General features: G+C 34.6%; 3 protein-coding genes across 3 annotated transcripts; all 3 read left to right on the forward strand.

Moving 5' to 3' along the window:
* Nucleotides 1–33,892: 33,892 nt before the first annotated feature.
* On the forward strand, nucleotides 33,893–45,114 carry LOC129003110 (uncharacterized). The gene is made up of 3 exons (XM_054431347.1): nucleotides 33,893–34,290; nucleotides 38,847–39,031; nucleotides 44,605–45,114. Exons 1-3 carry the CDS (start codon nucleotides 34,046–34,048, stop codon nucleotides 44,811–44,813), a joined length of 639 nt encoding a protein of 212 aa, XP_054287322.1. The 5' UTR covers nucleotides 33,893–34,045; the 3' UTR covers nucleotides 44,814–45,114.
* Nucleotides 45,115–48,198: 3,084 nt separating this feature from the next.
* On the forward strand, nucleotides 48,199–50,409 carry LOC129003661 (uncharacterized protein MAL13P1.304-like). The gene is made up of 2 exons (XM_054431959.1): nucleotides 48,199–48,652; nucleotides 49,367–50,409. Exons 1-2 carry the CDS (start codon nucleotides 48,199–48,201, stop codon nucleotides 50,407–50,409), a joined length of 1,497 nt encoding a protein of 498 aa, XP_054287934.1.
* A 17,874-nt stretch (nucleotides 50,410–68,283) lies between these two features.
* Nucleotides 68,284–69,648, forward strand: LOC129003662 (gastric triacylglycerol lipase-like). The gene has a single exon (XM_054431960.1). It carries the CDS (start codon nucleotides 68,284–68,286, stop codon nucleotides 69,550–69,552), a length of 1,269 nt encoding a protein of 422 aa, XP_054287935.1. The 3' UTR covers nucleotides 69,553–69,648.
* The last annotated feature ends 2,441 nt before the right edge of the window (nucleotides 69,649–72,089 follow it).

Here is a 72,089-nt window from a genome sequence, read left to right on the forward strand (position 1 = left end):
TTTAGCTTGTATCTTAGATGGTTTTACTTTATGGAGTGCATCGTGTCTTTGGTACTTGAATTGCGCAGAGTGTTGTATTTTTTCTAATCATGTGATATTTCAGCTAACAAAGGATAAAGAAGTCCCCCATTAAAATGAACACTCTTTTGTGACTGTAAATATTCTATATTTAAAATTTAAGTTGACCATTTTGTAATTAGTTGAGAGGTCCAACGGCCTGCATACTATTCTGCATTTGGTTAAATTAAGTTTTAAACTTTTGTTGTCATTGGTAGTTTACTTATGTCAGCTAACAATGAAAACTTTCTTGTGACTGTAAATATTCTATATTTAAAATTTAAGTTGACCACTTTGTAATTAGTTGAGAGGTCCAACGGCCTGCATACTATTCTGCATTTGGTTAAATTAATTTTTAAACTTTTGTTGTCATTGGTAGTTTACTTATGTCAGCTAGCAATGAACACTTTCTTGTGACTTTAAGTATTCTATATTTAAAAATTAAGTTGACCATTTTGTAATTAGTTGAGAGGTCCAACGGCCTGCATACTATTCTGCATTTGGTTAAATTACATTTTAAACTTTTGTTGTCATTGGTAGTTTACTTATGTCAGCTAACAATGAAAACTTTCTTGTGACTGTAAATATTCTATATTTAAGATTTAAGTTGACCACTTTGTAATTAGTTGAGAGGTCCAACGGCCTGCATACTATTCTGCATTTGGTTAAATTAAATTTTAAAATTTTGTTCTCATTGGTAGTTTACTTATGTCAGCTAGCAATGAACACTTTCTTGTGACTTTAAGTATTCTATATTTAAAATTTAAGTTGACCATTTTGTAATTAGTTGAGAGGTCCAACGGCCTGCATACTATTCTGCATTTGGTTAAATTACATTTTAAACTTTTGTTGTCATTGGTAGTTTACTTATGTCAGCTAACAATGAAAACTTTCTTGTGACTGTAAATATTCTATATTTAAGATTTAAGTTGACCACTTTGTAATTAGTTGAGAGGTCCAACGGCCTGCATACTATTCTGCATTTGGTTAAATTAAATTTTAAAATTTTGTTCTCATTGGTAGTTTACTTATGTCAGCTAGCAATGAACACTTTCTTGTGACTTTAAGTATTCTATATTTAAAATTTAAGTTGACCATTTTGTAATTAGTTGAGAGGTCCAACGGCCTGCATACTATTCTGCATTTGGTTAAATTACATTTTAAACTTTTGTTGTCATTGGTAGTTTACTTATGTCAGCTAACAATGAAAACTTTCTTGTGACTGTAAATATTCTATATTTAAAATTTAAGTTGACCACTTTGTAATTAGTTGAGAGGTCCAACGGCCTGCATACTATTCTGCATTTGGTTAAATTAAATTTTAAACTTTTCGTTGTCATTGGTAGTTTACTTATGTCAGCTAACAATGAAAACTTTCTTGTGACAGTAAATATTCTATATTTAAAATTTAAGTTGACCACTTTGTAATTAGTTGAGAGGTCCAACGGCCTGCATACTATTCTGCATTTGGTTAAATTAAATTTTAAACTTTTCGTTGTCATTGGTAGTTAACTTATGTCAGCTAACAATGAACACTTTCTTGTGACTGTAAATATCCTATATTTTAAAATTTAAGTTGACCATTTTGTAATTAGTTGAGAGGTCCAACGGCCTGCATACTATTCTGCATTTGGTTAAATTAAATTTTAAACTTTTCGTTGTCATTGGTAGTTAACTTATGTCAGCTAACAATGAACACTTTCTTGTGACTGTAAATATTCTATATTTTAAAATTTAAGTTGACCATTTTGTAATTAGTTGAGAGGTCCAACGGCCTGCATACTATTCTGCATTTGGTTAAATTAAATTTTAAACTTTTCGTTGTCATTGGTAGTTAACTTATGTCAGCTAACAATGAACACTTTCTTGTGACTGTAAATATTCTATATTTTAAAATTTAAGTTGACCATTTTGTAATTAGTTGAGAGGTCCAACGGCCTGCATACTATTCTGCATTTGGTTAAATTAAATTTTAAACTTTTCGTTGTCATTGGTAGTTAACTTATGTCAGCTAACAATGAACACTTTCTTGTGACTGTAAATATTCTATATTTTAAAATTTAAGTTGACTATTTTGTAATTAGTTGAGAGGTCCAACGGCCTGCATACTATTCTGCATTTGGTTAAATTAAATTTTAAGCTTTTGTTGTTATACCTAAACACAGACTCTTTCCTCACTACAACAGAAGGAGAGATAGAGCATGTTTGCTCCATCTCTTCTTTTGGTATTATTTTAAATGACCTTGACCTACTTACAGGACTTTGAAAATATCTTGGAAAAAATATAAAAACGGTAGTAATTGATCTGCCTTGTATATGTTTGAATCCGACCGGGCATATATTCTAGCTAGGGACCTACTATCGCTAGTTAATTTACATAAGCAGGTGCAGCGTTGTTCTACCCCCACCACTCAACCCGAGCGTATAAAAGGGCTGCGAGCAGACGGATGATTGTCAGTCTTGCACAACCGGTGAAGCTGACCGGATGGGCAAACTGGCTAAAGACGAGACCCTTAGTTTAGAGTTGGTACCACTCTAACCTAAGGTTCTTGTCACTTAGTAGTTATTTTAGAAGCATGTTGATTGTAGTATTTGTTGGCTTGTAGTTAGAGGGTGTTTTGCGTATTTGTATCTTTGGTAAGGGTGTTGTATTTCTTAATTATGTGTTGTTCTATTTCAGGTATCAAAATAATAAAGTCCCTATTAGTAATTTTATTTTCAATTTGAGTTGATCATTGTATGTTACAAAGTTCTAAGTGACATTAGTAAGTTGAAAAGGTTCACACAAAACAAAAACATGAAACCAATAGTAAATTCATGACATAGAGTTCTCTTTGACATACACACATTTTTATGGGGACAGTTCGTTGACTGCGCTGCTCCGGCTATTGCTAATGAGTCTTTGATCAATACCATGAGGACAGTCCTTTGGCTGCGCTGCCTCTGATCAAAAAGACTGATACATTGGTCTTTAGCCAATTCAGACTTACACACAAACATGAAAATAAAACAAACACTAAGTTCCCCCACTACAACAAAAGGAGAGATGGAGCTAATTTTTGCTCCATCTCTCCTTTTGGCATTATTTTGAAATGACCTTGACCTACTTACAGGACTTAGAAAGCTTCCCTTAAAATACATAACAAACACTAAGTTCCCCTATTACAACAAAAGGAGAGATGGAGCTAATTTTTGCTCCATCTCTCCTTTTGGCAATATTTTTAAATGACCTTGACCTACTTACAGGACTTAGAAAGCTTCCTTATAGTACATTATTGGGAACCGAGAACAGTTCTTTTAAGTTAACACCAACGGACACAACATTTCCCCTCCAACCCCAAGCTTCCCCCCTCCACCCACAGGCTTCCCCCCTCCACTTGAGCTTTGCTATAAAAGGAGGTTTGCTTCGCAGGCAACGATCATTCAATGGTCTGAAGTAGTCCTAGCTAGCTGAGTCAGTTCTAGTTACTATTCACTGTTTCATTTGCTATCATGGCTTACCTTAGAATTCCCACTAGACCCTCGAAAGTAGTTTCTTCATCTTCAAAGTCTCTTCCTCGATCTATTTTAATTTCATCGCATGCGTCAGATCCAAAATTGGTTCTTCGAGAAATACTACAGTCAGAAGGTGCAAGTCCTGGAGCAGAAGAACAATACACCTTCCGGACCAGTGGTGATCAATCTCCTCCGCTGATAGAAATATTGTCTTCATCTTCATCTTCACAATCAAGCTTGTCTTGTTCATCTACTTCGGAGTCAACCTCGTCTGATTCATCTGCATCTAGAAGCTCTTCCTCATCCTCTGACTGCGCTGTTGCTGATTTTCTACTAACACCTACTGCCACTAGAACTGCATCTCCACCTCCAACTTCTACACCATGTATTTCTTCCTTAACAACTCCACCTTTACAATTCACTATCCCACCACCCATCATATCCCCCCTAAACGACTCCCTACCAGCCACTTCCAAATCCTTTGGCCACTTACACACTTCTCCTTCAGATAAGTGTAAACAATTAATTGCTGACAGGAGGAGAAAATTTGCACACACCCTCTCCAAGTGTCGATATGTTTTTAAAAAGGGTGTTAGTAAGGGGGAACACTGTGAAAAGGTTTGTGTTTTGAATAGTGATATGTGCTCCATTCATTCTAAACACAATAAAAGCACAGAGTCTTCCAATAAAATTAAAGAACTTCCCAAAGCAATCCGGGTAAGAAGAATGAAAAGGTGTACGAAATATTTCTTTGTCAGATGTGTATGGTTTAATAACATCATTATAAAACGTAACGATACAGGAGAGCATTTTTCTATTAGATTACCAAGAGATGTTGTAAACCCTGAACATCCGAAAAGAACTGACTACCTTATTCGGGATGCTAAAGGAAGATTGTCTTGGAAATCTTCAATTTCCAAGATCAAAAAGACACGGTAATTTTTTCCTTTTAACATTTTACATTACCAAAGATTAACACAGTAAATTCAATTTTTCCAAATTCTTAAAAAAAATGTGTGAGCAATTTGTTTAATTCTGATACATCATTGTGTAAAATAACATGGTGCAGAATTAAATGAATTGTTCACACATTTTTTTTATTACGTTACAATGACCTTGACCCACTTCTTAAACTTATAAATTTCTGCAATATTTTAAAATAATGAATATATCAATTTCCCCCACTACTAAAAGTAAGGTGGTTGGTTTGAACCCAACCCTCACCCCCAATCAGTACATAAAGGTATAAAAACGTGAAAATTGAAGAATAGCCTGTATTTACCTTAGATTATAAAAAAATTGGGGATTGGGGTGATGTTATTAATTTAATAGTAGTAGTAGAGGGGAGAGAGGGAAGAGAGGGGAGGGAATAGTATAAATAGGGGTGGATGTTCACACCTTTCATCAGTATGCTGCTGCTTCTTGAATAGAGAACATCTACAACATGCTACGCTGCGCCATTTGTCAAGCCACATTCGAGGATGAAATAGATCTTCTACTTCATGAAATAGTCGATCATCCTACAAATGAAGAGGAATTGGAAGGATATCAAGACTTGATTGAAGAATTGAATAAAATAGGACAAGGAGAAGAAGAAGAACCGACACCATCTACTTCAAGAGATCGAGGAGAAGAAGAACCAAAACCATCTACTTCCATGCTACGCTGTGCCATTTGTCAAGCCACGTTTGAGGATGAAATAGATCTTCTACTTCATGAAATAGTCGATCATCCTACAAATTATGAGGAATTGGAAGGATATCAAGACTTAATTGAAGAATTGTATAAAATAGGACAAGGAGAAGAAGAAGAACCCAAACCATCTACTTCAAGAAATACAGGAGAAGAAGAACCAAGACCATCGACTTCAAGAGGCCAAGAAGAAAAAGACCCGAAATCATCCACTTCAAGACCAAGTGTTATCCATTACGCTCCTAAACTTTCAACTTCACCTTCAACTGCTACATCTTCAACAAATGTGGAACTACACGCTCATGCTCTACCAGGTAAAGTGGTAACACATTTCAAAATTGACAATGCCACATTAAAACTGGAAGAATTTATGTTCAGTGCAAAAGGACTAGTTATTAAAACGTTGCAAAGTGAATTACAAAGATTAAATTTTATAAAGTTTGGACTATTGCTAGATGCTATGTTTACCAACATGCAAAATGAAACATCACCTAGAGGATTTTTAACAAAAAACAGAACCATTATGTTTGCCTCAGATATTGAATCAATTGTAGATGAATGTTTTGAAGAACTTTTGACGAAATTGCAAGAACATGAAGGCAGAGGATCAGGATGGACTGTATTGAACATATCGGGCTTGGATGTAAGAGTGCATAAACACGGATATGGAATGAGAGGTAGTAGCTATATTCCTCTACCCAAGAAAATTGCTAAAACTCAATCTTGTGTAAATGTACAAAATAATGATAATGAATGTTTTAAATATTCAATGTTGGTAAAATATGTCAAAAAAAATGATCCGCAAAAGGTAGGAAGAAAATATGAAGAAGTACAGCACAATTATAATTTTCAAGGAATGAGCTACCCTGTAAAAATCAAAGATATCACCAAGTTTGAAAAACAGAACCCAACTGCTTCTGTAAATATATATGGTTTAGATTCATCAAACAATGTATATCCTCTACGTATAAGTGCACACGAACTAAATAATCACACTGACTTGTTATTAATTACCAAAGGTGAAATATCGCACTATGTATATATTAAGAACTTTAACAAACTCGTTACTTCCCAGATTTCAAAGTATGAGGGATGTAAAACAATTTGTAAAAGATGTTTCTGTCATGTGAACAAATCTATGAGAAATGGAGGGTCTGAATGGTTGTTAGAACATAAAAGGTTATGCAATGGAAATGAAGAAGTTAAGATTAACCTACCACCAGCTGATAGAGCATTTGTACAGTTTAATAATGTAGTTCATCAATATAGAATTCCTATTGTCGTGTATGCTGATTTTGAATCTACTCTACTACCGTTGGAACATCAAGAGGAGGACACATCAAGAAGAAACAAGTACCAACTACATTCACCCAACAGTTTTTGTCTACTCATCAAGTCAACGCTTTCCGAAGAATATTTACAAGATTATGGACTGACAGCTGAACCAAAAGTGTATCGTGGTGAAGATGCAGCTAAACACTTTGTTGACGAGCTGTACAATATAGCTGAAAAAGTAGAGGCAATGTATGCACAGGTTAAACCTATGACACCTATGTCACCCCTTGAAGTTCAAGAATACCATTTATCAACATCATGTTATCTGTGCAAGAAAACATTTACAGCGGATAATCATAAAGTGCATGATCACGACCATCTGACTGGAAGCTACAGAGGTGCTGCATGTAACGCTTGTAACTTAAACTATAAAATTCCTACCTATATTCCAATTGTAATGCACAACTTAAGCGGCTATGATGGACATTTTATAATACCTGAATTAGGAAGGGACAATGGTAAAATTGATGTATTAGCCGTAACGATGGAACGGTTTATTAGTTTTTCAAAAAAGGTTGGTAAAATGAAACTCAGATTTCTTGACTCCTACAGATTTATGCCTTCTAGTCTTATGAAACTATCAGAAAATTTGACAAGAGAAAATTTAATAGAAACAAGTAAAATAGTAGACAACAACAAATTGGATTTAGTTCTTCGAAAAGGAGTCTTCCCTTATGATTACATCGATGGATTGCACAGATTTGACGAGACATCACTTCCTCCACCAGAAGCCTTTAGCAACAAGCTGAACAATTCAGAAATATCACCAGAAGATTACCAACATGCATGCAGAGTTTGGAACGAACTTGATATGGAAACATTAGGGGATTATTCAGATTTTTATGTTAAACTCGATGTAACTCTGCTTTGTGATGTGATGGAGGAATTCAGAAACACCTGTTTGGGAGCATACGGATTAGACCCTCTTCATTCTTACACCTCTCCAGGATTAGCTTGGCAGGCGATGTTAAAAGAAACCAATTGCAAACTTCAACTTTTAACAGATATTGATATGGTGCTGATGGTTGAGTCCGGTGTCAGAGGAGGATTGACTCAAAGCGTTGTAAGACATGTAAAAGCCAACAATAAAGATCTGCCAAACTACAACCAGCAAGAGCCATCAGTTTATCTTGGGTATTTTGATGCAAACAATTTGTATGGATGGGCAATGTCCAACCCCCTTCCATACGATAACTTTAAATGGATCGACCCAGAGTCAATTGGAGATATAGTTCAAATTCCAAAACATGGTGACACAGGATATATATTAGACTGCGATTTCGAATACCCAGAACATCTACACGACCTTCACTACGATCTTCCTCTTTTACCAAAAACAGAAATTTCACCAACTGGAAAACATCCCAAATTAATGATGAATTTAAATAACAAGCAAAGATATGTAGCGCACTTTTGGACTGTACAACAAGCACTTGAATTAGGACTTCGTCTAACCAAAGTACACAGAGTTTTGGAATTTTCTCAATCTTGCTGGCTGAAACCCTACATCGATTCCAACACTACAAGAAGAGCAGCAGCAACGTCAGCCTTCCAGAAGGACTTTTTTAAATTAATGAACAATGCGATATTCGGTAAAACTCTAGAAAATAAAAGGAAACACAAAAATGTAAAACTTGTAACAGATGCTAGGAAATTGGAGAAACTTGTACAGAAACCTAACTTTGGATCATCAGTAATCATTAATGAAAACCTTGTTGCCGTATCAATGAAGAAAACCAGTATAAAAATGGATCGACCTATGTATATAGGAATGTCAATATTAGATATATCGAAAACGCACATGTATGATTTTCACTACAACAAGATGGTTGCACATTATGGAAGAGAGAACATAGTTATAACTTACATGGATACAGATGCATTTATTTACAAGATAATTACTCAAGATATGTATAAAGATCTTCGCACATTTGTATATAAAGATGAATTTGATTTTTCTGACTATCCTAAAGATCATCCGAACTACGATCAAGACAGAAACAAGAAAGTATTAGGGAAATTTAAAGATGAGGCTAACGGAGTGTTACTTGAAGAAATCGTAGCACTTATATCAAAATTGTATGCTGTGAAACTACATGATGACAACGTTATAAAAAAGGCAAAAGGTGTAAAGAATTTGTATTTGAAGAAAAATGTACTTTTTGAAGACTACAAGCAAGTGTTGTATGAAGATAAAGTTATAACTGCACACTTCAACACAATCAGGAGTTATAACCATCAACTGTACAGCGTGACAGAAGTTAAGAAGGCGCTCTCCTGCAACGATGACAAACGACACATCCTACCAGACCGGATCCACACACTTCCATTTGGTCACTATTCCCTTAACCCTATCGACTAATTACCTTTTCATCGTCCTACACCACTTATCCTTTTTCCTTTCCGTAAAATTGGGGGAACACAGCATTGTCCTCTGTGTTCCCCCTTTTTTACACAAGGTTTGAATGACCTTGACCTATATAAGGAGATGCAAGAAAAAATGAAAATCATTACTTTGCCAACATTGACAGTGAAAACAACATAATGGCTTTTAAAGAAAACATTGTAAATGAGCTACACAAACCTGCAAGAGTAAACTTTCCAAGAAGAAATACAACTGTAAAAGGAATAAATGATTTGTATCAAGCAGATTTGATTGAAATGCGGCCATATAGTAAAATAAATAAAGGACATCATTATATACTTACAGTGATTAACTGTTTTACCAAAGTTGCAGATGCATTACCATTAAAGGATAAAACTGGTAAAAGCGTAACACAAGCCATGGAAATCGCTATAAAGAGAGATAAAAACAAAATGAAACATTTACAAACTGATGATGGCAAAGAATACTTCAATAAAAGTTTTTCAGAGTTAATGGAAAAATACAACATTAACCACTACTCAACCAAATCTGAAAAAAAAGCGGCTATAATTGAAAGATTTAATAGAACGTTAAAAGGAGCGATGTATAAAATGTTTTCAAACAGAGGATCCTACTTATGGATTGATATTTTACCAAAGTTAATAAGTGATTACAACAACAGGTTTCACAGAACTATTGGGATGACACCAAATGAAGTAAACAGTAAAAATGCTAAACTTGTATTAAAAAGAATAAAGCACAATACAAAACCTAAGGTTGAAATAAAGAAGCCTAGAAAATTCAATGTAAATGATAAAGTTCGAATAAGTAAGTATAAAACTATATTTACTAAAAAATATCTACCTAATTGGACAAATGAAGTATTTACCATATACAAAGTGCAACCAACTATACCAGAAACATACATATTAAAGGATAATAAAGGCAATTTGTTACAAGGTGCGTTCTACGGACATGAACTATTAAAATCTACAGTAGGTGATGTATATCTTGTTGAAAAAGTGTTACGAAGGAAAAAAGACCAAGTTAAAGTACGATGGCTAGGTTTTAACAAAACAGAAGATTCTTGGATACCTATAAAAGACCTAATTTAACGGGAACAGCTCATTGTACCATTGGATTTCGAATAAGATGGAGATTGTTCATCATAAAGATCAATTCAACATTAGTAATATTGATGATTACACTGTTGATAACGACACAATCAACACTGGCAAACATGGTAGTTTACTTCCAAACACAGTCAGATGTATTATAAGTGGTCCTTCGAACTGTGGAAAAACTAATGTCGTATTTAATTTGATTACAAATCCTAAAGGATTGAGATTTAATAACTTATACATATTTTCGAAGTCACTACATCAGCCAAAGTATCAATTGTTGGAGAAAATCATATCGCAGGTGTCAGGTGTTAACTTTTATAAATTTAACGCCAGTGATAAAGTTTTGCAACCAAACCAAGCTAAACCATATTCAGTATTTCTATTTGATGACGTTTCATGTGAAAATCATGATACTATTAGGAACTATTTCGCCATGGGAAGACATAATAATATCGACAGCATATATATAGGACAAACATACAGTAAAATTCCAAAGCAACTTATCAGAGATAATGCAAATGTTATAATTTTGTTCAAACAAGATGAAACCAACCTGAAACACGTATATAACGATCATGTAAATGCTGATATGTCATTTGATAAGTTTAAACAAATTTGTGGAACAGCATGGGCAGAAAAGTATGGATTTTTGGTGATTATGAAAGAACAAGCCATAAAAGACGGACGATATAGAATAGGGTTTGATAAATACGTTCTGCTTCACTAAATATCACTATTTCAAATCAACACTTCTTACTGTAAACATGGCAAGTCAAGAAAAGCTCTTAAAAGAAATAAAATCACTTAGTGATTCTATTAGACATAAAAACAGAGCTCTGAAGTTAGGTATAAGCGAAAGAGAAAAGTTTATAGAATCAACGTTTAAACCCGTTACTGATCCTTTAAACAGATTAGTTAAGAATATTGAAAAACCTTTCGAAGGAGATGCTATTCTACCGATTTCTAAGTATGAAAAAGAATCAAGAGATTATGAACAATACAAACAATTTCAATCAACTGAAGAAAGTGGTGAAAGCGAAGAAAGTGAAGAAACAGAAGAAACAGAAGAAACTGAAGATTCAAGAGAAAAGGAAGGATTTTCCGCAGGTCAAGAAGAAGGATCTACTAATCCTACAAATTTAAGTACATTAAGCACAAACATAGCATTCAAAGGGAATTTGGGCAGAAAATATTTATTAAACATGTTACATTCAACACAGGCTAATCGAAGATATCACATTTATGGAGCTAGACTAGAAGACAATGGTATTATGATTGGAGACAGTAATTTGGATATAGATGAAAACGATAACATCCTTATTGGTAACCAAAAATATAAAGGTACAACAGGACTGTTTGAACTTATATTTAAAAACAAACCTGGTAAATATACCAAAAAAGACCTATTAGTGTTTAAAAATATACTAAATGATACAAATGCACATAAAAAGCAGTATTCCAAAGATTTGCCCATTTATCGAAATCGATCAATAAAATACACAAGTGTAATAGCTGATCTTTTTCCAACACAAGTGAAAAAATCTCAACTAAAAAGAAGAGCTATATCTACAGTTGAATTAAATGTGTTACACAAAAGACCAAGAACCAACGAACCTACATCTTCAGGGAAAGGATTATTAAAAAGTCTATACAATACCAACATAATATATTATAATGATGTCAATAAGCTGGTTGATCGAATGAGATTATTACATGAAGCCATGGAAGCCGGTCATACCGGATTGGACAATGAATGGGTAGCTTTAATCGATGAACTACGAAATCGAAGGATTATTGCTTAATCATCGCATATAAAAGGAGGACAAGAATCGAGGGAACTCAGTTGAATCATGAGCGTGGACAAGTTTGGAAGGTATTCCAATTTTGGAGAAAAACCAAAATCCAATGGTAAAAGATATAGTTTACCATTAACAGCTGAAGGAGATTATAACATAAGCAGCAAACGATTGAAGTTTGTAAAAGATCCAGAAGATGATAATGATGCAATAAATTTGAAAACTTTAAAAAGTGAAAAATTGTTGAACCTACAACTTCAAAACGACTCTTATAATGCTAAGTCTCATAGAATAACAAATGTTGGTGAACCAATAGAAAACTCCGATTCCGTCACCAAAGATTATTTACTTTCAAAACTGTCAAATACTTTACAAGTTAATAATGAAGTTTACGATGTTAAAAACAGAAGAGTTACAAACTTAGCTGATCCTGTCGATAGTCAAGATTCAGTCAATAAAGGATATTTACATTCTATAATCCCTGAAAGAAAAGAAGATAGATTCTCTTTTTATAACTTTGTTATAAATGATATAGGATACCCTAAAGAAGATTCGGATGCAGTTAACCTCAAATATGTTAAAGATAATTGTATTATTCACGATAATGAACAAATTGATTGCAAAGGTAAAATATTACATAAGGTTAAAGAAGGGTTAAAACCAACAGATGCTGCCACTGTAAGTCAAATCATGTTACAAAAGAATGGAAATTGGCATGCTGAGAACAAAAAGATAACTAATGTAAAAGGTGGAGTAAATCCTGAAGATGTGGTAGTTTTTAAACAAGTTCCTGTAATAACCGATGAATATAAACATAATAATATAAAGACTACCACTTTTGATTGTAAAAACTTACCATTAGCAAATGTTCATAATGCAGTTTTACCTCACGAAGCGGTAACTTTGGATCAGATGAAAGATCATATAAAAAGCCAGTGTATAATAAAAGATGAACAAAATGAAGAAATATACACATGTAATAATAAAAGAATTACAAATCTTGAAGATCCGCAACAAATGGATAATGCTGTCAATGTAAACTATCTTGCAAGACTTTTGGGTACTGTAATGTTTGATTTTCACAATATGATACCAGCACATCCAGGACATAACAAAGTGCATCCAGATAATAGAGATCAATGGATTGATAGGGTCATTATGAAGCAATATTTTATGTCTAGCAAAACAAAGATGCTTAGAACTAAACCTGTAGAAAGATTTCACCATTAGAAAAATGTTTACAATGCAGTTTTACCTCACGAAGCGGTGACTTTGGATTAGATGAAAGATAATATAAAAAAGCAAGTGTTAATAAAAGATGAACAAAATGAAGAAGTACACACATGTAATGATACAACATATTCAAAATATAACAAAGAAGATGAAAATACAAAAAATATAATATGGATTGATAAAGGTACATAATAAGAAATCAATTCGTAAATGAAACATTCATTGTCAAACACTTGAGGAGTGAAGCCGATGTGGGTACATTCCCCTATAAATAGAGATGTCAAAGGTTAAGAACATCAGTCGTGATATAGAGAGCTTGAAGAGAGGAAGAGGATTGACATCATCAGCAGTTTCTCTATTATCTAAACCAATTGGAGCAATTGTTAACAAAACAATAGATTTACTACCAGTAGAACTGCATTTGCCTGGAGGATATCAATACTGTGGACCTGGAACAAAATTGAAAAAACGTCTGGAAAGAGGAGATTCTGGAATAAATAAACTAGATCAAGCTTGCAAACAGCACGATATAGCATATTCAAAGTTTGCAGATACAAAAAATAGATCCATAGCGGATAGAGCGCTTGCTGAAAAGGCTTGGCAAAGAGTAAAATCTAGTGACGCAAGTTTTGGTGAAAAAGCAGCAGCTTTGGCAGTAACAGCAGCAATGAAGACAAAAACTACGTTTGGAGGAGGAAAGAGGAGGAAAGGCCTAAAACGAACGGTTAAAAAGCAAGGAGGTAGTATTAAAAGGAAAAGAAGGAATAATCAAAATAAAAAAAACAAGAAACCAACAATATGGTCAATGATAAAAAAAGGAGGAGGATTATACTTAAGACCATACCGTGTGTATTAAACAAGAAAAAACAAATACTAATTCCAAACAAAGAGTTGACAAATAAAGAATTAATTATATACGCTTCTTGTATGAAAATACCATTTTTTAGAGGAGTGTTTATGAAAGATGCATTGCCCGGTAAAATATGGAAAAATGAGACTGGAATAGTTAATTTAGAAAACAGTGAAGGTCCTGGCACTCATTGGATATGTTATAAAAAACTTGATCAAATTATTTATTATTTCGATAGTTACGGTAATATGCCACCACCTAAAGAGCTTCAACGTTACTTTCGCACAGCAAAAGAAGTATTTTACAACTATAACAGAGAACAACCTGACGATACAACAATTTGCGGACACTTATGTTTAGATTTTTTAGCTAGAAGCGTTAGTCAACTTTAAGATGTCTTCCTATACGGTCTCATTGACCGGCACTTCATCAACTCTGCGCAGTATTCTATTTCCAGCTCTACGATTGCAAAAAGGAAGATTATGGGAAGCTGCATTATTGGATTTAACAACATACAATTCTATTCCAAATATTTCTGAAGGAGTCAATAACAAATTACACTATTACAAAAGCAAAAATAATTTAGGAGAATTAACACCAATGAAAGAAATTAGTTTACCGACAGGATCTTACGAAATAGACCATATTAACGAATTTATACAAAAACAAATGAAAAACGAAGAACTTAACGAACTTGTTCAAAAGGAATCAGAAAAAGAATATATAACAATAAGAGGAAATAACAATACCATGAAAGCTGAAATAACTTCTTCCTATTATATTGATTTTACTCAAAAACATTCAATTGGAGGATTATTGGGATTTTCTGAAACAACTCCAATACTAGAACCTAAAAAGACCTATTCTGGTGATAAAACTGTAACAATACTGAAAGTTAATACGATAGACATTACATGTAACATTATACAAGGATCATACAGAGATGGAGAGAATAGTCATATATTGCACACATTCTATCCGACAGTCGCCCCAGGTTTTAAGATTGTAGAAAAGCCACAAAACTTGGTGTACCTTCCCTTAAACACCAGTGTTGTTTCAGACATCGTGTTGAACATACTAGATCAAGACGGAAACCTCATAGACTTCAGAGAAGAACGTATTACGATCAGGATTCACATAAAAGCATCCACCTAAACCATGGGATTGTCATTCAAGAAGAGAGAGTTGTCGGGTAAACACCTAACTAGCTCATCATCTGCAAAAGGATTAACTACTGAAAACATTCGGTTTTTACAGGATATTGGATTAAAACTCATTGAAAATGGAAATACTGGATATAGCACAAGGACCGACATTCGACGAGACTTTATGGGAAAAGGAGTATCACACGCACAACCCCTACGCTTCGTCAAAATTGAATAATAATGATGAAATTAGAATTCCTATACAACAACAGGATATTTACACTCTTCCGTGTGAAAGTTATCTATATATTGAAGGAAGAGTAACAAAAAAAGATGGAACAGTTGGAACCACCGTTCCTTTTATCAATAATCCAATGGCATTTTTATTTGATGAAATTAGATATGAAATATCGGGAGTAACTGTGGATTCTACAAAGAAAGTAGGTTTAACAAGCACATTAAAAGGATTAGCATCTTTGACACAAAACGAGAAGAATTTGTTAAGAATTGGAGGATGGGTTGCACCCGATGAAGACACAATCACCCCTGATTCTGCAGGGAACTTTGATTTCTACATACCATTGAAATTATTTCTAGGCTTTGCTGAAGATTACAGAAGAGTAATAATAAATGTGAAACAGGAATTAGTATTATTAAGATCATCAAATGATAAGGATACTATTTGTGCAGCAGCTGGAACCACTGATGCAAATTTAGACTGGAATTTAACTTTGGACAAAATCGTTTGGAGAGTACCACATGTGCGATTAAATGATGAACATAGAATAACACTGTTGAGACAACTGAAATCAGATAGAGATATTGTAATACCATTCAGAAGTTGGGAATTTCATGAATATCCAGTTTTACCTAAAACACAAAGACACACATGGACTGTAAAAACATCTACTCATTTGGAAAAAGCAAGATATGTAATATTTGCACTACAAACAAAAAAAAGGAATAATATACTAGCTAATGCCAGTCATTTCGATCATTGCAAACTAACAAATTGTAAAGTGTTTCTTAATTCACAATTTTTCCCTTACGACAACTTTAATATTTCTTTCACTAAGAAGAGGTACACCGTTTTGTATGATATGTACGCTAGATTCCAAAGTTCATACTACGGGAAAACAAACACCCCGATACTGTCTCCCGAGCAGTACAAATCAAAAGCTCCAATAATTGTAATAGATTGTTCAAAACAAAACGAATCTGTAAAGTCATCAAGTGTGGATATAAAAATAGAAATGGAGTTTGAAGAGAACGTTCCTGATGCAACATCTGCATATTGTTTAATTTTGCATGATAAAATTGTAACGTACACACCATTGACGGGATTAGTCAAAACAGTGTTGTAAATGAGTTTCACCACAACCACCAGTCGGCTATAAAAGGAGGAGCTTCGCACACCACCAATCAGTCTTTGCTCGTTCGTTGAATGGGTAACATCCTACACTACATCATGAGTAAAATGAGTTCTCCATCAGTCGTACAAAAGGATGCAGAGGAAGCAGCATTATTGGAAGAAGAAAACCATGAAGAAATCGTAAATGAAATAGAAGAATTTTTAAAGTTTCGAAAACAAGAAGACAAAGAAGACAAGGAAGAAAAAGAAGAAAAAACTAAAAAAAATGGCACTAAGAGGAAGCGGAAAGATGAAGATACAATACCAATTAATATTTTGAAAGAAGTTTTCCTACGCATTTACTATCCTATCTCACTATGTTTGGGTAAAAGTGTAACAGCTGGACTAATGAAATCATCGGAATATACACCCACAGTAATCTTGCAGCATGGTACAAAAATGGTTTTATTTTCTGAAACGGCATGGGAATCTTTTCTAAAACATTTAAATCTAATTGAATGTTACTTAAATACTAATGTTTGCGGAAGGAAAACTAATATTCGACTTTTGGATTCTGACAATGAAATTGACATAGTAAAGAATCGTGGAACACTACAAGTACGATTTAGAGATTTAACTCAACATGAAAGTAAAATTTTACTCTCACGTGAAGAATTCTACATTTTAATGCATGCAACGTCTCCTATCTCTAGATATATGAAACAACTTGTATTCTCAAGTTCAATCATCAAGGAGTATTTAATTGATACACTGGAAAAACAACCGGAAAGCACCATATTATACGGACACGTGGATACATCTATTTTTAATAGATTGCCTCATGAAGTTGGTATGTGGAGACAGTTAAGGAACTTCGAATCAATTGTTGAAGAAGCGATAGAAGCTGTTGAAGAATATGAAACTATAAACCAAGAAGAACCAGCAACCCAAGAAGTGTAATTAAAGAAAAACAGTATAAAAGAGTGACCAAGGCGCGGTGTGAATTCAGTTGAACACTATACATGGTGGTGTGTAGATAGGGTTAAACATTATGGATATAAAACCCTGTGTAATAGAATTTCAAGCATTTCGTGATAACAAAGATGAATTTGTGATAAAAGAATTAGTGATTTTAGATTTGATTACACATGTCGTATACCCGTTTATATTTGAAGCTCCATTTTCAGTAAACCAATTGAATGACAAAGCAAGAAGAACAAACAAATGGATAACCAAACATTTTCACCATATTCAGTGGAACGAAGGATTGATAAGCTATAAGCACTTGAACAATATCATGTATCATTTTTCTAACAAGTTTTCCCATATTTATACAAGAGGATCGGAAAAAAGACAATGGATACAACAATACACATATCACGATGTTTTCGACATAAGAATGGACAAGGATCATCAAATTAATTATGGACCTATTTGTACTTTAACAGATCACTCTTATCGCACAGTAACACAATGTGCACTACAAAACGCATACCGATTAGCTAATTTTCTAGTTCTTCACTATTGGGACAAAAATAAATTCAAACAGCAACAGTGGAAGTATTACGAAGGAAATAGCAGTGGAGGGGGGAAACGTGTGCTATAAATACAGTGGACAGTCTCAGGATCCTCATCAGTATTACTCCAGACATCGCAGAGGCAACATCTCACAGGGTAGTCCTAATCAAGAAAATGGCTTCACAACAGTTTCTCCAGTCTTTGGTGGATCAGTTCAACACCCAGTCCAAATCCAGCATTCTAAGTACTAAGAAATGTCACGAATTGAAGGAACACAAACACTACATCGTTCACGAGCTGAAGAAGACAGAAACTTCACATGGAGACGCAATTTTAGCATCACTGAGCGAGGCACCGTTTTCACCAGGCGATGAACCAAAATTTCAAGTTTATCTTCCAAGACGATTTGTGCAGCAGCTACAAAACGAAGACCTGCGAGGTATTCAACCAGGATCCCTATATTTGGTATCACACGGAGTTTGCGGAAACAATTCCACTGAACTATCTCTACACATCACCCATCAATGTTAGTTTTAAGTTTTTTTCTGTAAATAACCGCCTATGTACATATGTTTGTAAAATGTTTATGTCATTAAAAAAATAAATAAATTAATAAATAAATTAAAAGAGGAAACAACATATCAGCATATAATTAATTCTATATGCTGATATGTTGTTTCTTTTTTTAAAATTCAAACAAATGACCTTGAACTTTTTTACTATAAATAACAGGTCTTACACGCAGTTGCTCTCAGTCTTGTTTCAACAATTCACCGAGCATCATGTCACAGCGTAAATATAATTTACCTTTTGTTTACAAATCCAAATACGATTTGGATAACTATTGTTGTAATTTAAAATGTTTTAGAAAGCCTGAAAGTAAAGTTGATGGAAAAGCTTGTAAAAAATGTGAGTCTGTTGGCTATTGCAAATGTAGGTGTAAAACATATCAAGACAAGCATCAAAATTACATACACGATCTAACACAAATGGTTAACCTACTATGGAAAAATGTAGACTAACTTGTGGCAGATGCATGAGAGCTGCTGACTCTTGCACTATAAATAGCAGCTCACAACACATTGCTTTTCATTCTTGTTTTAGAATTCAGTCGAGCAACATGTCACAGTGTAATTCAAATTCATCTTTTGATCCCAAATCGGAATACGATTTAAAATACTATTGTTGTAATCTAAAGTGTTTCAAAACACCTGAATGTCAAGTAGATGGAATGGCTTGTAAAAAATGTGAATCGTTCTCCTATTGTCAATGTAATTGTAAAACGTATCAAGAAAAACGGAAACATCACTCACAAGACAAGGGACGTAGAATCAAAATACTTTTAAAACGGATGGAATGATACCCTCATGATGCTCTCCCCCACCTCTACTACTTTCCCCCACCCCTACTGCTTTAGCTCCGCCCACTTCGTCAGGGACCTGCACTTCTTTACACGCAACAGTCATTTCGCATCCAGCTCTTCACCAGTCAACTCAACCTTTCTCCTTTACTTTGCACAAGATGGCCAACCTACAACAACAACAACGACAGTGGACAAGCGATATTGAAGACTCTGACCTACACCAAGCATGCATCGAAGCAGAAGAGCAAGAGCGAAAACGAAAGGAAAAAAAACTACTTCAACTGCTAGAGGAGGAGAAAGAGATTCGCCGCAAATTTGATCGTGTTTGGTGCGCTCAGCCTCGAGACAACATCGAATGGGCCGAGCACAATGCAGACATGGCAAGATGGAAAGAGCTCCATAATACAATAGAGGAGTTGAAGAAGTAAACATCCAAATACACAAGCGTCGCCCAGCTACACAAAACGGCCTTTATAAAGGCCACCAATAAACTCATTCGTTTTACACTTTAGCAGACGCTCACTCTAGATACGTACGTTCGCACATGTTTTCCTTATTATTTGTAATAGTATGTAAGTTATTGTCATTCCTCATGTTTATTACAAATAAACAATAAACAGAACAAGGAAGCTATCCTACACTACAACTGTAGGCTAGCTTCCTTTTTTAAAAACACAAACAAATGACCTTGGACATCATATGATCATCCATCGTGACGTCACCTCAAATCCAACGCCATTTCCGGATTTTTACGTCATTTCCTCCGAATGCCCTTTAAACTAATTAACTTTGTAACATCTGCCCGACAGCTGTTGGCGATAGGACCGCTAATACAGCACTACTTACCTCCCTTTGAAGTTAGAACGTGTTTTCTCAACAAACATATATTTTTTCTCAAACACTGATGAAGTCGCGGAAGTGTTTAACTACAAGATCCACCAATGTGATTTAAATACTATTTAAAGGTTCCACCAAAGGAAGAGATACCATATAACATACTAATAATAACTCCGATGACGTACAGGATAGGAAATATTTTAATCATTGAATGAACAACCAAATTTGGCAACTAACGCAATATTGTTATTGTTTTTACACTTATTACTCTTTGAACAATGTTAAATGCTCAAAATATGTATATTTCACCCAATTCATCGCAGTTAGATGAATTAACGTAAGCCTTGAAAGTAACCGTCGATTTCGACGGGTTTCCCCTAGTTCTCTATAAATTCTGGTGTAGAGAGATCATCCACACAAGATATTGAAGAAATCCGGACAAGAGGTAGTCTACTGTATTTAAGTACTTTTACAACCTTTGCCTAAAAGGCTCCGGAAGAGGCGATGTCCTCTTTTAGGCGAGTACCTCAGGACTCCAGGACACGTCGTACATATCCTGTCTAGAAGGATGTCGGTTTTGGATTTCCCGTCCAACAAGGGGCCAGGATGGGGAACTTTCTACTCGCAGTGTTACCATAACAGCTAAAACATCAAATAAAAATTTATAATCGAAGGTATAATAATAGCTACACACCTCTGCAGTTAAAATGTGAAGGTGGTAGGACTGGTTTTGTGCTAATAAAATCTTTAGGAGGTGAACATGACGTAAAATATTTCAATTGGAAGAGATAAAAATTCTACTAGTAAATGCTTGGTTTTCATCTATATATAAGGCCAAAAGTACCCATGAACTTTTGAGGAAACTACAAGTCACACCCCCATAAACCATATACTTAAAATGTTCGTCATGACGAGAAACCTTGCGCAAAATTATCCATTATTTCTTAAATTGCCCTATAAGGTCGTAATTGCTTTCCAAAGGGAACTTTCCATATACCTAATGTTAAAAATACCTCAGCTGTAAGTATGTTTTGTTTATTTCAGCATCAATCTATCTATATATTAATAGGCAAGCATGTTTCTTTAAAACCTTTTTTCTCAGCTCGTGTGCATAAGGGGAAATCTACGCATACTGTTAGAAAGATATTTGCCTGTAGATGTGCAGAATCCCTTTATAAATTAAAATAGTCTAAAAAATAAGCACAAAAAACGAATTTGAAAACTTAAAAAAATTAACATGGACCAACTGGGTTGCCATGATGGTGACGAAATAACAACAAAATGTAAACAGAAAATCAAAACAAATGGAAGAAATCCCAATCACATGTTTTATTTACAGTGTGGGGAGAAAATAGAGAAGTCTGTACATTAATTATTTTTGGTCGAGTTTCGACCACAGGACGACCACTAGTAGTTTATTAATACTTATGAATTCAAACGGGATGAAGCCCGTGGGTAACAACTAGTTAATGGTAATTATAGACTATAGCCGACTTCATAGATTTGAGCAGAAAACTACCTTTATCCTTAAATACCCCCGCCGCAGCAAACCTGCAGACTAAGCGAATTTCCATTTGCCTGATTGGGTTTAGACTAAAATGTCTCCTTAAAAATATCACATTTATTCCCTATTTAAATAGAATCAGTTTAACACATACTTAGGTTTGCTGCAACAGGGAGGGTAAAAGTGTTTTTTTATGTAAAATGTTAATAGTTAGTAAGAAATAAAAACATTTTCCAAATTTGGGCAAAATATGTTAATAAACAAGCACACTACAACGGTTTACTTATTCTCCATAAGAATAACATGGGAATTTTAAATTAACAATTTTTTGGAATTTTCTCTGTAACCATTAGGCGCATTATAACGCTTCAATATACTAAATTATTTGTTTTTTTAAGCTCTACAAAATAGTTTGGAAAGAAATTTCAAAATTTTATGTTTTTTTGGTCAAAAATAGGAAAAACCCATTTTTACCCCATAAAAGCCCCCATAAACCCCTGTTCCCATAGTCCGATCATGCTGGTTCGCGAACTCGTTCGAATAAACGTAGGTTTACACGTTTGTACCAAATTTCATCAAAATCGGATCATTTTTGCTCGAGTTATCGCGCTAACGGACACACACACATATATATATATATATATATATATATATATATATATTTGAATTTGAACGGATGGTGTTTTTGGCCTCTAGGGACCTCAAAACGAAAAAGAAAAACGGTCCCGGGTCCAGGTCTTACCATGAGTACTACGGTAATAGCTTATTCCCTATATGGGAAATTCGCTAAAAGGGTATAAGTCAATAAGTCATTTATTGGGCCAAACTGACAATACTTGCAACTTGCAGTATACAAGTCAATACAAGAAAAAATCCTATGAAAGTAGAGTTCAGGATTGAAAATCTGAATTTTTTTAGTCATAAATACATATACAGTGTGAAATCAAGGTTGTAACATATCTAAAATATTTCGTTGATAATTTCCTTGAGCTTATATAGTAAATCAATTTAACCAAAGCTCTGAAATATGTCGAGTTATTCAAATTAATAGCCGTGCTATGATTTAAACAAATTTTCGTTTACTAACGACGCAGATAAAATTATGAAATTGTAGAATGCCAATTCAACCTAAATTACATGGAAGTTAATGCAGAAAATATAATATTACTCCACAGAAGGCTTTTAGTGTATGAACGTTAAGTTTTCATATTTATTGACACTACTGATAAAATACCCCTGCCAAACCTGCAAACCTGCAGCGAATTTCCATTTAGCAGTATTGGATTTTAAATTAAATCTATTTAAAATTTAAATAACTTTAGGTTTAACAACTACCTAGGTTTGCTGCTACAGGGAGGGTAATAGCGTGTGTTTTAGTGGAATATTAGCTTAGTATAAAATAAATAAATTTGCCAAGTTTGATCAAAATATATCCATAAAAAAGCAAATTACAGCAGTTTACTAAATTCTCCATAAAAATAACATGAGAATTTTCAATTTATTCCATTCCTCCGTAACAAATAACCGCACAAAAAACACTCCAATATACTAAATTATTTGTTTTCTAAAGCTCTTTGAAATGGTGTAAAGAGAAATTTGGAAATTTTATGGCTTGAGGGCCAAAAAAACACCCCGTCCCATAGACTATTAAGCAATGTGGAAAAATTGCAAAAGAAATACTTTTGGAAGAAAGATGTAGAGTTTTCTGGATTATGAAAATAGCATATTACAGATTTACTGTTTATTATTTTCAAGTTATTGTTTCTAATAATTTCTCGTCATACTGCAGCTAAACTGCCGTTGCAGGTCTAAATCCATAGGGAGTAAAAGTTAGCTCTTGTTAACTTCGATTTTAATCAGTCGCATGTATCAAAATTATGAATCGATTGATTACATCGGTTGTAGTTTATTGTTGCAATCTTGAAAATATTTTTACACATCGATAGTGTAATGTACCGGTACATTAACACAACCGTAATATACTAAACTATTGAATCACTTACAAAGCAGCTGCTTGTTTGCGTTAGCAAAATTTAAAAGTTGGATAGGAAACATTTTGAGAGGTTTTCTTTGCATAAAAATGATTTAAGTTTTTTATTTTAATATAGTAATGTTGCAATATGACAAAATATATATAGTTCATCATAATGGCAAAAAGTGTATTTTCAATCCTTGCTCATTACCGACCTCGGATTCGTCTTGATCGGAAAACTTGAGCTAGGATCAAAGAGTCACTTTACACCCTAGTAATAAAATATACTATTATTTAATTGAAACATCTGTTTTACCTTATTTCTAAGATAACCTGTCTATTGAGCCAGGTGAATTAGCGAAATAGACATTTGGTTAAAGTTTTCTATCCATCAAAAAATGTGTTATTCACTAAGGTCAGCCGTCCCTTTATCTAGGGTAATTTTTGACAGCTCGATTTAAGGACAGTCCAATATCAAACCACGTAAAAGCGACTGACTTGTAGTAATAATAAATTATACATTAATCAATAATATTTGGTAAATAACATACTATTGACCTGATATTTAATTTATAAGAGAAACCCAAAATGTTTTAAACAAAATGTAATAAAATGGTTGTGCAGAATTTATTCAGCAAGATGGACGAATACGAGTTCTCCAGCGATGTTGCCAGGAAAAAAGAGAAAAGCGTGCAAGGAATGTGGGAGGAGTCGGGAGAGGTTTTGGACCGTATCCCAAATTCTCATCTCAGCAGACTAGTAAAAGGTGGAAACCCCTGAAATCAAACCACAAGATTAAGGTTTTGCATTGAATTTGGATATGCAAGTAATACTAAAAAAGCTAAAGGTTACTGTACTTTGTTAAACACAGATAACTAATTATTAACTTAATCTAATTTTCCTGTAGGCCTACATGTAATACCGAACACATAATTTATGTCTATACTAAAATTCACACTAGTGTAATACAAAACTATAATTGGTATATAAATGCATTGGCTTTGGGTTTGAATAAATAAACTCATCATCCTGTGGTAAAATCAAAAGCTTTATTGGTATGAGTTGGTTTTGTTTGATGGCCTCAAAAATAGACAAATTTCCCCTGGTAGATCATAATGTGTATATAATGTTATACAATAATCCAACTTATACATGTCATTTCTTATCTTCTTCTCTATATAATACCCCCACCGCAGCAAACCTGCTGTCTAAGTGAATTTCCATTTGCCTGAATTGATTTTCAATAAAATCTATTTAAATACTGTAACATCAGGTTTAACGAGTACCTAGGTTTGCTGCAACAGGGAAACTAATAAAGTGTGTTTTTAGTAAAATAGTAATGGCTTAGTGAAAAAAATACATTTGCCAAGTTTGATCAAAATATATCCTTAAACAAGCAAACTACAACATTGTACAATGTACTGTACTCCATAAGAATAGCATGGGAATTTTCTTTTTTAAATTTCTCTCCAACTTATAACCGCACAAAACGCTTTCATATACTGAATTATTTTATTTTTTGAGCTCTTTAAAAAGGTCTAGAGAGAAATTGGGAAATTTTATGTTTTGAGGGTGAAAAATGAGAAAACCCAATTTCCCCCATAACCCCCCCCCCCCCTTAAATTCCCGTTCCCATGGTCCGATCATGCTGGTTCGCGAACTCATCCAAGTTTATCTCGCCTTACATCTTCAAACCAAATTTCATTAAAATCGGACAAAAATTACTCAAGCTCATGGACACATATACAACTCTCTATATACAGAGTGCCCCAAAAGGTGTCTCAAATTGATTACGGAAAAACGTTTTAAAGTACGAGGATGGAATGAAATTATTTCGAACTAATGGCCCATTTAATTTAGTATTAAACCCAAATAACATACATTTGATATAGGAAAATTAGGTTTTTTGTTATTTACATATAGATAAATACAGGGTTTATGCGGACTCCTTGGAAGGATTTTGTGTATTTGTTTCTTAGGCCAAAAATTGTTAAAAACCTTTTAAACATGGGTCAATAATGCATGGTTTTCTGTCTGTCTGCCTTTAAGCGATTTTTACAAATAATCTATCCATAACTTTTTAACCCCTTAAGCGATAAATGTCAAAATTAGAACATAACTCTAGGTTGTACTAGTCTTTACAGAAAGTATTTGCTTTCTAAATAGTATCAATTTAAAATCGTGACCATTTAACACTTTATATATTGTTTTAATATTGTACTAATCCCCCGTATTTTCCCTAAATAACCCATTCAAAATTCCCAGTTGGAGCTGGACACCCTGTATGTAATAAAAATAACAATTTAGCGATCATTATAATACAGATTCTGAACTGCTTTTTTCATCCAGTAAATTATCTTAACCCAAATAACTCGCTTATAGTGTATCCAAATTGTTTCTGATGGTGTTTACTAGCAAACACCTACTTTATCAGGACCCATAGTTTCAAAAACTTTGAACGAAAATTGATCCAAAACTGGTTAAAGACAGACACGACCATTTACCCAAAGTTTTGATCCAGTAAATTGTTGGTTAGAATTTTTATCCTACAAGAAAATGAGTACAGAGTTTTACCGTAACATGTTGTAAATTACATACAATACTGCAGTTCTTATCAATCCAGTGACGTAGCCAGGGGGGGGGTCCTGGGGGTCCGGACCCCCCCTTCCGGTCTTTTATAATATTTTTTTGTTGAATTAAATGTAAAACTATATAATTATACTGTATTGAAGTTGGGGTTGATTATTTTCAATGCCAAGAGAGCTAAAAAAAGACTGTTTTAGGGCCTATATTTTTAAAAATTTTCCCGGACCCCCCTTTAACCCGGACCCCCGGCCGGTTGACCCCCCCTATTTTGAAATCCTGGCTACGTTACTGATCAATCACCAAAGACCATGTCAAATGCAATCACACAGGCTTGTAAGAGAAGCTACAGTGGGAAACTTGAAGTGGAATACAGTAGGTCGAAACTCTTTTTATTTTGTTTGTAGAAATGTGTGATTGGCACTTTATTTTTTAACCAAACAGATCCCAAACAGGCTCCTACCATTCGTCATACCATAGATTAAAAGAAAATCTATGGTCCTACCATAAGTTACTCTTGCCGTTTGTGATAGACAAGCCAAGGCAAAAGGAAAATCTTAATACTGTATGAGGTTTTTCTATACAAAACGGCCTACGCAAGCACCCCGTTTTAATAGGGATTACACTTATGAATGGCGTAGTGCAAAGGGTAGGACACCCATTCATATCCTCTGATATTTCCCATCCCAGTTAGCGTGGAGTTGTTATTGATTCACACCACACTTACCCCCCCCCCCCCCTACCACCACAATAACCCCATAGCCTAGCCAGCCCAACCACGAGGTCGAAGTGTAAAATATCTCTGGTCATTTAATCATCGATAACGTATGGATAAATAACAAAATAACTAACTGTATGTATGACTTGAACCGCTTGAACTCACATTTTATAAACGAGCAGGATTACAAAATTAAATCTATACTACTAGTAGTAGTTAATGTTATATCCATTTTTTCTGACCCGTCAATTCATTTACTACCTTACACGTGCTTCCACTCAAGGTGTGAATTACTATTAATTGTATTTGTATTAAACAAATTGCAATAGTAATTCTTTTTTGTTTCTTTAATTTCAAATTAAATTTTATTTTAATAGTTTTCTATCATTTAAGGATTTTCAACGTTTTCTCATAAATAATCTCTCTTCTTTTGATTTTGCTACACAGTGATGAATTAATCCATGGCTTTTAAAAAGTTATATTTACATTTCTTAAATTCCACTAGACTTCCCATGTTATGTAAACATTTGAAGCCAAAAAACATGGTGCAATCTGTTTGAAATGGTCACCAGCTAATGACAACATTCTGTGTCAAGTGATAAACCAATCATGTGTTTGCAATGACTAGGGGCTTGTAGGGGCAAAAGCCCCTAAAAAACCAAAATACATAAATTTTTTATCAACCTTCATTGGTCATTTATAAATAAGCACTGATTTTCTAGCATTATAATATAGTTTACAACACAAAATGTATACAATATATTATATACAGTAGATACATTTACATTTAAATGGTGGTTTGTAGGGACAATAGCCTCTAAAACAGTAAACTTTTTTATTTTGAAAATAATAAGCATAAAAAACAATTAAAATTTGGTTTAATTCAAGTTTTATTTACATGAATAGAAATCACTACTTACTTATTGCATTTGATAATTAGTCAGAACCTCTGGATAAACTATGTTTTTTGTATATGAATTGTTTTCTGTTCATTACTATATTTAGGTAGAAAAGAAGAAATAAATACGATAAGATAACTATAGATCACCATAACTAAAAATTATACATTGCTGTAGTAAACAAACTGAAATTCATAAAAAGTACAGCTGGTATCTATATCAAAGGCTATGAGTACACAGATTTTCAGAAATACAACTAATACAAATCTGTGGCACAGCTGTTTTAATTTCAAAAGATGTAAACAAATTAAACCCCATGTTGTTTTAATGGGAAAAGTTTTATTCTGTTGCGAATTTATGGTAAAAAAATAAGAAAAATGAATAGTTTTCCCTCAAAATTCACGTCAAGACCTTTAAAATAAGACCCCTCCCATCCTTCTACGGCCATCCAGTCACTCACAATTTCTTTACAAAAATTTGACTTACGGAATTATATATATAGATACTGCATTGATTTTAACTAATATTCAACCCAATACACTAGTAAACTATGGTGAGATGGCCCTGAACTTTATCTATTTTCTTGGCTTCAAACTTTCATATTACATTGTAAGTCTATTCTGTGTATAGTCATAGACAAAAAGAATTAAATATAGACTGTCAGCCGTGCAGTGGTTACCATAGGTTCTGGCGCACACCGCTGGGAGCGCCGTGTATTTACGTATGGAGGGCGTAGGCCGTAACAACATGGCGCTCCCAGCGGTGTGCGCCAGAACCTATGGTAACAGCAGCACTTTTTTCTATGGCATAGTCATTAATTTTACTTCTTTGCATAAATTAAAAACAACTCTACTCATAGGGAAGATTACTACCATAGCTTACTACCATAGAGAAGATTACCTTAGTTTTATTTTATTTTATACCTATAACTGCTTTTGTAAGGATGACTAGTCCATCAATTCGGGTTTGCTTACAGCCCTATCCAGTAAAAAAAAGTTGTTAATATTCAGAAATATTTAACGCTTATCCCCGATTTTTTCCATTTTAAGGTGACGATTTGCCTCTTCCATCCCATAAACACCCTGAATTCTAATTTGCTCCTGCGAGAGCCTGAGAATCTCGGGGCGGGGTTGGGCGGCAAAAACCGCCTATTTTGATTCCCAATCCCCCGCTGCGGACGCACCTGTTCCTAGGCGCCAGGACAGCGTAAAAAACAATACGCTACGCTGCTACAAACGTATTTCTGAAACAAGTGACTCCCCGCGCGCCCCGACCTATTGTAGACTATTCTCGTAGGTTTTTGCACCTCTATTGACAGGCAGACACCTTGCTCTGTAGCTGGTTGAGATGAGATCGTAGAAGGATATAGTGGGATTGGGGTTGTTAGTGTACAGCCTAGATACTGAAATTTCCTTAGTAAGCATAATACTAATCATGTTTCATGCTTATGAGGCATTTTGCGGATATCAATAGGGTTTAAGAAATTGCTATATGAGGCACCGTAAGACACAGGACCAATTTACTTTTTCGTTTTGATGTCCCCAGAGGCCCAAAACACCATCCGTTCAAATTCATATATATAGATACAACCTCATCACCCTCACATATGTATCTATACATGTATATAGATTCATATATAACAATTTGAACGAATAGCGCTTTTGGCCTCTAGGGACATCAAAATGATAAAGTATTGGTATTAGCCCCGGGTCTAGGTTTTACCGTGCCACCTACGGTAATGGGTAAAAGCTGAATTCGCTAATAACATCTGCCAATCATGAATCCATGCAGGATTATTTCTGCTTTGTCTGAATTGTCAAATCTGACCAAGATTGAGAAAATGTCGATTGGTCAGGTTCAACGAATACTTTGGCTCACCAGCACCAGATGACATTACCAAGCAAACATAGAAAAAATACCGTAATGCTTACAAAGGATATGTATGTAATTATTTCCACATCTTTACTTATGAAACTTGTTATAGATATTGGTAGATCTGGGACAAACTGGTAAGTTAAATTGATGAAATGAAATACAGTAGTTGTATTATATCATAGATTAAAAGTCCTTTTATCTATGATTATATCTATAAGCTTTGTTTTAATTTATTGCTTTATTTAAATCATGATACGTGATCGCTCCTAGTTTACTAATGCAAAATGCAATATTAGCTGAATGTAGCGATTGTTTCTGGCTCAGTACTCAGTAGCTCCTCAGATCTTAGATCTGAGAATGTTGTTAATATCTGTGAGCTTTAAATAGGTTAATAGTGTAAGATGATCACTTAGTGATTCGTCCTGCATACCAAAGATTAAAATAATCACAAAAGTCTTCTCTTAAATTTGACCCTAATCATAGGTTTTTGCAAGATTGCGAAGACATTCTCAATTTGGCACGGAACCTGGTTTAAGTTTTTAAAATTTAGCATGTTAAAAAATAGATTTTTAGGGGAGCATCTGAGATGATCACCTAACTTCAGCTTTGTAGTTATATTTGTCACCATCATTTAGCTTGAATGGGTTACAGTAAGTATATTTTATGTCTTCTTCTATCTCCCTCATGTTGGCATAGGCTTCTTTCAGTCAGATTTATTATATGTAGTTGGGTTGCTTGGTTTTTATTTGAAAATGTGCCATTGATTTGATTGGGACCGTATGGCGTCGTCCTGTAATCAAGAAATCAAGCTACTTGGAGGCCACGAACTGTGAAAATGTATCGACATGATATGTGCATCGTAGGGGTCTCAAATACAGGGCCGGGATTTGGGGAATCATCTCAGCCGATCCCGGATACCCGGGATCAATTCCGGAATTATATTATTTTACGATTTTAACTTTTTAGCCATTGGGCGTGATGAAGTCACCTTGTCCTTATGTCGAGTCCTCTAATGTTTTAAACTGGCCTTACCAGTGTTACACTTTGCGCATTTTCCGTTTTCTAAGTAAAGAGATATTACCAGATGCAACTTTCAACACGTCATACAGTATATAAATGTCACTCTAGAATTTAATAAATACATTTTATAATCACGAGCAACCGCACTCGCATGTAGCCTACACGACACGCTTATTATAAATAAATAAATATATAAAGATAAACAGATAATGGGAAGAATCACGAGTGGCCACCCAAAAAATGTCGTGTTGACTGTCAGCAATAAAACAAAGGTAGCCTACTGTAAAACAATAAACCATCTATCTGCTTATGTATCGTGTAGCTTGTGTGCGAAAAAACTTGATTTAGGATTGTAAAAAATTTAATCACCACACTAAAAACCAACTATGAAGATAAAGTTATAGACCCTATAAATATAAAATATATAAGCAATCGCAATGAAATAATAAATTGTGTGATTATAGTTAAATTTTAGGCCTTCAATGTTATTAAGAAAATACTACTTCAATTTCCGATTGCCATCTTATATGTTTGCGACATCAATAATTAATCAATTGTTGATTGCGTTTGAGGTCAAAAGTAAAACTCAAAATAACTTATTATAGGCCTACTGTAATTAACTTGTAATCAACTAAAATAATAACATTTAAGTTAGAAAGTAAATAGAATTCGTCTATAACATGAAACATATATTTTACACTACGTTCACCAACAGTAGGCTATTGAGATTAATGATAATTAAATTATCCAATCGAAATAGGTCACAACTTAATTACCATATTTCATAAATATTCATCGTCCTAAAAATAAACAGTAGGCCTACGTATGCGTATTTTATTTAATATTTATTTATTTTCCGCAGGAAAACTCTAAAAAAATTTAAACATAGGTTTTGCAATCCCGTTAATTCCCGTATTAAAAGACGCCAATCCCGGGATTTATAAGTATCAAAATTGACCTGGATTCGGGATATCGGGATTGAGACCCCTACGTGGCTGCGATTAATACCACTAGTTGTTGAACGATTGTCTGCAGGACTATTCTGATAATTAGACCAATTCGTAAATTACAAGGCAAAAATGTTGTTTTCCACTATAAACTGTAGGTTCCTTAGTTACCATTGGCTGTATAAGGGATATTATAAACAGTCCTGTCTGGCAAGACTATTTAATTTAAAACATACTTTTAAGTTAAAGGTAAGTGTTTTGCAAAAAGGCACGTTTGACAGTGGCTAAAAGTGAATTTTAAATAAAGTTGAAACTACATTATGCAATTTATTTGTAAACTAAGACATTATGGATCGAAAAAGTTGCGCAGTAACATAATCAATGATGCCCTAGGTAAAAAAAAAACTAGGGAACGATGGAACAAGAGCAACAGCTCAACAGCTGCTCCCTTTCGACGACCGTCTCGCCACAGTAATAAATCCTACTTTTTTTAAACATGGGAACATGTTCCTAGGGTCTGTAACAGACTACTGCTTTCTCATTCTAGTAAAAAGGAACTGAATAAATGTAACAGCTACCACAAGAAACTGTCCTTACCCATTGTCTTGGTTGACTATTGTTTGTTTATGTTGGCGTTTTTGCCCTGCCGCCAATCCTGTTATAATCATCTCCCTCTTCATAATTAATTAATTGTCTCAAATCAAATAAAATCATACCAGCATATAGTTTAAGATACAAGATTCCGCATTTTTAGACGGTTTTTAACGGACAGTTTTTTATATGGTTTTGGATTACTTTGCCAGAGCGTAAACATTTCAAAATACCGCCCTAGGCACTGTAATGACAAAATGGTATATCAGATGCTTTATAGGTTGTGCAAATGAGTAGGCCCCTACCTATTTCTCCCTAAATGTTGGATGCGTGTAACTTTAAAATTAAATCTTTTCCACTTTTAAAACGCGATTGCTCATAATGAAATGGAAAAGTTAAAAACCATAGGGGTGTGGAATTCAATACTTTTGAATACTGTACCTAAGTTAGCTAGCCTATTGTAACTAAGTATGTACTAGCCCTGTAGCAGTTAAGTTACCTACACCCTACTTTTTATGATTTTGAGGATCTCACAAAAGGACCATCATAATAAGCCCTCTAACTTATATTTTTTTATTAATATTTCTGTATTTATAAACTTAAGCTATTTATGAACTCAGCGATTTTTTTAACAATAAATCGAGGCAACCTTAAAACGTGAATTTAACGGTGAATGAGTTTGTTCCAAAAGAGCGCTTAGTTAGAATTGCCTAATTTAGCTAATAGGCTAAAACAAAGTTTGAAAAAATAAACTTACGAGTAGTAGTAAAGTTCATAATAACCCATACTTCTTTAATTTATGGAAACATCAGCAACTATCAACTCATGAGTATAGTTCGGCCGCGTAGAAAACGACCTGCGCGCTAATGCTAAACCAATGCTGGAGCAGGTCGCTTTCTAAGCGGCCGAACTATAGTAATATATGACTAGACCACAAAATATTACAGGGGGGTTCCTTTTCTCTTCGGTCTTATACATGAAGGAGTTTGTGCTTTAGAGCTTCCTGTAGGCGAAGTCCCGGAGTCACGAATGGCGAAGGGAGGGAAGAGGAACTATTGATCAGGAACGGTTCCATCCAATCTGTTCCAAAGAGCGACGCAAATGTAACCGTTGCAGTTTAAAAAAAAGTAGGATTTATTACTGCAGCGAGTTGGCTGTCCCTTTCTCTATGGGGATGGGTGGAATTGGAACGCAACAGAACAGGGAGAAAAAAAACTGAAAATGAATAAACAGACAAAAACTAGCCTAGTGCCTACCAGTGTTTCCATTCGCGGGATTATTATCCCGAAAACGGGATTTTTACACCTTGAGCGGGATTAAAACGGGATGCGGGATAAAACGGGATTTTCGGCTGTGACGACTATTTTTATTTTTTTCTACTTAATTTTAGAGAAAAACTAACTCAAATTGATTAAAAACTGTAGCAAAATATAATAGTGATGTTTAAACAACTTTATAAACATGATACGTCAAGTATAATACTAGGTATTGTACCAGAAAAATCATGCGGGATAAAACGGGATTTTTCACAATTTAAAAGCGGGATAAAACAGGATTTTTCGACCCAGTAAGCGGGATTATTTCTTTGGTCGTGTGGAAACACTGGTGCCTACCTGAGTAGCCTAGGCCTAGGCCTAAGCCTAGTCTATTCGTATTCTAAGTTCGAAGTTTCGAAGGCTACTTTGTACTTTCTACATTTTAAAACCAAAAGTCTTCTGATTCTGCCTTCTGTTTCAAGTGTTGTTAATTTGGCTTTGTTATGAAGCTAGCTCATAATGTTTTCCTTCCCAAATATTATTACTAATGTTGTGCCCATTATTGTTGGTGGTATGAGTGTTACGCTTGCTGCATACATCACAAGGAAATATTGGCTGGAAGAAGATATAAACGACGATGATGACTTGGTGAATGAAGTGTTATTTTTCAGCAACCAAGGAATAGCATGTAGGGACCATTTCAAGAAGGAACTAATCAATAAAAAGACTTGTCATTTAGAAAATTGCTCTTACTACAATTTAAGGTTAGTAGGTAGGTTACCGGTACTAGGCCTAACTTAAAACTTTATTAGCCTAGGCCTAACTTAGGCCTATAACTTACCTAGGTTTGGTTTAGTCTAACCTAAACATAGGCCAACCTTAGGGGTTATTATTCACTTTCCCCAACTCACCTAAAACGTCCTATAAAATGTTTTTAACTGTTCCTAGACACCAAGGTTGCACTTAACTTTAGGTCCTACACTCATTCGAACGAAAATATCGATCGATGTATCGATTAATCGATTGTTTCATTCGATATATCGAATGGTTAGTTAGGTAAGGTTAACCTAACCTAACTAACCGATATATCGAATGAAACAATCGAATAGGCCTAATCGATATTTTCATTCGAATGAGTGTAGGACCTAAAGTAAAGTGCAGCCGACACCAACACTAGGCTACAACTTTCTCAAATGACTTTGATTGCCATGACTTCCTGTAGACACCACGCCTAGATTACTAGACACCACCCCTGAAAAACTCGCTTAACCCTCCGAGTGTCCATAGTTTAGGCCTTAATGTCCACCTATTTTTGGCCCCTTTGCAAGGTTTTATTAAAACGGATCTGAGAAGCTTAAAACAATGTTAATTCTAATGTTCTATATACTATTTTGTTTGGAAAATCATGGGCTTCAATATTATATATAAAACATAAGGAACATTTTTTCAAAAAAAAAATTTTTAGGTAAAAAAAAAATATAATTTCGAAAATTTTCAAAAAAAAAATAAGTTCGCGCTCAATGAAATTGTATAAATTATAGGCCTATAAATATTTGAAAATAGCCACTTTGTTCTAAATTTAATGAGGATTACAAATATATAATCATATAGCGAGGTAAGTTATCAAATAAATAAGTTATGAGCGAAAAACGGATTTCAGTACATAGCGTTTAGCTAAGAATGCATAGCCTAACCATAGCTAGGAATCTGGCTGATAATTTACATCAATATCACTACCTACTTCTTCAGGATCATCAACCAGCACTTCAAAACCACTTAAATCTTCTTATAATGCACCACGTATATCACTACTTTTGATTTTTAACACTAAAACAATGATAAACGTAATAAAACACATCAGTCATCGGTCCGGGGGAACCTAGCTGTTTACAAATACACGCACGTCAGCTGTCTGCTACAATATTTTCGGAACTAAAATGAATAGCGCTTAGAGACAGACCTCTGGAGAAAGCTTAGAATATTACGGAAAGAACGATACCTAACTCGATCCAGTTCAATCCGATTCAGTCAGTCATAGAGCCTTCGCCGTAAACGATGTTTGTGCGTCATAAAAGTGACGCGTGACCCTACACAAAGTGTGTTGTGCGTCATTATTATGACGCGTGACACTCGGAGGGTTAAACATCGTGACAGGGCAGTTTACTATAGGCCTACTAGACATCTCACCAAAATTAGCCTAATGGACACCACACACAGATTACTAGTCACCATTACCAACATTACTAGACACCATACCTAGATTATTAGACACCAAGCCCAATATAGGCCTACTAGATACCATAGGCTACCTAGATTATTAAGTTAGACACCACATTCAGATTAACTTAGCCTACTAGCCACCATTTACCTAGATTGCTAGACACCACGCCCAGATTACGGTTAGGTTAGGTTAGGTTAATCTACCTAATGGTATCTAAGTTAGTTATAGTAATGGTGTCTATTAATCTGGGCGTGTGTGTCTAGTAATCTTGGTGAGGTGTCTAGTAGGCCTAAGTTATAGGAAACTGCCCTGCCACAATGTTTTTACTTAAGCTAGTTTTTCAGGTGTGGTGTCTAGTAATCTAGCCCTACCATAGAACGGAAGACAATGTTGTCCCTAATAATTCTTCAACAAAGAAAATAATGATTTCAGGTACCTCTCAAAACAAGGTGAGGACATCGATTAGTGTAAACGCTAGTTTTTGAAAGAATTGACTTGTTTAGCCTTAGGCCCTGTTTTTTTAACCAACTCAAAAATATGTTAAGAGCTACCTACGACTATTTATTTTTATTTTTAGATATTAAAAAAATATTTCGCCTCGGCTGTGCGCCCTCTGGGAGCTCGTGCCTATTGGGAAATCCGGCCTTGGCTAGCTGGCAACCCCCGGCAACTGCAATGCCGGCAAATCGTCGTGGGGCATTAAATTAAACGGGAGCCTTCAGAGGAAGCCACTAGTGGCCGCCACCGCGGAAGCTCTTGCTTGAACTATTTTGGAATAAACAGAGAGTTAACGTGCAGAAAAGACGGACTCTTGTGCTAGTTGTGTGGTAATTTAGTGTTGAACTGTTTTTTTTTTAAACTTAAAAAGTGCAGATATAATATGTATTAAACAGGATTTTTATAACTTAAAAGTTCAGTTATTTAGGGATATCCAAAAAAATTTAAAAACTGTTTTTGTCAACCAATGTGTAGTAAATGCAATTGTCCTTGGATGTTAGCATTGAACGAACATGAAACATATGCCTGTGTCTTCCCCTTCTTTTCTTGATTAGTAGGTAAAACAAGCAGAAGGAAATGTTCATTGCTTGTTAGTTTATTTTCTACTAGTTGTATGGTGGCTATTGGTGGAGTGGCTTGTCAGTAACCTGTACCATCAACTGCATTTGCCCGGGCGGTAACCGGTGGCGACCACTAGTGGCAGCTATCAGTGGCCTCGTGTGAAAGGGCCCTAAGGGTTTCAAACTTAAAAAAAAAGATTTTATTAATACGGTATCACATTTTAAAATCAAACATACACAAAAATAGCAATAGGCTATTAGCGGTTTGTCTTAGTGAAAGATATACACTAACCAACACAAGTAGACTTCTCATCCCATTGAAAAATTTTGAAGCTCGTTTTTCGTGCCTAGTTCATGTCATGTGACACTGATCGCTAGTGTCGACAACATTTTGTTTCTATTGCTTTAGGGTTAATTTCATGATTTGTGCTTTACTGTTTGGTTACATAACTAGAGAATGAGTTGTTGTTTATGATTTATTCAAGATCGTTTTATTTGCTTAAACGAGGTTTTTAATGACAAGAAACAAATTTTAAACAAAACACAACCTCTACAGTACACCGGACAGAACACTAACAATAAAACTGGCTTCAGCTCTTAAAGTACCAAGGATAAGAAATAAGACATAAGATCAATTTATTTCCTGTAAAACTTACAATATACAAGTCATTGGAAAACGTCAAATTCTACATTATAAAATACATTATAAAATATACATAGATCTATGAATAAAAAGAAATTCCTTCAACATCATAATAAAAAGGAAATGCATACATGTGACCTGTAACTCACCATGCAAAGAATGAAAAAGAAAACAAAACAGCACACTCGGCAAACATCAGTAAAAAAAAAGTACTTACATATTCTTTTTTTAGTTTATAGAAATCGTCAATACTAGCCTATACAGTGGGTTGGCCAGGAGGAGACATTCCACGCCCCTTTTGAAATGGTTACTTGGGAGGTTCCGGGCTGAACAAGATAACACATTGAATAGTTTTAGGCTTACAATGTCATAATTACTTTGTAATTTCTTAAGCCTAACAAAAGGTACATTTAAATCCTGTTTACTTCTAGTATTGTATGTGGATGTCACTCCTGAGCTCGAGAGCGCCCAACTCCTCCTAAGTTTTGATGAGGGTCTGGAAGATAAACAGATTATAAACCGTCATGAGGGATTCAGCCTTAAAGATAGGCTCACAGTGATCCAGGCGCTTGGCCCCTGCTACTATTCGTATAGCCTTTTTTTTGAGAAGTAGGACTCTCTCGACTCCAGGAGCGGCACCCCAAAGTCTCAGTCCATAAGTGATGATGCTCTGGAAAAAAGCCACATACGCAGTCCTTAACCACTCTTTTGGTACACAGTACCTTAACTTACGAAGCAAGTGCACAACCCTAGCCAGTCGGCTACAAACATAATCAATATGGCTCTTCCAATCCAGCTTACAGTCTAGGTAAATGCCTAAAAGCTTTACGCTTGTTACCTCATGTTCAATGTTTCGGAGACTGAAAACAATAGATTGGGTTTTATCTTGATTTAGAAAGAAATAGTTTGCCCGGAACCAGGTAGATGCAACATTTAAAGATTGGTTCAAAGCTAAGTTCAACTCAACAGCACTATTTCTAGCTTCCACAATTGTGGTGTCGTCTTACGAAATATTACGAAATATATTACGAAAAAAATTACGAAATATACTATGGGAGTATGTTTTATCTATTGTGAAGGCGAAAATTAGGGTTTCTTTTTTTTACTAATGTACAAATATGGAAACACAGATTTTTGGATAGAATTTTTTAAATAGGGTAACTTATTTAGATGAAATTAGAAATTTAGTTTCTCTGCGGTACTGTACCCATTACATCTAATTTATCAGCCATTAAGGTTCAAAAGGTTGGTTCTCAACTTAAACACAATTAGGCTACAACACAAACTCCACACAATTATTAGGCCTACATTTTTTTCCTGTCTAGTTTAGCAATAATTGATACAGTATTAGGCTTCAATTGATTTCCATACACTTTCCTCATTATTTCATCTTTTCAGGCGTATGATTTACTACCTTGAAAAAACAGAAAGAACTCTGGATATCTGCCTATACTTGATAACATTGTTCGATCTTAGTCAAATTGTTGTCCAGGCTCACAAGAGGGGAGTCAAAGTGAGAATAATAACAGATGAAGATATGGCTAACGGATCTGGGTCCCAAGTACACAGTTTCTTCGAGAATGGTAAGCACGTTTATTAATGTAAGTAATGTATTAATGTAAAAATGTTAAATGCAATGCAATGACAAAACCAAAGTCATGGAACAAAATTATCTCAGCCAGTTCATTTTAGCCTGGGTACTTATCGAACTTGCACATAGTTATTTAACCCAGCCCACTGATAAGTAAACAGTTAATTATTCATTAACTAATGCTATTTAGCAGTAGTAGTTAGTTCTACAATGTTAAATATTTTCCTATGACAGTACTGTATAAGATAGGGATCATGTGTAATGCTCGTGGAAGCCATGCTCTTTCTGAGAAAAACTAAATTTAAAATTTACCTTGCTATGTAAGGTTTTAAACAGATTGTAGTGACAAATATGTTTTAAATTATTATTGACTCTTTTAGATTATACCAAATTTTAGACAATCAATAATCATGTTTTAAAGCACACATTAACCTCTTTGTGAGGGATTGCCTTTTTGACACTTGGAACATGATACTACCCCCACCCCCCTCGCTGAGGAAAACTCCTGTAGCCCCCCATGGTGTAACTAGCTATAATGTTATTTAAGTTAGTTGTCTAATGTATTTGCTTCAGTGCTAAAGCAATACCGTATCCATTGCTTGCACAATTAAGACGAGAGGAGTAGGCAATTTCAGGATGGATAGAATATTCTGTTACGTTGCATTAACACGTTCGCTACTGAGCGTCGCATATATGCGGCGCCGCGGTCTTTGCCACAGACCGAGGTATACATTTGAATCTAACACATAGACCGGCTGTCACTTGGATAACAGTACACACAGACCACGGGCGAAAACGTAACAGTGAGCATTTACATTGTAATACGCTACAATCGTGTTTTTGAATAAATTATTCTTGTTTTTTTGTATTTTTAATAACCTTCTGTAATGTCGCATATTTGCAACGCCCGGTCTACAGCGAAGACATTAGTGAAAATTATCATAGTTTTATTGAAATAGACTAAACGTCGCATATATGCGACAGTCCATTTTTTGTGGTATAGGGTGAAAGTAAGTAAAAAAATAAACAGATTGTTCAAGAACAGTTTATAACTGAACAAATATAAAAGCTACATAGGATTATGCAGCATGCATACTGCATACATACATACAGTGATGCAGAAAAATAAAGACCAGTTTTTCCAACTATTATATGACGTCACCAATCATCATATCCACAGACCAAGCGACGCAGTTGTACGTCAGACATCTCTGTAGACCACTGCAGGGAATTCAGTCCCTTCAAATAGTCCGTTACAAAGATATAAGCATTTTAATAACATTAGAACCCCGACGCAAATATGCGTCGGCAGTCTGTTTTAATGTGACTAGCCGTCGCATATATGCCAGTGATTGAAAGAGGATGTCAAGTAGGCCTACCGTATAGCAGCATTTTAGGCTCTCATACCTGATTTTCTTATTTTTTTTTACAGGTTTCCAATCAAAATAAAATAGTAATATTTGAACAACTATTTAAACATGATGAAAATAACACTCGGGATTGTTTAACAAAAACATGCGGGATGAAACAGGATCTTTTATTATTCAAAAGCGGGATCGAAATGGGATTTCTCGACCCAGTAAGCGGGATTATTTTTTGGTTGTGTGGATTTAAAATACTGGTTAGTATGTGATGCGCTGTGGTCTCAAAAGGTAGTTTTGTGCCTCCCCCCTCCTCCATGTCGACATTGATTTAAATCATAAAATGAATACCAGTTACACGGGCATCTGCAATATAACAACAATACCTCACCTTACCTACGTGGGCACTCAAACCCCAAAAGGTTTTTGGCCTCGCCAACAGCCACTCGCCATCCTTCTCGGTCCTGCATGAGATCTAGCTTATCGTTGTTATCTGGCAATAACAATTAACAACTATTGGGTTTACAACATTACTCGCATAGTAAAGTAATAAGGCAATCCATCAAGCAAATATAAAAAATAAGTTGAACTTTGACTTACAAACACATTCATCTTTATAAGGGTAGCCTACGTTAAAGTTCAAATAAAAAATAATGTTTTCATTTGAGATGTTATTGTAAACATTTAAAACTCTTAACACGTTCACTGCTGAAAACCTTTATACAGGCGCTCCTAAACTGCGGAGCCCCGGCACGCTAACTGAATCAGCGATCGCTCTTGGCATTGAAATATCTCAGTAAGACTAGTAAGACGAATCACAAAAAAGCAGTGGTGATTGTTCTGCGTTACCCCGAAAGTGGGCGTAGTTCTCTGAAACACCCAAAGGTAGTAGCACTGCCTGGATCAATAACCAGAGTCTTTGTAATATGGCTCGAATAGAGAAAATCCCCGAAAACGGGACAAAAACATTGCCAGACGGGATTTTGCGGGTCGGTTTAGTACCAACCTACACCAAAATAAAGCTCGTATTCTACGCTACAGGCTGGCAATAATAATTACAACGATCCCCGGCAATGGCTGAGCTCACATTGAAGCAAAGTTGTTGGCATTAATTGGTGAAGGATGTGATTTCCCACCACCACTGCTTTTTTGCACCAGTGGCGCTGGTACCGCGGGGCGAAAATTCCCGCCCCACGTACTGAACGTGTTAAACAGTCAACATCATAAATTATTGGTTTTATCCTACATTTTTGGGTAAACTAAACTCATAATTTATTTTTAGGGTTACATCACTTTCTGTACTTATGATTATTTAGGCCTAAATGATTTTAATGACGCTGTAAGCTACCTATTTTAGGAATTTTTTGTAAGGATATTTCACTGTCCAAAAGTTTTTTGACCCCCTCTTTCTAAACTCACTGTCACTTGGTCTTTTGCTTATTTCATAGGAAAAGGATGTGATGCTATTACAATGCTAAATAGAACTCGTGCTAAATAGAGCGCTATGGTCGGGAAAGCATTTTTAGTTTTAGAGAGCCTGCAAAAGGGAAGGTCTATTTCCTGATTATGTCTTGTTCTGTACGTATGGACTGTATTTCTGGTCGGAAAATTTTGAATGTTGTTTTTTACATATGATGCACATAGGAGAACAAAGTGGCTGTAAACTGTTAAAATTTTGGTTTCTATAAAAAGAGGCTTGCAGTGGTCCAATCGTTTTCTAAACGTTATTATCCTGATAGCCTTCTTTTGCTCTAGAAGAACTTCATGGCAGTTAGGTGCATGCCCCCAAAGCAGCAGCCCGTAGCTTAGCACGCTATGGAAGAGGGCGTGATAGACGACCAGTAGGTATTGTGGTGTTACCAGCTTAGACAGCTTTCTTAGCAGACACACAACTCTCGATAACCTTCTGCATACAACTTCAATATGCTCAGACCATGTCAGTTTGGGGTCAATCGTGAAACCAAGCAGATTACATAAAAAATGTGTAGGATAAATTGTAGGATAAATAAACGTCCCTCTGTGGCGGAGCCCTTTTGACGGATCTGTTCCAAACTTGACAAAAACCATCCTTGAATAATGCCTGAAAGTTTCATTACAATCTGTTGAGCGGTTTTGGAGTACAACATTTGTAGTTAACATCAATCTGCAGTATCAAGTTAAAATATATAATACGATGTGTTGAATAAAAAAAAAAAAAAACCATGAATGTATCTTTACAATCAACGAAAAAATATTAATCTCAGTTTGCAATAGGTTTTAGAAAAAATCAATACCCTCCAAAGCACCATTAATGCTGTCATCTTATCCTCAGACCTAAGGATCGGTATGGTTGGCCGGAATATTGCTCTGTTTTGCTTTGGAAATTTAACCTAGATGCAGTACCACCATAGATTAAATATAACTCAAGTAGACTTCTTATCACATTGTTAATTCAAAAGTTTTTTCATGTCTAGTTCATGTTGGTGACACTGGACGTTAGTTTTGACGTAATTTTGTTTCTATTATTTTAGGGTTAGTTCTATGTGTGTCTCAATTTCTTGTAATATAACCAGGAGGCGATCTATTGTTTATGATTAGATCGTTTCATTTTGGATAAACTAGGTTTAAATAACAAGAATTGTTTTCAGCTAATCCATAATGATGACAAATCTACTAAAAGAGTATGTTTAATCTATGGTATCACGTACTGTATGGAGTTCATGTTTTTGGACCTGAAATTGGAATCAATGGCCATGTTTTTTGCAGGAATGCTCGGTCGGTTGAGTTTTTTTTTTTGTTTCAGTCCCACAAACGTGAGCATTTACTTAAAGCATAAAATTGCTAAAGGTGTTTCAGACGGCATTTTGTTAAGGCTAAACAAGTCAATTCTTCAAAAAACTTGCAATGATAAAATTCCGACGAGGAGTGGTATTCAAGCAATTAACTTAGGCCTATGGGCATGATATAGTTTTTAATAAAGGTTTGAAGGAAAGTAGGCCTAACTGTGACCAGACTAGGGGGCGGAAAATTATTTGGGCCTAGGGGCGCCAAAATGCTAGATCCGGCCCTGGATTTTAGGCGTACCAACACGTTAGCACGCAACATACGGCTGTCTGTTGCGGATATTGCGGAGCATTTAAATTTAAACGTTGCTGAGTGCACAGGTGTGCTGTGATTGGGGTGTATTATATTTGGACTGGACTTATGCAAAATAAAATAGTTTTCTTTTCTGTGCTGCATTCTGTGGTAACAGTGTTGCACTATTTCAAATCATGACTAATACAGAATGTTGTGATTATTCAAAAGTTTAAAACAGATGGTGAATGTAAACATCTGCTCTTAAATTATATTTATTTGTAAACATTGTGGTTTCAAAAGGGTGACATTGGACCCCTTAAAACCCTCTGTGGCGGAGCCCTTTTGACGGATCTGTTCCAAACTTGACAAAAACCATCCTTGAATAATGCCTGAAAGTTTCATTACAATCTGTTGAGCGGTTTTGGAGTCCATAGGGTATATACATACATACTTTCTCTTTTATAGACATAGATAGACTACCACCACCCACCTGTTTTGCGCATGCCAAGGTAAATGTTTCCTCCCTTGTTACACAGGAAACAAAACTTAGTTATTTTAGCTTCAATTTGACGTAAAAAATGTTTAGTTACCTTGAATAGTAACATAGACTAACCAACCACAAGTAGACTTCTCATCCCATTGTAAATGTTGAAGATTGTATTTTGTCTAGTTCATGTACGGTGACACTGGGTGCTAGCGTCGAGCAAATTTTGTTTCTATTATTTTAACACTAATAATGAAACCCTACCCAGGCTGATGTTTACCAAAACCCCCGGTCTGTTAGTTCTATTAAGTTTTTCAAAATCAATACGTCAAGGTCAAGCGCCTCACTCAAACTAAACACGTGGCAGTGCTTCCGGACTTTAAGGGTCGGGGGAAGGTAAAAAATGTACCATCTGAAATTGGGCTGCTCGCCCACCACAGTGAACCAGTGTTTGCCAAACGTTAGATAGTGAAATTTCCCCCGTGGCCTCACAGGCCAGGGTTTTGGTATTAGTGTTAAGGTTAATTTCATGATTTGAGGTTTACCTCTGGGGACCTCAACTTGAAAAAGTAAATCGGTCCCGGACCCAGGCCTTGAGACCTCCGGTAATAGCTTATTCCCTATATAGGAAATTCGTACAAGTAAGTTATTGATGTGTTTTAGGTATCCCAGTCAGATTCAGACGTAAATGCACGACGTTGATGCATCACAAGTTTGTCATCATTGACAAAAGACTCCTGATGACTGGGTCTCTCAACTGGACAATGCAAGCCTTGTGTGGAAACTGGGACAACCTGATAATCACGTCCCAGCGTCAGATTGTAGCTGCTTTTATCTCTGAATATGAACGACTCTGGCAAGACATGAATTAAATATCTTCTATGTGAACAAAGAAGGCTGTTGGCAAATAGAATACATTTGCAGTGTGTTACACTTAGGCCCGTAAGTTTTTTGAAACTGCATATGTTTTTTTATGATCTCGTGAAACTACCAGTGTGCTGGAAAATTGAACATAACTTTTTAGGTTTGTATCCTGAAACCCTTATTAATTAGGTCTTGCTTTAAAATAAGAAATAGAGTACTCAAACAAATAAGGGTCTTGATTGATATTTTTATATTTTTACTAGACTGGACAGTCTTTGAAACTAGCCTTATTTTTGATATTAAATAAATAAATCAAACAAAAAAATGTTTGTTTCACTGCGTTTTTTTAACCAATATAGGCATACTTTACAGTAAAAAATATTTTTGTGCAAAAAATTTCATAAGCTTGCTTTAGCAGTAAAATAGGCTAAGGCTATGTGAATATGAAATATATACGTAGCGAGTCCAATAATTCCGAGATATAGTCAAGCAATGGTGTTCTAGAGTATGTTATGAAGTTAATTTTTTCTGTTGAAGTATATTCTTTATGAAGTGTATAAAGGTCCATTGTTGTACACTTTATTTTTCATAATCACTTTCCTACTTCACGATTTTTTATTACTTACACAGTACTATCAAGGCAACACTGTTTATTTAGTTGCCTTGGTACTATTCGGTCTTTCTCGAATTTAAGTGAGTCGGCTCAGTTGGTAGTGCCAGACACAATGAGGAAAAACTTACTCATACGCCTAGTACGAACACTAAGTTTGGTCATACGAATGATTGTTTATACGTGGTTATATGATGAAATATTCTAAAACAATAAAGGTGAGTTTGTCTTAAAATTAAAACTGAAAAAGTATATTTTCTCAGTCTCTCAGCAGCTACCTGGCCATGCGTTTGTCTATTTGTGACTAATTTATCATTTCTGGTTTAGGGCCAAAAGACCCTCCTTAATTCTCTATTACAGCATAGCCATTTTATCAATTCAAAATTATCCAAATTTTTTGGGAAAATCCAAATTTGTGAATGTTATATTGTACCAATAATCAATTTTTACCAACTATCTATTGAGCAGTATTTAATTTTTATTTTAGAAAATCTTGAAATTTTTGTTTTAGTATGGAAAGGGGCAGGTAGCTAATTTAGGTAGGATTTGTAAAGGGGCAGTATTATTTGGGGGAGATTTGTGCTCCTGACCTTAGGGGGGGGGGGGGGGATGGCACCTCGGATAAAGAATGTACAATTGGATCCCAATGAAAAACTAGGAAAATAACCAATAATCTTCTTTTATTACATAGAATAGTTTTTTAGTTTTTGCAGAACACGAGCAAGTTATAATATTACAAACAATAATAAAAAGTACCTGGGGAAAATCATGAGTTTACCCTGAAAGCAGTCTTAGTATTGCAGATACTTGAATCCATTCCCCACACTCCGCACTGCCAGCCTTAACTAATTCTTTCACCATTTCCTGTGTCGTGGACATGTTTCCATCCTTTCTCATAGCATTTCAGTATTGCAGATACATTATTCTAACTGCTACAAACTGTTTCCAGTTCCCACACTCCACACTGCTCGCCTTTTCTACTTCCTTCACCCCTTCCTAGGTCGGGAACCTGTTTCCCTCTCTTCCCATAGCATTTTAGGATTGCAGATACCTTAAGTATATTTTCTCAGTCTCTCAGCAGCTACCTGGCCATGCGTTTGTCTATTTGTGACTAATTTATCATTTCTGGTTTAGGGCCAAAAGACCCTCCTTGTAATATTACATGTCATTCATTCATCATTAACATTAATTTCTCTATTATTTTGTATATTTTCTCTCATAATGTCTGTTAATGCCCCTGATAATGTATTATCAGTTATTTAATATGTTTCTCCTTGTTAATGTGTTATTTTATCAAATTTTGTTCAATGTTATATAATATCCCATCACCCCACAGAAACATCATCCTATTTCATGTTACAATAAAATATTTATGCAAATTCTCTCCATACCTATTAAGTACTCATCAAAAACCAACAATAATCATTTATTTAGAATAAGATATAATTGTAAGAAAATTGCAATATAGTAATAAAATCTTAAATATAGTATCAATTTTCAAAATTATCCAAAGAAAATCAAAATTACTGTGGCAAGTGTCATTCATGTAAATTAACCAGCTGTACATCACTTCAACAATGGACATGGACTTCCTGAGCTTCTACCATTGCCTCTGCCCAGATCCTGCCAACTCTTCACAGTGTGAACATCATTCTATTGGAAATTGTGTTTAATTTAAACTAAAATTCATAATCCCAAAGTAAAACCTAAATTTAAATTTCTCATCATCCAAAAGTATTGGACAAGTGCATCGAAGAGTAGCCTACCAATTTATAAGAAGACAGACACTCCAAATTTGGTAACCATCATCCATCTTATTTAACTAAGGACAAATTTAATCTTCATTGGACATTTAATCAGTATAGCCTACTAGGCCCAATTAACTCAACTCATCAAGATATATACATATATCAAATTGAACTTTTATTCAAAATTTAATCTTCAAATTCTATTTTATTTCATTAAATTCAGTGAAACCATTTGGAATCTTTCTTTGGACATTTAACATTATTAGGCCTATATCAATAGCATCATGGACCTAGCTTAACTTATTTCAGAACAATAACTAAATTAAATTATTTGCATTTTAAAGAAGCCTAATATATCATTCGAACCGGCACGACCACCCCTCCCTGGATTAAGAGCTCATAGCCTATTTAAATATTAATTAGTGTACTTTAGAAGAAACCAGCCCAATATAAGCCTAGAATCTTTTGATCCACTTTGGAACCCCCACCATTTTGAAAATTTACCATTGTTAACTTACCCTGTAACTAAATTCAACCAATAACTTATATCTTATATTTGTATTTCATTAATAAATTTTATATTGTAACTTACCAAATCTATTTATTCTTAAAATAATTCATAATTATAAGATTAAGACAAAGACTTACCTTATTAGACAGAAACAAAACACAAATTAGGAATTATCTTTATTAAGAAATAAAAATGACTTTCAGTTCAATGTGGGCTAACTTAGTAGCCAAAGGAATTTTGTAGGCCTAAGTTAATGAATAGCCTATAGAAAGCTTTATGGTGTGTAGCAAATTTGGCGACCCAACGTGTCGGCTTTCGAATGATATATTACGGTAGTCATAAAATATTGCAATTTTCGATTTAAGCTAAGTTAACCTTAAGTTGTACTAGATCGTAAGAACCCATAGCCTATTGTACTGTACGTCCCGTAATTAACATTCCCTAACCCCAATAACAACACAAAGCCGTTATACAAAACATTAATTAATCACGCACAATTTGCATAATTAGTACAATAATTAATCATGGCCGAGAAAGGATATAATTTAAGACCCAACCGGAAAAATTCTAACCTAAATCCGAATTACGAATACAACACTCAAACTGACAGCGAGAGCGAGATTGAAGAAGAACGTCGCCATCTTGATGACATCACATGCACGGACACAGAACAAAAAACACATCCACAACAGACATCAGAACACACAGAGGAAGAAAACAACGAGTCCATGGACCAATCAGACAATAGTATTCCCATTCCTACAAGTCTGTTTGCAAATGTTGCCACTGAACTGTCTAGTAAACAAAGTCTGAATGTTTCCAAAATGCCAGGTGATAGCCAAGGTCACATTAGCGGATCAATAACTCAGACACCCGCACCCGAACACAGCCGATCGTTACCGAATATAGCCGACGACGACGAACGTCACCTAGACCTACCAACACGGCAACGACTTGACAATCCTAGCGTCACTGTCGGTGAAACAGCGACAACAAATACTACTGTCACGTCAGCACCAATTGCACCATCAGATATTAATACTTTAATTGCTCTCATGACTAAACTAGATACTAAATTGAGCAACAAAATTGACGAATCAAATACGGAAATTAAAGCAGAAATTAATAATAAAATCAACAGCAAACTTAATAAATTAAAAGTTGAACTCACTCAAAGCTTCAATGATAAAATTGATGCTAATAGCCTAGAAATTCAAGCTTGCCGAAATGCACTAGAAACTCATATTTTAGAAAATCGTGAAAGTCAAAGTAAATTCCAGGTCGAAATTAACTCAATTAAGATCACTCAGACAACACAAGCTGAAGAAATTATTAAACTTAATGAAAAACTCACACAAAAAATTGATGAATCACAAGATCAAATGCGACAATTCGTCATTGATAATCTTACACAACAACAATCAATATCTGATAATAAAAATCAACAGAGACAAAATGACATCCTATCTGCTGTCAAAACACAATTGGTAATGCATGAACAGAATTTTGACCAAAAAATTGAAGAACTTTCTCATCGAACCAGGCAAGAATCCGAACAAAATTCCAAAGCTAATTTGGCCATCATACAAAACGAAATTCTCCCAAAACTCACCATCCAAAACAAAACTTTAGAATCTCAGCAAGCTGAAATACAAAATTTAAATCACAATCTAATAAAATGTGAACAAGAAGTGGAAACCCTCAAACAGAGCAAAACATTTGAAAACTTCCAAGGCCCAATCAAAATTATATGCAATGGAAATGAAGAGAAAGACCGACAAATACCAAAATTCAACGGCCGAAGTGGCAACCCAAAAGAATATCGTAATAAATTGAAAAGATATTACGACAGAGGACTTGAGCGAAACAGTAATTATGACCCGATTGAATATCTCAAAGACCTGCTAGAAACTTCATTCGAAGGTCCCGCCTCAAGATGGCTACAACTTGTAAAGACTGACTTAAGTTCCTGGGAACAATTTTCCAACGAATTCGAAGCTAAATACTGGTCAAGAGAAGTACAACGCAGCTTAAGAGCCAAAATCGAATCAGAAAAATACCGGTCAAATGGTACCCTCAGCCGCAGTGAATACCTTACAGAACGTGTAATTTCACTCCAATCTATGAGCCCTTGCCTAACCGAAGAAGAAATTGTGACACTGATGGCAGAGAGATTTGACTCCATCATACAAGACTGCATCAATGTACAAAACATCACCACCGTACGTGCATTAGAAAGACTTCTACAACGTGAAGACCTCAAAGACGGACCAAAGAAGACACGCACCAACAACCAGAATCACAACAGCTCATCCAATAACCGACCGACAACTCCAAATCAACAACCACACACCTATCATCAAAACGGCCGCTACGAGAATCAGAGAGCGTACCAACCCAAGATAACTTCATATCACAACAATTCATACAACAACAATCACCAACACAGAAATTATCCAAATCATCAAAATTACCGTCCTAACTACAATCATCCTACTTACGACCGAAACCATGAAAACAAACCATATCAACGAGACAGATATCCTCCACGTAACGGTGACAACAACCAACGGACCTACAGAAACCACCCAACCCAAGAACAAGCTCAGCTCTGCGCAGTAATAAGACAAAATAACTACGTGCCAAGTGCTCCTCCAAACAACCAATCATCACACAGTTACGAGCCACAAACTCATCCTGCACCAAATATACAGGAAAACGGTTCGGCGCTGTAAGCGACAACCGAGAGGGTCAATTATCATTAGTTAACTCTAAAATTACAGCGCCTATTTATGAAATTCTCGGTAATGAAATAAATCATCTTCAATCCCAAAGTATAATGTGCGATAAGAACTTCTTATTAGAAAATGATTCAGAAAATAATCAATCTCCAAATTTCACTCAAATAAGTTGCCCAGAAATTAGCATCAAACTTAATAATATTAGAGTAAACGCATTAGTCGACACTGGTTCATCAATAACTTGTATATCAGAATCCTGGTTCAGTGAAAACAAATCCAAAATTTCACCATTTGAAGAATTTCCAGTTAATAACACAGTAATCAAAACTGCTACAAATGAGCGATCTAAAAGAGTCTCTCGAATCATTTACGTTCCCACTACAATTGCAGAACACACCTTGCCACTGGAATATCTTATTGTACCAAATCTAATAAAACCTATAATACTAGGAGTAGATGTTTTGTCTAATCTTAAAATGGATCTGAATTTCAACACAAATGAAATAGATATGCAGATAAATAATCACAATGTTACTTTGAAGTTTTGTATGTGCAACCAAGAGGGACAAATATGTCACTTAATAATTAATGATAGCCATAGGCCAAATAATGAATATTTTAATGATGAAACGTTTGATGTATATCACGATGATCCAATATATAATAAATTTAACAGCACAATAAATAACTTCAAAAATAGAAAAACAGATCCAATCGAAGACAAAACATTAACCCAAGAAGAAATAGAGAATTCCCTAGCAACAAATACGTACATAACCGCAGAAGAACGTGGAAAATTAAGCATTTTATTAAATAAATATCAGCGAAAGAAGATGAAGATGTTTTATACGGCCCCTACCATGTATCAGCCCTCAAGAAATATTTGGAACCAACCCGAGCAATAGAAGCTGTGATCGACGAGATAGATAATGATGACCCTACCTTCGAAGACATTGTATATCAATAAATTTCATAATGTGTTTCATCCATCAATAGACTTTTGTGCATCATCATCTCCAATCAAATTGTGCCATGGACCTTAATCGCGAGTGCGTGACCCCTTAAATTGTGTTTTCCATAAACTGATACCCAGGTGATAAAGTTTATAAATAATACTCACTTACTAATAAACTGTGATCTCCTTAATAACAAAGAAACAATAAAGTTATTTGATATTGAACAGTATGGAACAACATCCATAATATCCCTTTCTTCCCATGCCAGGCCATGAACACTCTATTCTATTTTCCCCCTTTTAATGTTATTGTCCTACACATTTGTTAATTTATATTATAATTTTATTGTATTATCACCCAATGTTCTATCATCCAGAAAATCAATCATTTAATGTTATTCATACCTATCTGTAAGTATCATTCATATTAATGATTCATGATTCCATTTCATATTTTGTCGAAATCTGTATTTCATTTCATAGCATACAGATTTCTGTGGGGATAATTTGTAATATTACATGTCATTCATTCATCATTAACATTAATTTCTCTATTATTTTGTATATTTTCTCTCATAATGTCTGTTAATGCCCCTGATAATGTATTATCAGTTATTTAATATGTTTCTCCTTGTTAATGTGTTATTTTATCAAATTTTGTTCAATGTTATATAATATCCCATCACCCCACAGAAACATCATCCTATTTCATGTTACAATAAAATATTTATGCAAATTCTCTCCATACCTATTAAGTACTCATCAAAAACCAACAATAATCATTTATTTAGAATAAGATATAATTGTAAGAAATTTGCAATATAGTAATAAAATCTTAAATATAGTATCAATTTTCAAAATTATCCAAAGAAAATCAAAATTACTGTGGCAAGTGTCATTCATGTAAATTAACCAGCTGTACATCACTTCAACAATGGACATGGACTTCCTGAGCTTCTACCATTGCCTCTGCCCAGATCCTGCCAACTCTTCACAGTGTGAACATCATTCTATTGGAAATTGTGTTTAATTTAAACTAAAATTCATAATCCCAAAGTAAAACCTAAATTTAAATTTCTCATCATCCAAAAGTATTGGACAAGTGCATCGAAGAGTAGCCTACCAATTTATAAGAAGACAGACACTCCAAATTTGGTAACCATCATCCATCTTATTTAACTAAGGACAAATTTAATCTTCATTGGACATTTAATCAGTATAGCCTACTAGGCCCAATTAACTCAACTCATCAAGATATATACATATATCAAATTGAACTTTTATTCAAAATTTAATCTTCAAATTCTATTTTATTTCATTAAATTCAGTGAAACCATTTGGAATCTTTCTTTGGACATTTAACATTATTAGGCCTATATCAATAGCATCATGGACCTAGCTTAACTTATTTCAGAACAATAACTAAATTAAATTATTTGCATTTTAAAGAAGCCTAATATATCATTCGAACCGGCACGACCACCCCTCCCTGGATTAAGAGCTCATAGCCTATTTAAATATTAATTAGTGTACTTTAGAAGAAACCAGCCCAATATAAGCCTAGAATCTTTTGATCCACTTTGGAACCCCCACCATTTTGAAAATTTACCATTGTTAACTTACCCTGTAACTAAATTCAACCAATAACTTATATCTTATATTTGTATTTCATTAATAAATTTTATATTGTAACTTACCAAATCTATTTATTCTTAAAATAATTCATAATTATAAGATTAAGACAAAGACTTACCTTATTAGACAGAAACAAAACACAAATTAGGAATTATCTTTATTAAGAAATAAAAATGACTTTCAGTTCAATGTGGGCTAACTTAGTAGCCAAAGGAATTTTGTAGGCCTAAGTTAATGAATAGCCTATAGAAAGCTTTATGGTGTGTAGCATCCTTAATTCTCTATTACAGCATAGCCATTTTATCAATTCAAAATTATCCAAATTTTTTGGGAAAATCCAAATTTGTGAATGTTATATTGTACCAATAATCAATTTTTACCAACTATCTATTGAGCAGTATTTTATTTTTATTTTAGAAAATCTTGAAATTTTTGTTTTAGTATGGAAAGGGGCAGGTAGCTAATTTAGGTAGGATGTGTAAAGGGGCAGTATTATTTGGGGGAGATTTGTGCTCCTGACCTTAGGGCGGGGGGGGGGGGGGATGGCACCTCGGATAAAGAATGTACAATTGGATCAACAATTCCAATGAAAAACTAGGAAAATAACCAATAATCTTCTTTTATTACATAGAATAGTTTTTTAGTTTTTGCAGAACACGAGCAAGTTATAATATTACAAACAATAATAAAAAGTACCTGGGGAAAATCATGAGTTTACCCTGAAAGCAGTCTTAGTATTGCAGATACTTGAATCCATTCCCCACACTCCGCACTGCTAGCCTTAACTAATTCTTTCACCATTTCCTGTGTTGTGGACATGTTTCCATCCTTTCTCATAGTATTTCAGTATTGCAGATACATTATTCTAACTGCTACAAACTGTTTCCAGTTCCCACACTCCACACTGCTCGCCTTTTCTACTTCCTTCACCCCTTCCTAGGTCGGGAACCTGTTTCCCTCTCTTCCCATAGCATTTTAGGATTGCAGATACCTTAATCTAATCGTCATAAACAGTTCCCACACTCCGGACTGCTCGCCTTTACTACTTCCTTCATCACTTCCTACGTCGCGGACCTGTTTCCTTCCCTTCCCATAGCATTTAAGGATTGCAGATACCTTCTAATCGTCATAAACATTCCCCACACTCCAGACTGCCCGCCTTTACTATTTCCTTCATCACTTCCTACGTCGCGGACCTGTTTCCCTCCCTTCCCATAACATTTTTGGATTGCAGATACCTTAATCTAATCCTCAAAAACAGTTCCCACACTCCAGACTTCTTGCCTTTACTATTTTCTTCACCACTTCCTACGTCGCGGACCTGTTTCCCTCTCTTCCCATAGCATTTTAGGATTTCAGATACCTTAATGTAATCGTCTTAAACAGTTCCCACCCTCCAGACTGCTTGCATTTACTACTTCATTCACCACTTCCTACGTCGCGGACCTATTTCTCTCCCTCCCATTGCATTTTAGCAATGCAGATACCTTAATCTAATCGTCATAAATAGTTCCCACACTCCGGACTGCTCGCATTTACTACATCCTTCACCACTTCCTACGTCGCGGACCTGTTTCCCTCTCTTCCCATAGCATTTTAGGATTGCAGATACCTTATGCTAATCGCCATAAACAGTTCCCACACTCCAGACTGCTCGCATTTACTATTTCCTTCATCACTTCCTACGTCGTGGACCTGTTTCCCTCCCTTCCCATAACATATTTGGATTGCAGATACCTTAAGGTGACACAGTACTCCCTATCCCGCCCATGTTAAAATGACAGTTTTTAGGTACACATAACTTTTACAAATATTAACCTATCAACTTGAAATTTTTGTACTAAGTTTAATACATTATTACCAAAAATAATATGAAGCAAAAAAAGTTTTTGAGCAAAATTAAATTGTTAGTATGATTTAAAAAATTTTATAAAATATTTTGTAATTTTTTAACATATTTTTTTATTTCAAAGGTTTTTGGTTGTCATGGAAACTGATTCGTATTATTGTTCCTTATCATATGAGGAACACACACACCAATTTTTATTGAAATTGGATTATAATTGAGGAAGAAAAGTGTACCTGACTAAAAACCACTTGACTTTCGGAAAACGACAAAAGTAACCCCTGTCATGCGGGTAGTAGTAGGAATTGGGCATGCTAAAGTAAGAGTGGATAAAAGTCGCTGTATAGCTTAAAATAATTTTTTCTTCCATAATATTTGGTATGTACGTGTTCAGGAAAGTGTGTTCTACAAAATTAAATAATAAAAAATGTTTAAACAAATTTAATATTTAACGGCGTACCCTCTGCGTCTTGATTAGTAGTAGGACCCTGGACATGCTAAATTAGGCTGCAATAGTTTATAAAAGTAGCTGAAAATTTTAAAAATAATTTTTTTCTTCCTTAATTTTTATTATCTACGTGTTCAGAAAAGTCTGCTCTACAAAACTAATTAATAAAAAAAAATTTAAACAAATTTTATATTTGGGTACTGTGTTACCTTAATCTAATCGTAAAAAACAGTTCCCACACTCCAGACTGCTTGCCTTTACTATTTCCTTCACCACTTCCTGCGTCGCGGACCTGTTTTCCTCCCATCCATAGCATTTTAGGATTGTAGATACCTTAATATAATCGTTATAAACGGTTCCCACACTTCGGATAGCTCACCTTGACTACTTCCTTCACCACTTCCTACGTCTCGGACCTGTTTCCCTCCCTTCCCATAGCATATTAGGATTGTAGATACCTTAATCTAATCGTCGTAAACAGTTCCCACACTCTGGACTGCACGCCTTTACTACTTCCTTCATCACTTCCTACGTCCCGGACCTGTTTCCCTCCCTTCCCATAGCATTTTAGGATTGTAGATACCTTAATCTAATCGTCATAAACAGTTCCCACACTAGAGACTGAGACTGCTTGTCTTTATTATTTCCTTCATCACTTCCTACGTCGCGGACCTGTTTCCCTCCCTTCCCATAGCATTTTTGGATTGCAAATACCTTAATCTAATCGAAATAAACAGTTCCCACACTCCGGACTGCTCGCCTTTACTACTTCCTTCATTACTTCCTACGTCGCGGACCTGTTTCCTTCCCTTCCCAGTTCCCATAGCATTTAAGGGTTGCAGATATCGTAATCTAATCGTCATAAACAGATCCCACACTCCACACTGCTACCATTCCCATCTATATGGTCAGCTGTCGCCAATTTTTACTAAAAAAGAATGTAGTTGTGTGAGCCAGTCACAGATTGCGCTAGTGTCTAAAACTCTATTTTGTGACTTATTTTTTGTTACTGACATAGTTGCTAGGTCACAACAGTTGCTATAGCTCATAATAAGTCACTCCATCAGTTTGACTCGGTAAAAACCATCATGTAATCGGCAGAAATCAGTAATTTAGATCAGCGCAATCTGTAGGTGGCTCACATCAACTAAGACAAATTTTCTAAAAAAACCTGGCTACAACTTTAACATGGGGATGGAATGTCTACAATACTGCTACCCTTGACTACAATGTATCGAGTAATCTTCAGTATAATCTTTGCTCAATAGTAACAACTGATGGTTTTCCTTTTGTACTGTATTTTGTAATTGCTAAAATACTGTGGACAGAGAACTTACAAGTCTTTTGTTTACTTTTTCCTTGTTATTCTATTCAACCAACATGGTTACTTAGCAGCCCATAAGACTAATGTTAAAAAAATTTGACTTTCAGTTTTATTTTTCCACGTAATTAGATTTTTGTTGGCAGTTCTAACTGCAGTAAACTCGTTTTTAGGCCAAAAATAAACTATTTACCGGTACAAGATTTGAAAATAATCGTCTGAGCCGTTTTCGAGATCTTTCTGCAAGCAAGCATACATACAAGCAAACATTGCTCGTATTAGAGTATTGGATAAATATGTATACCACAGATCCCCAGAACTTCTGTTCACACTTCTTTCAGCTCTCATGAATCCTTTCCAACCAACGGGACAATTTTGTTTATCTTCCTTTGTTGACCTTGGATCTTCAGCCTTTCACACTTCCACGTTGTTGTCTTTGTATTTCAAAATAAAGTCTGTAAACAAGAACAATTACAATATAAATCCTATAAATCTATCTTAATAGTCTACAAGTTAAGTAAATAATGTTTTTCTCCATGCACAACACACATTTGGAAAAAAAATACTGGATGCGAAGCGACTGTTATAATATCTTCCAATAATAATAACTGAAAAGGTAAATGTTTATATTACAAATACTAATGAAGAATATATATATTTATATACCCCCGCCACAGCAAACCTGCAGACTAAGAGAATTTCCATTTCCTTAATTGATATACAATTAAATCTATTTAAATAACATTATGTTAAACGAGTACCTAGGTTTGCAGCTACAAAGAGGCTAATAAAGTTAGTTTTTTAGTAAAATATTAATAGCTTAGTATAAAATAAAGAAATTTGCCAAGTTTTATCAAAATATACTCATAAACAAGCAAACTACAACATTTTACAATATTCTCTATAAGAATAACATGGTAATTTTAAAATTACAATTTTTTGAATTTTCTCCATAACCAATAACCACACAAAAACACTTCAATATACTAAATAATTTTTATTTTTAAGTTCTTTAAAATGATCTAGAGAGAAATTGGGAAACTTTGTGTTTTGATGGTCAAAAATGACAAAACATGTAAAACCATGTGTAAAACAAATACCCCTGTCGCTGCAAACCTGCCGACTAAGCGAATTTCCATTTGTCGGAATTGATTTTCAATTAAATCTATTTAAATAACGTTAGGTTTAACGAGTACCTAGGTTTGCTGCTACAAGGAATCTGTTAAAGTGGGGTTTTTAGTAAAATATCAATAGCTTAGTATACAATAAATGAGAAAAACAATTTTTTACCCCATAAAATGCCCTGTAAAACGGACGCGTTGCAGAAAGTCAACAGTCCCGGAAGGTCAAATAATTTATACCTGTGCCGCTAGGTCAAAAACTACAATGTTTGCAGTGTCTGTAGATCAAAAATCCCAGTAAGTCAAATAGTACAGTCCGAGCTAAAAACATGGTCTATGTTAAAGCAATTGACTTATTGAGAATTTGACCTAATGCAACAGCAGTTTTAATATAACGAAATAAGATAAAATATAAGTTCAGTTTCGCTGAGTCAACAGTGCCGGAAGGTCAAAAGTATAATCTGTTAAAAACAACGATAGTCCTCTCGACGCATGACTTCAATAATTTCGTGTTTTGGTGTACTTAAAGTTGTGCTAAAATTTTGAAAATTGGCACAGAGCTTCTTGGTTAGTCCTACTCGATGACTATTTTGTTGGAACTTTAAACTATTTACCGATCTAATTAATAAAAATTGATATGTATGGTGAAATAGTTTTAAATCGTGATTTCTAACATGAAAAAGTTAGCATGCGAGATTTTTTTTGTTTTTGGGTTAGAGAGGTTTTGTCCGTGGCAAAGTTGTAGCCAAAAGTGTGATGCGTAAAATATATTTTTTTTGGATTTCTTACAATCAGTGGTTCAATAGATAACTTGGGTTGAAGAGGACGGCAAATTTAGCATTTCGCAACGCATGGAAAGAACTACATCGTACGATGCGACTGCTGAGTGGACTTTTAATTTACAGTTCTAAGGACATGAAAAAGATGAACTACAGATCACCAGTACATTCATATTATTTATAAAACATCTTTCTGTATTACCAGCTTACATTTTTCACTTATATTAATAAGAATACATCATAAACAGGGTGTTAAAAATAAGCGGGGAGATACTTTACCTAGTAATTCCTTGGGTCAAAATAAACAGAAAATGAAGGATAACATTTTTTCCAAAATCGTTTCGTTAAATTAGATATCCGCCAATTTGTATTTTTTACATACAAATATTTATCTTTACACTTTTTCAACCGATGTTTATGAAACTTGGTATGTATGTTAAGGTAGGGACCCATGTTATAAAAAAAGATTCATCTCGATTCACCCTAAAACTTCAAAATTTAACACTTAACTACAATATAATATACTTTACTACACCACAATATTTACGTATCACCATAAATCTTTAATAAAATAAAACGTTCACATTTTTAAAATCCAAAATAAATCAATATAATCTTTCTTTTTTGAAAAATATAGTAAAAAAAAGGCGATGTTAAAATAACGACAGGCGAGTTTCGATCTGGGTGTTTCAGGTTTGAACACAGGTTGTTGGGTGTTTCAGGTTGTTTTGGATTTAACATTAATTAACATTAATGTTTAACCCTCCTAGGTTTGAACTGATTAAGAGGAATACATGAAACCGAAGGGGGGAGGTAGCAGCAAGTGCACTAGTACTTACTAGTGTCCAATAACAATTTAAATGGATTTAACCAAAACCTTTTCTATTTCACTTATTTTTAGCTGTATGGTATTTGTATGGTTGGCATTTCAAAAACAGGTAAAATAGTATTAAAATTATATAAGAATGTTGTCTTAGTATTTGTGGTCCATCCCCCTTGAGGGATAAAAAAGTGATAATAGCTTAAGACAGTAGATATTTATGGCTATTATTGATATACCAAGTCTCACTACTTTATCCATATTGTTAAAAAAATATAGCCAATCCAGGACTTTTCAACCATACTGTATAACGCCAACACGAAATTTTTCCGTTGAACTCCTCCGAATTTCTTAGGCGATTTTGACCATTCATGTCTCATTAGAAAGAGCGTGTCAAATACATTTGCAAACCAACCTTACATTTTTTAAATCCCTTGGGCTCAGCCCCAGTGGCTCTTAAAGAACCCATGTTATGCCTATGAAGAACATATTGATTTATTTATATTAGGATCAGCTCAATTAGTTGCTGTTATGCAATTCAAGGATATAATGTAGGCTACATTATTAACATGTTACTGATTTGTTTGAAATACTATATTTACTATTTCAATTTGGGTTTGCTGGATAATTTAATCCATTTTACCAAACAATAAAAGTTAAGGGACAAAGTACTATATTTCATGAGCAATCATTGAAAGGACCGATTGAAGTCCTCATCAACCAAAAGAATGCCTACTAAAGCAAATAAAATTGAGACGAACATGTAATGCACGAAATCAGGTGGTTCTTAAGTATGTGAAAAAATGTATTGTTATTCAAAAACAGACGGAAAACTTGTAAACATATTCGTGATAATGGGTGTAACATGGCTACATTATCAATGACAAACGTGGACAACCTTATAAGAGTGTGAGTAAGTCCGGAAAACAACTCTAAAAAACAATAAGCAATAAATTGCAAGAACCGTTGCTTATATCATTGGGTATACACGTATCTACTGACGTGTACACTCAATGCTTATATCAAACTGTTATATGTACATCGTGAGTATTTCCATTAGTTGTTCCATTTAGTTGTGTGTCCATTAGTATAATATTTTAGTTGACTCTTTTAAAGTCAGCGGAAATTGTAACTGTTATTACCCTTGAAATAATGTTTGTGTAGTACTTTGCAATCCTACCAATGCTTATAGAATCATACGATTACAATTTTCTGGTTAGAATATGTCGCATAGGGTGGTGACTACTGTATCTAGTTTTTTGAAATTCATCCGCCATTTGGCCAAATATGAAATTTCTTATGGAAAACCCATAAGATATATTTTATCATGTTTTCGGATAGAATAGGTAATTTAAAAACTTTTTTACCTCTGACATTTTTTCGATAAACCCACTCGTTTAGGAGTTACAGCCTATGGAAAAATGACTTCCGGTTTCTAATACTTTTTAGTACATTTACATCATGTAGCTCGTAAACAAGTAAGTTTATAGCAAAAATGCGAAGAGTAAAAAAGTCTAACAATTGCATCCACATTCCAAAAAGACCATAAAATTCATTAAAAATATGAATTATACTATTTAAAAAATGGCGGCAAACTTGAAAAGTGGAAAACTTTTTATGTTATAGTCTTTAAGGAATGTAGATGCAATTCTAAGACTAATTTACAGTTTGCAATTTTGCTCTAAACTTACTCGTTTAGGAGCTACATGATGTAAAATGTACACCGGAAGTCATTTTTCCATATGCTGTACTCCTAAAAGAGTGGGTTTATCGAAAAAATGTCAAGGCTAAAAACGTTTTTAAACTGCATATTCTATCCGAAAACATGATAAAAAAAACTAAAATCATATTTTTAACTGCCACAAAAAATAAAGGAATGTCCCCCATTTAAAGTTTTCTCTAATTCTTACCGTTTCCGATTTCCCAATGGTGGCCTCCTTGAGTTGATCACCCTGTATATATGAATTTGAACGGATGGTGTTTTTGGCCTCTAGGGGCCTCAAAACAAAAAATTAACTCGGTCCCGGGTCCAGGTGTTTCTATAAGTACTACGGTAATGGCTTATTCCCTATATGGGAAATTCGCCAAAAACCTAATAGTTATATAGAACAATATTACATTCAACCAGCTGTTAGTTAAAACAAATTATATGGGACTAAAACAAATCGATGATTACAAAGATCCCTTTAAAAAATAATTTGAACATCCTACTATTTTACTATGCATATTTAATTAATCTGCCATCCTCGTACCGAAGAATTAAATATATCAATGGTCATCATTACACATAGTATAAATAAGTCAACTCTAAACATTTGTTTCCAAATGCTGAATTTGTGTCACAAATGCTGAATGTTTACAGCTGTTATGTTAAGCAAATTATATTGTACTAAAAGCTAGCTTAGAAGGTTAGCGTCGGCTGCTAGACTTTTTAAAAATTAAAACTTAATTTCTAAAAAACTGGGACCCTTAATTATAATTATGGCTTTGACATTCCCTAGTTCTCAAAATTCTCTTTCTTTCATCACAAAAATAATGAAAATCCGTCGACTGGTTGATTCAGAATGTGAAAAACCCCCATTTACGTTTTAATAATATATATGATAGTTGGACAGGTTTCAACCCTTCCGAGGCGTAATACTTTTACACAGTTTATGTGTAGACTACATTATAACTCATAAAATAGTTCTAAAATTAAATGGATCTCCTTTTACAATCGTATATAATAACCAGAAATTTTCAGATCGTCCTTGCGTGTATTTCATGCCACAAATTTTGACGAAAGGCTTTTTATTACATCAACTATACCTATTTACAGTGTTGACCAAACAGTTGGCAAGAAGCATGAATAGATAAGCTATGTACCAAATATGATAATTTTAGCTCTATTTTAATTATGACAAAACACGAAGTAACTAAAAGCGAGTTTTGTTGGTGTAGTAAGCGTTGCAGGAGGTCTACTTTACACTGAATCGACGTTCACTTTTATTGCTTTTGATCTTCCGGCACTGTTGACTCAGCGAAACTGAACTTGTATTTTACCGTATTTCGTTATATTAAAACTGCTGTTGCATTAGGTCAAATTCCCAATAAGTCAATTGCTTTAACATAGACCACGTTTTTAGCTCGGACTGTACTATTTGACTTACTGGGACTTTTGATCTACAGACACTGCAAACATTGTAGTTTTTGACCTAGCGGCACAGGTATAAATTATTTGATCTTCCGGGACTGTTGACTTCCAGCAACATTCCCTGTAAAACCCCGTTCCCATGGTCCGATTATGCTGGTTCGCGAACTCATTCAAGTTTATCCTTACACCTTTAAACCAAATTTCATCAAAATCAGACAAAATTTACTCAAGTTATCATGTTTACGGACGTATATATATATATATAGGCCTACATATATACAAATTTGAACGAATGGTGTTTTTGGCCTCTGGAGACATCAAAATGAAAAAGTAAATCGGTCCGGGGCCTTGCACTTGCAGGTGGTCTTACCGTGCCACCTACGGTAATAGCTACTTCCCTATAGGGAAATTCGCTAAAAACATGTGAAACATGTCAAAAATGTGAAACCCTCTTCCCATTGTCCGATCATGCTGGTTTACAAACTCATTCAAGTTAGTGCCTTACACCTTCAAAACAAATTTGATCAAAATCAAACAAAAATTACTCATGTAATCGCGTTTACGGACATATACATACATCTATAAACAAATATATACTGTAGAACAACAAAACTCTACATATATACAAATTTGAACGAATAGTGTTTTTGGCCTGTGGGGACATCAAAATGAAAAAGTAAATCGCTCAAGTCTTACCACGAGACCTTAAAAATATCACATTTATTCCCTATTTAAATATAATTAGTTTAACGAGTACTTAGGTTTGATGCAACAGGGAGGGTAAAAAAGTCGGGTTTTTCCAATGTTAATAGTTTAGTAAGATATGAATGTACAGGTTTATAATTATGTATGCAGGTTAAGTGTAAGAAAGAGCCATGTGGCCTTAACTCTGCCTGTTGAAATAAGACCTGGAAATGAAAAAAGTATGAAAACAACTAAAGAGGTTTATACTCAATTAAATCTCCCCTGAAAAAAATTATTACCATAAAAAAATAGTGGAAAAGAATAATAACTCAATGGTTCTATAATAACTCTACCCATGGTTCTAACAATATTTAAAATGTTTTCAGCATGGTAAAAATACAACCAGAACTAAAATGCTAGAGAGAGAATGAAAGTTCAAAACAAAGAAAGAATCTTCCTGTCTCGTAATTTCTTGATTTTCTCATTAAAGTCTCTTAATCTGGAGAAGCAAGGTTGAGGCTGTAAATTTCCCTCCGGCTTCTCCTGCTTCCATTTTCTCACCTTATCTTTAAAAACATTTCTTATTTCCCTTTTATAAATAATTGTTTGTTCCTTAAATTAATGTATTACATAATAATGTATGAGCTTGTAGCACAAATGAAAATCTTAGTTGTGAAAGGTATTTTAATTGATAGTCAATCAACTTTAATTCTCTCTAGATATGCTCAATGCTAGATATAATTCAACAAATTTATGTTTTCAGTAGGTCTATGTTATTTATTTATCATTGGATATAATTGATATTAAAGGCAAAAAAGAGTATTTTTTCCTAGAATACTAGACCTACTATTTCTGGCTTGGCTGTGGCGATATATAAAATGTTATAAGATCACAAGTTAATTCATCAGGGCGGTATCAATTTCTTAAATTTCTATTTACAAATTTTATTGATATTGTAACAATGACTTAGTGGAAAGGGACAACTAGATTTGTCTATTATATTATGGTTCCCTTCAAAGTTAAATCTCTAAAATGTTACTAAAATTTATATTAAAAATGTGTGATTTACCATCATTCACTATTGATACAACAAGACATTCCTTTCCCGTGTTAAATTGTTACCAGATTTACCAAAATGATGTTGCCAAAATCATGTTAGTTTATGTGAGCCACTGGCAGATTGTGTTGGATGTAAAAGACTAAATTACTAATTTCTGATGAATACCTACACAAACTTGTCTACCAAGTCAAACGAATGGAATGACTTATTGTGAAGCTATAGCAACTGTTATGACCAACCAACTTGGTCAGTAACAAAAATGAGGTAGAAAATAGAATTTTAAAACTAGTGTGTTCTGTGACTGGCCAAGGCCCCACTAGAAAAAAAGGCCATGCTGCAGCACGGGCAGCGCAACACTACGTCACAGTGGTGGATATTTGTACTAAACTCTTACCATTAAAATCTTACAAACAACCAGCTTGTTTATTTACCTAAAACATATGGGAATTGTGATGGCAATGAATTTAACAATGAAATCTATCCACTAGTATGACGTCATGGATCCTGCAGCATGGCCTGTTTTTTCTAGTGGGGCCTTGGACTGGCTCACACATCTAAATTGTTTTAAATAAGAAATTGCCGACAGCTGATCCATATAGAACGGATGTCTACTGTACTTCAGTATCATAGTCAATGGTACCAGTACCACGCAAATATAAATGCTCTAAATAGAGAAATTCCGACATTTCAAATATTCACTTGAAATAGGAAACAACCCTGCCTTTTGAAAAACAAACAATTTCCTCTTCAGTTTGTGAATAATTGTGATCAAGAGGAAAGTCAACGGATGCGGTGGTCTCTTGGGTATAAAACAAACGGTTAAACTTCCGTCCCTTTTTTATGCAAAACAATGTAACCACAAACATACCTCTGAACTGAACCAAGAGTATGAATATTTAATACAAGTTTTGTCTCGTTTAAATCCTACATGAAAAATTAAATGACTTTAAAAAACATCTTCAGATTGAATGAAACATACCCCCCCTAGAGAAAACCTTGACTAAGCGAATTTCTATTTGCCTAATTGTATTTTTACTTCTGTAAAATATGTATATCATTAAAATGTCAGATTTATTCCATATTGGAATAACATTACATTTAATGAGGTTTGCTGCTACTTTGAAAGTAATAAAATGTATTTTTATTACAAACTTATTTAGTGAAAAATGTGTACTTTTATTTAGTCACTTGTTTTAGGAATTTTACATTGCAGTTTTTTTTTAAACTTTATCCATAGCCATTTATTCTTTGACAACGCTTCAATATACTAAATAACTATTGTTTTTAAGCTCTAACTATTTGTTTGTAAATGAACTGCAAAACTTTTGTTGGGGGCAATAAGATGAAAAAACAAATTTTTACTCTGTAACACCCTGTTGTCATAGTCCGATCATGCTGGTTCACACAAATGAACTTGTTCAAATAAAAAGTAGGTTTACACACACTTTTGTACCAAACTTAATCAAAATCGAATGGTTTATATTCGTACAGGTATTGTGCTATTGCCCACACATATGTATTATATATATTAATGAGGAGTCCAATGCCTTCTGAGGCAAAATGAATAATGCAACACTCATTTTGACAGTTAATTGGTGAATATTAAACTACAAATTTACAATAAATTTGTTGCTTCTAGTAGATCTACAACAAGGAGAGTGATTTACCAATCTCAATCAGGAAACATTTAAAAAAAGTAGTCGGTTTAGTTTAAAGTATATTTTTGTAAACCGTTTTGTACCTCTTATTTTTTACACTCAGACTGAGGTTAAACATTCAACTGAAAGATCAGCTGTTTAAGTAGCTAGTTCAAAGTGCTTGATCTGTAGGTCTAAATATTGAGTTTCCTACCTCATAATTTTCAAGGAATTTATGCTTAAGTCATATTGCTTACTGCCCATTATTGTAACAAGCCAAAGTGCCCATAATGAAAAGTTTGGTCATTATATGAAAGTACTTTGGAATTACTGTAATACATCAAAGGCATAAATAGCCCAATAATGTTTTTAAATTGTCTTCACTAATATTCTTTTCAGCTCTTGTGAATGTACTGTAATGAAACATTTTCAATATCGTATTGTAAAACATACTCTAGACCCAATACCCAATATTCTATTTGTTGGTATTCATATTAAGAACTCCAATAATCCAAACTCCAACCATCCGAATCGCTGATTATCCAAATCGCTTTTAGAATGAGTGTTAAAAACAATGTTTGTCTTAGGACGCTAGGCTCTAGCCTGGGGCTGTTTTTCATATTACAGTACTTCATGCTAGACCTAGGGGTTGCGGTATTATCAGATAAAATACATTGATGATTTGACGGAATTCGAACCCGGGACTTAAGTGACCATAATCTTTGACTATTTAATACAACTAGACATTCCATCCCCATGTTGAGATGTGGGGGGAGCAAGCTGGTCTAGTGGTTAGAGCGTGGGACTCCGGTTCCTGGGATCCCGGGTTCAAACCCCGCCAAATCACCAATGGATTTGATCTAAGTGATATTGCCGTAACCCCTAGGTCTAGTCTGAGGTAATGTGAAAAACAATTCCGGGCTCGTGCCTAGCGTCCTAGGACAAAAAAAAAAAAAAAAATCCCAATGTTAAATTTGTAGCTAGTTTTTAAACCAAAATCGTCGTAGTTGGTGTGAGCCACCGACAGATTGTGTTGACCTAAATTACTGATTTCTGTCAAATACACAACCTTTTTTTAACAATTCAAACTAATGGAATGGCACATTGTGATCTAGCAACTGTTATGACCCATCAACTTAATCAGCAATTTGAATTTTTGACTATTTAAATGTGGTACAGTCCCATTTGATTTGGATAACAAATGTTATTGAACAAACTACGCGTATAATGCACCTGAAACATACTCAGAATAAGTAAAACATGTCATAAATTTTGTAATTGGTGCACTATAATAAAATAACTTTTTTGGCCCGAAGACAAGATAGGTATACGCTCTGACTATTGATACATCGAGACATTCCATCCCCATGTTAAAGTTGTTGTCAGTTTTTAAACCAAACTTGTCGTTGATGATGTGGTCCGACAGATTGTGCTGATCTAAATTACTGATTTCTGATGAATGAATACATTTTTATTAAGTCAAACACTGTTGGAATGACTTATTGTGAGCAATAGAAACTGTTATGATCCATCAAATATCAACGATCAGACGCAATTTGTCATTGGGCTATGAATTAACGATGCTATCTAACAACAAAAAGGTCGAAGTTAGATAGTACATCGACGAGGGTTTGGAATGTTCCCTTTTAAAAGGTAAAAAAGCCATCGGCGTAGAAACACACAAAATAAAATACAAGCAAAACTATATCAGCAACCAAAAATAAGGTAGAAAATATAATTTTAGACACAAGCACATTTTGTGACTGGATAAAAATTTGGCTTCAGCTGGTCCATATAGATGGGATGTCTACTTACTTATGCAATAGTCAATGGAATAAGTAAATTTGTAGGACTACTAAAACCGTAGGACTACTAAACCATTTCAATTCTGAGGGAAGTCAGAAGCTTTTGAAGGTTCGAAACTGGACCCAGCAGTCCTTGATCATTGGGCAATTTAAATGATCCTGGCAGAAGAGCCAACTGATCCAAGTAGGTAACAAAGGTGTCATCTTATTCATTGAACACTCATTGTTCACTCGCCTTTGCCTGTATTGGTGCTGTAAAAGTCTAATCTCTAATCCAGACTTTTTATAGTAATATGTATAAGAAACATAGGAGGAGTATTTGCAGTCATGGCTCATTTACTGCCACAGTTGACTTAAATTCAACCTAATTCATTTATTTATATCTGTTTATAATATGATAATATAGCCCTAATTCTGCAATTTATTATCTCAATAAAAAACATAAATAATATAACATTTTTTTAACTGAAGACACTCAAACTGACATTAAAAAGCATATGTACTATAGGTTGTTAACACAGAACCCATTGTGTAATTATTTAATAGCTCCAACCATGTCTCAATTAGTTACCTAACAGACACCAGTGGCTGTGGCAAGCACTATTGAGTTGTTTCTTTGTTGTGATGACTTCTTTGGTTCTAGTTTTCACTTTAATTTTATCTACCTTACTTCCATCATGCTCTCCAGGAACATATACTGACCTCGGCTACAAATTCTCTATTGACAAAATAAAAGAGGAAACAGGTCATTTGAGGACGTTTGTAACAAATTTAAAGTACCCTTTTGAAGATCACACCATCACTACACGAGACGGATATGTTCTTACTTACCATCGAGTGGCAGCATCATCTCCCGAGGTGGAAGGTAAAAGGAAGGAAGAAGCTCACAGACATCCTGTGCTCCTTGTACACGGTATCCTACAATCCTCAGCGTTCTACCTGGCAATACCACAAGGACTGGCGTACAGGTTAGCAGACGCTGGGTTCGATGTATGGGTGGCGAACCACAGAGGCAATCCTTACTCAAAGGCTCACCTGAACCTCAACCCGACGTTGAATTCAAAGTATTGGGAGTTCAGCTTTGACGAGATGGGAAAATTTGACTTACCTGCAGCTGTTGACTACATTCTTAAGAAAACTAATAAGAAGACTCTTTCTTACATAGGGTTTTCCATGGGAACCACAATGTTCTGGACGTTCGCCCACTATTGGCCGGATTACATGTCCAAGATAGATTGTATGATAGCAATGGCTCCAATCGCTATACCTAACTCACTCAGTGTTGTCATAAGTAAATTCAATAACGGAGCAGTGAATTCCATTTTAAGGTCACTCAACATGTTGAATTTCTATGAATTTCGTCCGTATTACAGAAGATTTGCTTTCATAGTTCGAGCCCCGTGTGGTGGTCCGGAAACAAAGAGGAGTTGGTTGTGTAGGGGGATTATAAAGTTGGTTTGTTTGTTATCAGGCATGCAAGAAGATCTTTTAAGCTACAAGTACATGTTGAGTTCGCTGGATTTCATGTCAGCAGGAACTTCGATTCAATCTTTGTTTCACCTTCTTCAAGTCGGAAGTGCAAACGAGTTTATGATGTACGATTACGGAGAGAGATTTAACATGTTTTACTACAGTGGAAAAACAACGCCTCCTAAGTATGACTTAACTAGAGTGACTGTTCCTGTTTACCTTATACAAGGGGGGAAAGACGTGTATTCTGTTACAAAAGACACTAAAATTCTGAAAGAAAGACTGGATGTTAATGGGAAAGCTTACCTTTTTCTGGAAGAGGAAGCAAAAGACTACAACCATTTGGATTTTTTCTTTGCTGATGGAGCAAACGAAATAATACACCAGTCTGTGGTAAACAAACTAAGTGAACATGTAAAGTAATTATGAATCATCAGAAATTTAAGGAAATATAAACTGAGACTGAATTGCAAAATTAAGTTGATGTTATTAAAACTTTAGAGTTACTTTTTAACCTCCCAAATTATAATGTGGTTCATTAATACCTATATATTTTTCCACACCCCCCCCCCACCCCCCCACCTGCTTTCAACTCCAGTGGCATTGTACGCAAATACTTTTAAGGTAAGCGGTCCAAACCCATACGTTTTTTGGATGTGCTAGGAATAGAACCAGTCCTACTTTTTCTCTGAAATCCTAACCGCTAAGCTAGCAACACACCCAAAAACATTTTGAAACATTCTGCTGCAATCATCCCCAACTAAACGTATTTTGTATCATTGTAACTGCCTAAGGGTGCAATCAACTTTCAATCTAAGAAGGGTAAAAATGCAGTTGATAGGATATTACAGAAAAATAATTTATTCGTTAGCAGTTAATCAAATCAAATCAAATCAAAATATCTTTATTTATTCTCTGTACATGCTTGGCACATTGAGTAGTGTCAAAATATCCTATATTACATTTAAAATATTAGTAACATAAACTTAAAAATATAATCAAACAAAATAAAATTAGCAATAACAATCTCAAAATTCTGAACAGAACTTAAGTTCAGACAATGGTTTTAAGCATCAGAGTAGTTATGGAAGGAGATGATTTTATGGAGAATTGAAATGAAATTGAAAATTTTCATTTAGATGTGAGTGTGATGGTATTGGTATTTTTGATTGAAAGTTGAGGGTTGGTGTTTGTTATTGAAAGTGAAAGAGATAATGAAAGAGAGAGAGAGAGAATGAAAGAGTATATGTATGAGGAAGAGGGAAATGAAAGAGAGAGTGATAGAGAATGTTTGGGTTGTGAGTGAGTGAGAGAGAGAGTGAAAGAGAAAATGGGGGAGGAAGAGGGGTATTGAAAAGAGAGAGAGAGAATGTGAGTTGGGAGTGAGAGAGAGATAGAGAGAGAGAGAGAGAGTGAAAGAGAAAATGGGGGAGGAAGAGGGGTATTGAAAGAGTGAGATAGAGAGAGAGAGGGGAGATAGAAGAGTGATAGTGAGTGAGAGAGTGAGAGTGAGAGGGTGATTGTTCATGATCACACAACATCAAATTACATGGGAATAAAATTATACAACATCTTACCCAACAAACTTAAAGACATAAACTTGCTCTCTATCTTCAAAAAACAGCTGAAACAATACCTCATAAATCAACCTTATTACACAATTACAGAATATCTAGAAGAACATAAATTTCCTACAAAATAAAACTCATAATACAAATCATACATTCACCCATACTACAATACTACACACAATCAAGAAGCAAGCAAGAAGAAAGAAGAAAAAGAATTGACAATTCCCCGGTCTCCAAGGACTGCGGCAAAGACTTCGATGGTAAATGGTAAATACTTTGTAGTAATATGTTAACTCGGATTGAAGCAAATTGTTTAGCATTTATTAGAAGTTATAAATTAAAACCAAGAACAGAAATAATGTAGGTGAACCTTGATGACAAAAATATATATTTAAAATTATTTTCTAACAGTAGTTTAAACTACTCTAAAACTAGAGTTACTAGAATTTAAGCATAATGTTTTCCTTGTAGCTCATTGAGCTGCATGGGTTCTCTAGTATCTAAACTATGAAATGTTTTTCTAATTAAGTTATTGTTGTATTGAAGGTGTATTTAACATGAAACAACTACATTGACTAAATAATTAATAATTCAAGATTGTTGTTGATTTAGAATCATAAAATAAAAACATCCTGTCACATTTTAATATTAATAAGCAACTGGCCACAGCCCTGGCCCATATACACAGGATTTGATCACTGATAAGTAAGTACACACATACCCTAATAAATTTGTTGGAACAAACATAAAGTTAAAAGATATAGTCCACTTTTATCTGATACAATCTCTTGAATACTAATAAGGAGAGACTAATAAAATATCCACCTTGACGCAAAAATGTCTTACAGATAAAATCTGCAACTCTGCAACAGAGTTGTGAATATATAAAGCCAAACAGGATACATAAATTTAATTAAAGATAACATCTGTGACTGTTAACATCCGTGAGAGTTGCAAATATTTAGAGCCAAACAAGACACATAAATTTAGTTAAACCTGGTCCCAAACAGGATATATAAATTTAATTTAACCTTGGTCAACTTTTTAAAACAAGTTTGAATTGGAAGGATGTAAGTGGGGTATACTCAAATTTGGTTGGCTATTTTATTCAATGGTGGGGCATACTGTGTGGTAGGAGGGGTAATTCCCATTCGTACCCAAGTCCCTCCAATTCAGTCATTCTATGTTCTAACGTCGACTCCTGAAGACATCCCCGAAGGTAAGTTCCACCCATGAACTATTTAGAACTTAGAAAATACGCACCAAAGCTGGCGTCCCCATTTCATAATAGACAAATCCTAGTCAGTAACAATGCTTCACAAAACTTCTCACAACATTTACACTCATCCTTCACTTATATTTTGGTTAAAATACGCACCAAGCTGGCGT

Source organism: Macrosteles quadrilineatus, unplaced genomic scaffold, assembly GCF_028750875.1.
Source record: "Macrosteles quadrilineatus isolate MER2022 unplaced genomic scaffold, UCM_ALF_1.0 Scaffold_9__3_contigs__length_116548681, whole genome shotgun sequence".
Taxonomy (NCBI): Eukaryota; Metazoa; Arthropoda; class Insecta; order Hemiptera; family Cicadellidae; genus Macrosteles; species Macrosteles quadrilineatus.

Coding starts and splice junctions, on each gene's coding strand:
- LOC129003110 (XM_054431347.1), top strand. CDS start 34,046: ATGTTTTCCTTCCCAAATATTATTACTAATGTTGTGCCCATTATTGTT. Junction 34,291..38,846: donor TGCTCTTACTACAATTTAAG/GTTAGTAGGTAG, acceptor TCATCTTTTCAG/GCGTATGATTTACTACCTTG. Junction 39,032..44,604: donor ACACAGTTTCTTCGAGAATG/GTAAGCACGTTT, acceptor GATGTGTTTTAG/GTATCCCAGTCAGATTCAGA.
- LOC129003662 (XM_054431960.1), top strand. CDS start 68,284: ATGACTTCTTTGGTTCTAGTTTTCACTTTAATTTTATCTACCTTACTT.
- LOC129003661 (XM_054431959.1), top strand. CDS start 48,199: ATGGCCGAGAAAGGATATAATTTAAGACCCAACCGGAAAAATTCTAAC. Junction 48,653..49,366: donor CAATCCTAGCGTCACTGTCG/GTGAAACAGCGA, acceptor GTGAACAAGAAG/TGGAAACCCTCAAACAGAGC.